This window comes from Capra hircus, chromosome 15 (assembly GCF_001704415.2).
Source record: "Capra hircus breed San Clemente chromosome 15, ASM170441v1, whole genome shotgun sequence".
NCBI classification, from domain to species: domain Eukaryota; kingdom Metazoa; phylum Chordata; class Mammalia; order Artiodactyla; family Bovidae; genus Capra; species Capra hircus.
This window is the reverse complement of record NC_030822.1, coordinates 33439786-33511874: the sequence shown is the minus strand read 5'-3', so window position 1 is coordinate 33511874 and position 72089 is coordinate 33439786. Positions and strand designations below refer to the sequence as shown.

General features: G+C 36.8%; 4 protein-coding genes and 1 pseudogene across 4 annotated transcripts; 2 read left to right on the top strand and 3 right to left on the bottom strand.

Annotated features, from left to right (window-relative positions):
* Window positions 12193–13143, bottom strand: LOC102189777 (olfactory receptor 52A1-like). Its single transcript, XM_005689924.2, has one exon. It carries the CDS (start codon window positions 13141–13143, stop codon window positions 12193–12195), a length of 951 nt encoding a protein of 316 aa, XP_005689981.2.
* On the top strand, window positions 26731–27668 carry LOC102190053 (annotated as a pseudogene).
* LOC102190339 (olfactory receptor 52K2-like) lies at window positions 37669–38652 on the top strand. The gene has a single exon (XM_005689925.2). It carries the CDS (start codon window positions 37669–37671, stop codon window positions 38650–38652), a length of 984 nt encoding a protein of 327 aa, XP_005689982.2.
* On the bottom strand, window positions 50200–51160 carry LOC102190622 (olfactory receptor 52E4-like). Its single transcript, XM_013969675.2, is given in 2 exon segments — window positions 50200–50583; window positions 50585–51160. Coding segments are annotated over 2 exon segments (960 nt in total).
* On the bottom strand, window positions 66321–67259 carry LOC102178376 (olfactory receptor 52E1-like). The gene has a single exon (XM_005689820.2). The coding sequence runs from the start codon at window positions 67257–67259 to the stop codon at window positions 66321–66323; it is 939 nt and encodes a 312-aa protein (XP_005689877.2).

The window sequence follows — 72089 nt, the reverse complement described above, 5'->3', positions numbered from 1 at the left end:
TTCACAGACAAATTATGGATGGGAAGGAAGAAGGGAATTCTCTTTGTCATTCCTTGTAGGTCATGAAAAAAATGGATGGAAATAAGGCCGCATGACATAAATATTTGGAAATCAGCTTAAATCAGCATGATAATAAAATTTGGAATACCTTTTACAAATGCCAGTATGGATATTTATGGAAAAGTAAGACGAGTCCAGTGTTTCTCACCTAGAAATTGTAGAAATCAAAATTATGATTCTAAGGGCATTGACCTTACTAGTTTTTGAAGTGGTCTCAGATGGTGCCACAGATGACAACATAAATTTTTTTGTCTATATCCACTTCTAAACTCCAGACATCTTTCAGATTAGGTGAAATTCCTCTGTGACAATTGAAGTCGTAGACTAGCTTCTCAAACTGATAGCCCAGTCTACTTTGTTTGAAACTTTGAATCTCCAGAAAGTGGCAGCTTTTCCCAGGGTTCACATTTACTCTGGTTTAGGAAATATACTTACTCACAAACCTTGGAATTGACTCTCAGGTGAGACAGTGAGGAGGTTTGTTCTCTCCAGAAAAAAATGGTTGGCCCATGTGCAGGTTCTTATCCAGGTTTTGGAATTTATATGGAAGTGGTGTCCTTTTATCAGTAGTGGAGGAAAACTTGAGTTACTGAGAAAATTCTGGCCCATTAACTTCAAAATGGATATGTAAGTAGAATGGGATAGAAGGCGATGTAAATCCTTACAGATCTTAAAGAAAACAAAGTTGAGACAATAAATGGAAAGTCAATTGAATAAAAGGCACAGTAAATTAGGATATGATGGTAACATATAAAAATCGACCTATTGGGTAACCCCTGTAGCTTAAATATTTTGGTTATGATCATGTTTCAGATGCAAAAGGACAGAGTTGCCTGTGGGCCACTCTACTGTTTATAACGGAGCTCAGTCTAACCTAGATGTTTTCTGTCATTTTAGTATTTTCTGTTGGCAATGAAAATCATTTCTGATATTTTTGATCAAATTACCTTGCTTCACACCCAACCCAAACTTCTAGAATTTTTATAATTTCCCTCTTCTCTTTCTTTAGAAATCTACTCAAAAAACTTAAGGCGACTTTATATACTCTTTTTTCTTTTTCATCAATTATTATACAAACTTAAAATCATCCACAAGTTTTATTCTGTGTATGATTTTTGTCATAGGCAAATACATTGAATAGAGAATACCACTCTGAATGAGATTTTATATATTTTTATTTGATAGGAAACTAGAGGGATTACTGCTGTAATATACAAATATATTTATTTATACTTTATATTATAAATATAAAAGTGTAACATAGTTTTCTATACATTATATACATACAATTTTATGTTTTATGTTTATGCATATTATGTTTTGACATCTTAAGAAAACCTTTCTGGTTGAGAAGAGGCTGTCTCTGTCTGGGTGACTGCAAAATGCCTAGCCAGCAGCAAATCTTTGGTCTGCAAACGAATTCATCCTTTATCTGGCCCACAAACTCCAGGAGGCAGTATTTTTCTGCCTTGAACATCCAGGGGCAACAGAGAGCATCTCTATATTCAAAACCCACAAAAGTTTTTCAAAGCAGTGAATCCTAACCTGTTCACCCTTCCCTGTCATGACTTTCCTATGGAAATCCCAATTAAAGCCTTGTTCTAAGCACCCAAGTTCTTCCCTGCCCCCCACTTCCTCCTCCTGTCTTTTGCCCCCACACTTACCCTGATTACTCTCCATTTGGCTCTGCAAGACCTGCTATGCCTCTTGTCTCTATTAGGACCAATTAGTATAATAACTATTGTTTCCCTGAGCCTGTCTCTTTTCTCTTGTGGCCACACCTGGTTGATTATCTCATAAAAATATAAAATATAATATGTGAAACATGGTATAGAAATTTAGAAATATGACATATTATCTAAAATGCTGATTCTAACATTTACCTCAAGAGAAATCTTATTTAGTTCCTTAAGTTCACTCAACTATAAACAGAAATAATGTGCATGAGAGCTAAGCACTTCAGTCGCGTCCAACTCTTTGTAATCCATGGACTGTAGCCGCCAGGCTCTTCTGTCCATGGGATTCTCAAGGCAAGAATACTGGAGTGGGTTGCCATGCCTTCTTCCAGGGGATCTTCCTGATCTAAGGACTGAACATACATCTCTTAAGTCTCCTACATTGGCAGGTGGGTTCTTTACTGTTAGTGCCTTGGGAAGCCCAAATAGAAATAATAATATTGCTTAATTCATTGAATTAGTGGGAAGGCTAAATGAATTTATATGTAAAAAATTCAACACCAAAGGGGGAGAAAATAAGCCCTCAGTCTCTGGTAGCTCATGCTGTCAGAATCTGCAGAAAACTTCTGTGTGACAGAGACACATTATTACTTCTTGAGGAAGTGTAAAATTAAAATACACAAACAAGGAAACATTATAAAGAAAGAATTGACTAAAATTCCATGAGGCAATAAATTTTCTGGAGCTGAATAACCTTCATCAAGTCAGTCCATAAGATTGGACATTTATGTAAGCAAGTAAAATGATCATGGTTATAATAGAAAAATTACTTCCCAATGATGTATAGAACTTGGTGGAGTCAATAAATTTCACTTATTTAAATTGATGTTTCTACTTCATTGGAGAAATAATCATATCCTCCTTTAAATTATTCCAAGTAGATGGAAAACACATGATTAGGAAAACCAGTTTTCTGAAAAAAGTTTAGATTAAAAATGCTTCTAGGACAGCAAAGGCATGCCTTCTATGCAATTTTCTCTCTATGATCATCTAAGCAGACAATGTTCATTCCTGATCTCTAAATGAAAGAGAAAGGAAAAGGAATAGGAAGATGCCTTCAATGAAAGTAGTATAAAGTCTAAGAAACAAGAGTCAAAAATATGAGACTTTAATGCACCCAGATAAAGAGAAGACTGTATTTCAGGGGATAGGATATGAGCTGTAGTCACAATGACAAGACCAGACATCAAAGATATTAAAAGCAACAGGATGCCTCTATCTTTCACCATCTCTCCACATCTTTTAAGTTTTCCTGCTTAAATTACAAATATACATGCATGCACACCCACACACAGACAACTTTCCAAACCATAAACTGTATTTTCTTATTTTAATAAAACAAGCAGTGTTAGAGTGCTTGTAGGTAAACATTTGTTGAGGAGTGTGAAACCTTATTTTGATATTGTCCTGACACTAAGTAGCTGGGATGTGTCAGTTCTGAGTTTTCTCCCCATGTAGTTAAGAGGCTGATACTAGATTACTGTTTCATCTCTTATGTCTCTAAATGACATGAATCTCTTTCATCTCTCCTATCAATGATTAAAAAACAAACAAACCAAAAAAAAACTTGGATCAGAGTGGGGGAAAGGTGGCATGCCAAAAGAAAGTTTAAGATCACCTGATTCTCTCCTCTCCATTTCTTTTTAAAATTTGCTAAAATTGAAAACAATGTTTTCAGTTGGAACATAGGTTCCAATTCATGGAGAAGAAATTCACCAAGAAAAACGGATACCTGGCTAGGATGTAAATCAGTGGAACAGCTCTTCTCTGACAGGATTTGAACTTGGAAATGTATTAATAGGTATCCACTCATCCAATGAGAATTGTGGCTAGTGGAGAATCACCTGAGAATTTCTGCGTGCCCATCTGAGTGCCCAGAGTGTCTGGAGAGTAGCTAAACTCCAATAACAGCTGCAGTAATGGTAGTGGAGTTGAATCTAGGCGATGCTGTCAGGGCTACAAGGGTAATGTCAATGCAACAGCCCCCAAATATGTTAATATCCATGCACCTACACCACAGCATCTTTGGCTACAACTGCTGCACAACTATACCCACTATTAGAATGTAACCAGAGTTCTTTGCTATCATCTACTAAGAACTATTGGGAATACAGATTCACAAAACTTTCAAAATGTGAGACCCAATTGCAGCCATGAAATTAAAAGATGCTTATGCCTTGGAAGGAAAGTTATGACCAACCTAGAGAGCATATTCAAGAGCAGAGACATTACTTTGCCACAAACGTCCATCTAGTCAAGGCTATGGTTTTTCCTGTGGTCATGTATGGATGTGAGAGTTGGACTGTGAAGAAAGCTGAGTATGGGAGAATTGATGCTTTTGAACTGTGGTGCTGGAGAAGACTCTTGAGAGTCCCTTGGACCGCAAGGAGATCCAGCCAGTCCACTCTAAAGGAGATCAGCCCTGGGTGTTCTTTGGAAGGAATGATGCTAAAGCTGAAACTCCAGTACTTTGGCCGGTACATGCGAAGAGTTGACTCATTGGAAAAGACTCTGATGCTGGGAGGGATTGGGGGCAGGAGGAAAAGGGGACGACCGAGGATAAGATGGCTGGATGGCATCACGGACTCGATGGGCGTGAGTCTGAGTGAACTCCGGGAGTTGGTGATGGACAGGGAGGCCTGGCGTGCTGCGATTAATGGGGTCGCAAAGAGTCATACACGACTGAGCGACTGAACTGAACTGAATGTGGCGATTTAAAAGTTCCAGGTGCAAGATATGCATCACACTTTATTATTTTATGACTTAAATATGACTGTGTTATAAGACTTGGTAAAACCCTGATTTTAATAATGGTATCAGTACATGTGTTACTTATTCTAAAAGTGATAAAAATGACACTGTTCTGTGATTTGATATATTAAATTCTTTTTTAATACTCCTTGGGAACTTGCTTGTGATACTTAAAATCTGTCGAGGACTTAGATGAATTATTTGGGCAAAGCAGCAGCCTGATTGTTCAGGTTATAGAGAGGATATCAGTGACTTTCTAAGTGATACAAATGCTTTTCATCAAGTACATGATCTGTTATTATTATTTATAAGATTATGACCAAAGGTCACAAGATGTAAGGAGGGATTTTCCTTAGGTTAACTTTATAAATCTAATCTTCTAGATAATTCTATAGATGGACCTGCAGCTGCATTGAAAGAAAGGAAAAAAGGATAGAGAGAGAGAAAAAAAAGGTAGGGAGGGAGGAAGGAAGGAGAAAAGACAAAACACAATCCTGATTGGTAAATTACATGGGGAGTAGACCTTCTCTAATGCATTTTAGTTATGTGGTAAACAGGGAACTTGGGCTTTTCTTATTTAGTATCTGTAGTAACAGAACTCCTCCTTCGTTTCCCTGAAAGCTATTCTCATGCGCTCTGCAAAAATATATTGGATATTGTGGATTATAGAGTGTCAAAACTACAGTGAATCTGTATTTACCATGCTATTCTTTCTTCTTGTAGAGCATTTACTTTAGAAAATTTTCTTCTCTTTTGAGATGTAAGTCATTTAAAAGTCTCTGAGAGTTTGACAGCATAGAAATGTCTTTCTCAAGGACCTGGTAACCATCCCCTTTGAAATTTATTCCTCAAGGAAGGCAGTGCGTCTCACATCCAGTCTCTATGGGGAGGTAGGAGCCTAACCTTGGTATGTCTGTGCTCTAATTGTAAAACAGTCTCTAGTCATGGAGACAGCAGAACACTTATTTTTTGTGATCGATACCCAATTAATAAATGCAGTTCCCTTGCAGTGCCCCCAACTCCAAATTTTCCAATTCTCTCACCTTGGATTTCAAGGGTGTTGAGTATTCACTCTTGATCTGTATTTCCTCTCCCTATTGCTGGCAAAATATCAGAACAAATTGAACTTCTGTTTGTCGATTCCATATTCTGGGATTTTTTAAAACAGATAGTAAAGAGAATTTTAGGGGGTCATCTATGTAGGTAAGGACCACTTTGAGCACTACACTCACTGAAGACGTGGCCCTGCTTGTATGCTCTGTTTATAGTTGCGCATGCCCACCACTTTATTACTTGCCATGTAGCCTGTGCTGCAATTAAGAATTGTCTTAATTCAGCTCTAAAGTAACTTTTCCTTGTTTGTGAAAATGTGCCATGGCTCCCCACCCTCCCCCCTCCTGTTTGTTTTTTTTTTTTTTTTTTTCCTTTTTACCAGCCGGTACAATGATAAACTTTGTCAGTTGAGGGCACTAGTGAGGCACTGTGGGAAAAGAGTTTTGCTTCCAGATTCAGAATCAGATATGACTGAGCGACTAACACACACACTCGGATACCCTGGCAGATGGAGGTTTAGCTCTTAACTCTAATCCTTTGAGTTTCCCTGCTGGCTCAGACGGTAAAGAATTTGCCTGCAATGCAGAAGATCCAGGTTTGATCCCTGGGTAGGGAAGATCCCCTGGAGAAGGGAATGATAACCCACTCTAGTATTCTTGCCTGGAGAATTCCATGGACACAAGAGCCTGACAGGCTACAGTCCATACTATTGCAAAGAGTTGGACATGACTAAACGACTAACAACATCCTACGTACTCATTTCAAAGACATAGTTTGGTTGCCATCTCTAGTCTCCAACAGGCTCCTGCAACTCTTGCCAGCTGTTCCAGGGCCCAGGTTCTACAGTGCACGAAGTAAGCAGCACCTAGCAGCCGGCTGCTTCCTCAGGAACCCATGAGCAGCTTTTCCTGGCACCCTCTAGAAGATGGATATCTGGCAGGTTCCACTGGATCAGCATCACAGGAACATTTCTGTTTTTCAGTGATCCAAGCCTGCGCCTTCTCTAATGAGGTCTGAATTTCAGATCAGGAAAGGGAGGCTCCCCTCTTAGGTACTCTATCTCAGTCCTTCCTCGGGGTAGTGGCAGTCTTATATCTGCTGTTTTTACGTCCTTTAGAATTCTCTTCCTTTCTTACTAGCCTGTCCCTCATTAGTTCAATCCCAAGTTAAAGTGAATAATTATTTAAATTAAACTTTTTCTGTCAAACACTGTCTGGTTTTTTGCTTTCAGTCAGGCTCAGAAAGATACATAGACAAAGCTGCACTGTGAGGAGATAGAATTTGATATGTGTATGCATCTTTAATGGCTATTTTGAAATATTTACAAAATGGTGTTAAATTATATTAGTGGTTGAATTCAAATTACTGCCACTTGATATTTGCAATGAATTAAATCCTTCAAATTTGCAAATTTGTCCTGTTTAAGTATCACTTCACTCTGTGTTTATTCAAGTGACTGTGGTTAGAAGAGCATGATATTCTCTTTCCAAATTGATTTCTAGAATATTTAAGTTTTTATAATGAAATGGTCAGTATACATTTTTTACTTATTGTCTGTATTGTTAACTCATATTTATTATGTTATTGCATTGCTTGATGAAAAATTGAAAAATACAAAAAAAAAGAATCACTTTTAGAATTAGGCTGCTTTTCAGGATTTAAATACACATTTGCCTGGAAACTCACGGATAATTATCGTCATCAGTTCAGTTCAGTCACTCAGTCATGTCTGACCCTGGACTGCAACACGCCAGGCTTCCCTGTCCACCAACTCCTGGAGCCTGCTCAAACTCATATCCATCGAGTCGGTGATACCATTCAACCATCTCATCTTCTGTCATCCCCTTCTCCTCCTTCCTTCAATCTTTCCCAGCATCAAGGTCTTTTCCAATGAGTCAGTTCTTTGCATCAGGTGGCCAAAGTATTGGAGTTTCAGCTTCAGCATCAGTCCTTCCAATGAATATTCAGGACTGATTTCCTTTAGGATTGACTGACTTGATCTCCTTGCAGTCCAGGGGACTCTCAAGAATCTTCTCCAATATCACAGTTCAAAAGCATCAATTCTTCGGTGCTCAGCTTTCTTTATAATTCAACTCTCACATCCATACATGATTCCTGGAAAAACCATTGCTTTGACTAGATGGACCTTTGTCAGCAAAGTAATGTCTCTGCTTTTTAATATGCTGTCTAGTTTGGTCATAGCTCCTCTTCCAAGGACCAGGCGTCTTTTAATTTCATGGCTGCAGTCACCATCTGCAGTGCTTTTGGAGCCAAAAAAAGATAAAGTCTATCACTGTTTCCACTGTTTCCCCATCTATTTGCCATGAAGTTATGGGACTGGATGCCATGATCTTAGTTTTCTGAATGTTGAGTTTCAAGCAAACTTTTAAGCTGAAAGTGTGATTTTTGTCATATATATCACAAAGAATTGCAACATTGAAAAGATTTATAAAACCCAGTAATAGCTTCCTTAAGCTGATTTTGGATAAATAGTTATACTGAAGGATTTGGTTATCATTAAAATGGAGGTAAGGATATACATTTGGTATTTCTTCATTAATGGTTTTCTATGTAACTGAATAATCCTTTATAAACATTGGTTAAAGACAAGGACTAAGAATTATGTCATGAAAAATGATGGAGTAAGGAACTCAAAGAATCAAGCTACTCTACTCAAACAACAATGAACTTTCAAAAACTGACAGAATAAACATTTTTTAGAATGTCAAGATCTAATCAAAATATGACAACCACCAGGGACCTGTTTAATGAGGAAGGAGGAAAAGCAGCTGAATTTTGGAAGAAAGTTTTATGGCATTTTTGGTCATTCACTTACCATCTTCCATTTCACAGTTCAGCAGTAGCTGTGGAAATGGGGACCCAAATTTCTGGTGTACCTTGCAAGTGCCAGGAGATAATATGAATGCTTCTAAAAACACTGTAAGTGTGCATTTTGACCTGTTTGTTCCCTGAAAAACCAGCACAGAGCATCACTTTTGTTCCCAACCACTTAGACTAGAGTAGCTTTGTAGGAGGAAGGAGGGCTTGTCAAAAAGATTTAAAGATAAACACTGCTTTATGTTCACCTAGAGTAAAGGACAGGAGTTAAGACAAACAGTAAACAGTTCCAACACCCCACAAGGATATAAAGGAAAATGTTTCTTGGGGTTATATAGGCAGGCTCACATGGACCACTGTATGTATCATGGAATGTGGTAGGTAGCACATATTCAGGACTGGATACTCATTCTGTGTGGCTGGACTTAGATTATCAAAGCTGAATAAAGATATAACAAGAATAAAATTTCAGACCAATATCCTTAATGAATATAGATGCAAAATTTCTCAGCAAAATACTAGTTAACTGAATCCAGTAGCATAATAAAAGATACACCATGACCATGTTGGGATATATTTCAGGAATGCAAGTGTGGCTCAACAACAACAAAAATCAGTATGAAACACCACATTAATGGAACAAAAGACGTAAGCAGTCAAACAGAGAAAAATCATACAACAAACAAAAACACACGGCCATCTTAGCTTGTGCAGAAAAACATTTAACAAGGTCTAACACCCTCTCATGATAAAAGTGCTCACAAAGCTAGAAGTAGAAGGAAAATTCTATGGCTAACTTCATGCACAATGGTAAAACACTGAAAAATTTTCCCCTAAGATAAGGATACATGAAAAGTTATTCACCATCACTAAGCATTAGTGAAAGACAAATCAAAACCACAATGATCATTATCTCACATCTGTTAGAAGAGCTATTATCAAAAAGTCTAAAGATTACAAATATTGGTAAGGATGTGGAGAAAAAGGAACCTTGTTCACTGTTGGTGAGAATGTAAGTTGGTATTGCCATTATGAAAAAAAGTATGGTGGTATTTTAAAAAAATTAAAAATAGAGCTACCATATAATTCAGCAGTCCTGCTTTTGGGTACATATCCCAAGGAAATAATATTTGTATTTCATGGAGCTATCTGCACTCCCATGTTTATTGTGTCATTATTCATAGTAACCAGGATATGGAAATAACCTGTGTCTATTGAAAGATAAATGTGTATATAAAAAACATGATACATAACTTTGTATTATGGCTTTAAAAAAGAAGGAAATCCTGCCATTTGTTACAACATAAATGTAGCTGGATTACTTTACTCTAAGTGAAATAAGCCAGATACAGAAGGACAAATATGATCTCATTTATATATTGAATGTTAAAAAAAAACTCATAAACTCATAGTGGAGAAAAGAATGATGGTTACCAGAGGCTGTACCATAGGGGGAAAAGGGAGCTTTTTATCAAAGGGTATAAACTTCCAGTTGTAAGAGAAATACATTCAAGAAACCTAATGCACAACATGGTGAACTGTAGTCGATAATAATATGTTGTACACTTGATTGCTAATAAGGTAGATCTTCAGTGTTCTCCCCTCACACACACAAAGTAACTATATGAGAAGATGGATATGTTACTTTTCTTGTGGTAATATTTTCAGTGTGTGTATGTATGTGTATAATTTTTAAATTGCGTGTTTGTGTATTTAACATCTATTCTATATATACAATTTTTTTCAAAAACAATTAAGAAAAATTCTAAACATTCAGTTGTTTTACAGATATAAAATTTCATATCTTTACAGATACTCAGGTTTTGTATGTTTTGCTTTATAATTTTTGTAATTTATATTTTTCAAGAATTGGGCTTATTCTGTTTACATAGTCAAATTCATTGGTAGTAATTCTCAATATTTCATTATTAATATTTTAATATATATAGCATATAGAATTAAGACTTTGTTCTTTCTTTGTGTTGGTGATTTATATTCTCTCTCTCTGCCTTTTTTCCTGTAATTTGCTTCATGTTTTATTAATGTATTTTCTATCATAATCATTTCTATCTTTCAACTTATTTATATTTAATTTGTTATTGTTTTTCTCACTTTTCAATAACTATATAATGCACATTCATTTCAGAATATACAAAATAGACCTTAAACTGGGCCATAATTCAAGTCTTAACAGATTTCAAATGTTTAATATTATAAAAAGCATATTCTCTGAATACAATATAGCTAAATTAAGACTTAATATTATTAAAGGTTTTAAATATTTGGGAATCATGCACCTCATATCTTCACATGCTAACAAGATTATGCTCAAAATTCTTCAAGCTAGATTTCAGCAGTGAACCAAGAACTTCTCGATATAAAAACAGGACTTATAAAAGGCAAAGGAACCAGATATCAAATTGCCAGCATCCATCGTTTCATACAAAAATCAAGGCAATTCAGGAAAAAAAAAAAAAAAAGAGAGAGAGAAAATCTACTTCTGCTTCATTGACTACATTAAAGACTTTGTGTGGGTGACAACAAACTGTGAAAAATTCTTAAAGAGATGGGAATACCAGACCACCTCACCTGTCTCCCGAGAAACCTGTATGCAGGACAAGAGGCAACAGTTAGAACCTTGTATGGAACAACAGCCTGGTTCAAAATCAGGAAAGGAGTATGTCAAGGCTGTATATTGTCACTCTATATTATATATTGTACATCATGAGAAATGCCAGGCTGGATGACTCACAAAACAAAATCAAGATTGCCAGGAGAACTATCAGTAACCTCAGATATGCAGATGATACCACTTAAATGGCAGAAAGAGAAGAGGAACTAAGGAGCCTCTTGAAGGTAAAAGAGGAGAGTGAAAAAACTGGTTTAAAACTCAACATGCCAAAAATTAAAATCATGGTATCCAATCCCATCACTTCATGGCAAATAGATGGGGAAAATGTGGAAACATTTTATTTTTAGATTTTATTTTTTTGGACCCCAAAAATCACTGTGAATGGTCACAAAATTAAAAGATGCTTGCTCCTTGGAAGAAAAGCTATAACAAACCTAGACAGCTATTAAAAAGTCGAGATATCACTTTGTAACAAATGTCCAAATAGTCCAAGCTGTTGTTTCTCTAGTATTCATGTACAAATGTGAGAGTTGGACCGTAAAGAAGGCTGAGAACTAAAGAACTGATGCTTTCCAGCTGTGGTGCTGGAGAAGACTCTTGAGAATCCCTTGAACAGCAGGAAGATCAAACCAGTCAATCCTAAAGGAAATCAGCTCTGAATATTCATTGGAGGACTGGTGCCAAAGTTGAAGTTACAGTACTTTGGTCGCCTGATATGAAGAGCTGACTCATTGGAAAAGACCCCCCTGATGCTGGGAAAGATTGAAGGCAGGAGAAGAAGGGGGTGACAGAGGATGAAATGGTTGGATGGTATTCCAGTACCAAAAGTTCAAAGACTGAAATCAAAGAATGATCTCTTGTGAAGAACTAAATTAACTACAAATTAAAAACAAGGCAAGGAATAAGAAAGATTATATTAGAAGAGAAGTATATTAGAGATAGAGAGATAATATCAGTGTTAACCTGAACACTTCTTATGTCAACTTAGCTGTCGTCTTGGAAATAAATACTTTGAAGATAGAGCATGATGATATAAAACCCCAACAGTTAACAAGCACAGTCTGAACTCTATCCCTTGTAGGAAATAAAATATTCTCTACATGTCCAGGGACATTTGATAGATCACTGTTGGGATCCATGATTCAGAAGAAAAACCTGTGCCACACGCTTACAAATTACCTTATTTTTTACCCCATAGACAATAGGGTTCAGTGCAGGTGGTACAAGAAGGTAGATGGTAGACAGAAGAATATGAGTAGAAGGGACAACGTGTCCAAAACGATGACTGAAGAAGGAGAAGAAGGCAAGAATATAAAACTCAAGGAAAACAAAAATGTGAGCTGTGCATGTGTTGAATGCTTTGAGCCGTGCCTCCTTTTGGTGTAGACGAAAAACAGCCTGGAAAATAAGGGTATAGGAAATGAGGATGAAAATCATATCAAATCCCAGAATTGTAAAACCTACGAAAAGACCACATGTGTTGTTGACACGGATGTCTTCTGCAGCCAGCTTGACCACAGCCATGTGCTCACAGTAGGAGTGGGCAATTACAGTGGAATGGAAAAGGTGCAATCTTTTGATTAGAATGGGTAAGAGACCCACCAACACTGTAGCTCGAATTGCCACTATCACCATCATGCGACCCAGAATTGAAGGTGTGAGAATGGATGTGTGCCTCAGAGGATCACAGATGGCAATATAGCGGTCCAACGCCATGGCCAACAGAATACCAGACTCCATGCACTGCAAGGCATGAATGAAGAACAGCTGGGCTAAGCAGGTGTCAAAGGCCATGGAGTAAGACCTGAACCAGAAGATAGCCAACATCTTGGGAGCAATGGCTGCACAGAGTCCTATGTCAGTGGCTGCCAACACTGCCAGGAAGATGTACATGGGCTGGTGTAGGCTGCGTTCCATAGGGATTATGATCAGTAAAATGATGTTTCCCAAAAGAGCCACCAGGCACACAGCAAAAAAAGGAAACCCAATCCAAAACTGCATATGTTGTAGTCCAGGAATTCCAATCAAGATTACAGTTCTGGGGTTCAAATATGACATGTTAATGGGTGCCATAGAGGTTGGTATTCTGTCTTCTCACCACTGATTATGATAAGCGCAGAAGAAAACTTGGATAGGAAGTCAGAATTGTTCAGGCTTCACTTTCATTCAACCTTTATCATTCAACCATACTGACCATCCATTCAGTGCTTTGGATAGCAGTTTAGACAAAATTATTTGAGGTTCTATAATACATGCCAAATGACAGAAGCAAGCAATCATACAACAGCTTTATCAGAAGTGGAAAATGGAAGTTTCAGTATTCTTGATGTAGCTCTTAGCTCTTGTGGAAATGAAAATTATGAAATGAAGAGCATCAATCTTTGGCATCTTCCTTGAGTTCTTATCTTGTTTGCCTGAAAAGTCAGCATTCAGAGTTTCTTCTTTATCTTCTTACAAATGCCCTCCTATTTTCACAGCAGCTGGTTATTCTTCTGGGTGGCTTGGAGTCCCAGAAGAAACCTTGTTTCTGTTGTCCTGTGAGTGTTAGTACTTAATCCTATGGGAACCTTCAGTATTAGCCACCCTACTTTTGGTCCCAGTGAGTGAGTTTTTTATTACTAGAGTTGGTTCTCAAATGGAATTTGTCAGAATAGATTTCACCGTTCTTAAATTATCTCATTCAATAAATATCAAACAAACTACAGTTTTTTGGGACACTAAATGTGACCTGGTATGCAAATTTGAAAAGAGTGGTCTTCTCTCAGACACAGACAGGTAAGGTTGCTTCTCTAAGTAAATTAAGGCTCATTTATGTTTAAGGTTGATCTGTTGAGCAGAATAGGAAAGAATAGAAAGGCTGTTTTTTGTTGTTATATTACATAATATTATTTTTTATTATACATTATATATACATGCAGGATCTGGCTAGTTTAGACACACTCTGAAGTTAGATTAGCAAAATAATGGTTTGTTCCTGAGGTTCAGGATCAGTGGATCCCTACATTTCTTGATCTCTAAAATCACATATCCTACTTTACATATTAGACTTCCTGGAGTCCTGCAGCCCATGGGGTTTCAAAGAGTTGGACAGGACTGGGTTATTGAACAACAACAATATATTAATGACTGTAAGGGACCAAAATAGTAGGAGATCCTTGATTATGATTCTTTATAGAGCTGGCTGCTGCTAAATGTAACAACATTCTCTATCTTATGAGACCATTGTTTAGAAACTGTATCTCGTGACTGTTACTTGAAGGGGATTTGATTTACCTACTGGTTCCCATTTACAATTTGTAGAAGGATCACCTCCAGTTACACTTTCTGATTAATGGTGTTGATAGTTATTACCTTGGGAATGGAGTTTGAAGGATGGCATAATTTGAAGCTCTACAATGTTGAGCTTGAATGAATTTATTCAGTCTACCAGAGATTGATCATGTCAGATCAGTTGGAACAAGAGACATATGAGGGACAGTGGTTCTGAAGGATGCTAAAGAAGCACAAAATATAGTTTTATTTTCTAGGTTTTAAAAAATTCTGAACTTTTCATATATTTGTGGGTTATTTTAGTCTCCAAACCTAAGTTCTCTGAGTATCTTAAATTGAGACACTTGACTGCCAAGTATTGGCAATTTTGTCTTTAAATTTATACATGAAAAGATGTAGAGAAATTAAGCAACAGGTAAATGTACCTTTACAGGTACCTTTGAGCTTCCCTGGTGTTTCAGACAGTAAAGAGTCTGCCTGCAGTGCAGGAGACCTGGCTTCAATCCCTGGGTTGGGAAGATCCCCTGGAGAAGGAAATGGCAACCCACTCCAGTACTCTTGCCTGGAAATCCCATGGACAGAGGAGCCTGGTGGGCTGCCGTCCATAGGACTGCACAGAGTCGGACACGACTGGAGCGATGCAGCAGCAGCAGCATACATCAAGTTAGAAAAACTGACAACTTGACAATTTTGAAATTTACTACTTATAGACTTATAGACTTGAAAAGTCTTCCAACTCATGTATTTTGTTATATATATATATAGAAATATACAATATACATATTGTATACATATATACAATACAATAAATATACATACATACAATAAAATATGTAAAAATATACAATATGTATATTGTACTTTCCCCTCATACAGAACTCATATATATAAGATTTATACCTAGGTATTTTATTTAAGTACTATTATAAATGGTAATATATTTTAATTTAAATTATAATTTTTTTATTGCTGTATGTAGGAATGAGATAGACTTTTGTATATTAACCTTGTATCATGAAACCTGGCTATAATTGCTTAATTACAGAAATTTTTGTCAATTCTTTTGGATTTTTCTACATAGACCATTGCAATATCTGTGATCAAAGATAATTTTGTTTCTTCTTTCCCAAACTCTATTCCTTTTCTTTTCTTTTATTATTGCATTAGCTAAGACTTTCAATATTAAGTTGAAAAACAGTAGAGAGAGGGAACATCTTTGCCTTGTTCCTGATCCTAGTGAATGTTTTGAATTTCACACTGTAAATTGTACTAACTATAGTTTTTTTTTCTTTTTTTTTAAGATACTCTTCATCAAATTGAGCTAGTTTTCCTCTGTTTCTGGTTTTCTGAGAATTTTGTATCATTAATGAATTTTGGGTATTGTGAAATGCTTTGTCTGCATATATTCTTGATTTGATCATGTCATAGTTTTCTTTATCCTTTTTCTATCTTTGAACAATTTGTATTGGTTATGGTCTATAATTCTTTTTATGCATTGTTGATTTGATTTGCTAATATTTTCTTTAGAATTTTTTTTATATCTGTATATAACAGATGTTGATCTGCAGTTTTGTTTTTTTTTTTTAAATAAGGTGTTTGGATTTGGTATTAAGGGAATGCTGACCACACAGAATGAGCTAGGAAGCGTTCCTTTCTCCTCAGTTTTGTGGACTAGTTTGAGGACAGATAGTAACTTTTCTTTAAATATTTGGTAGAATTCAATTGTGAAGTCATTTGGTCCTGAAATAATGTTTGTTGAGAATTTGTAAATATTGATTAAATTTCAGTACTGATAATTTATCTGTTCACATTTTCTATTTCAGAAATTATACATTTCTAGGAATTTGTCCATTTCTTCTAGATTGACCTTTTTATTACCCTACAGTTGTTAGTAGTAATATCTTATGATACTTTGTATTTCTGTTGTACTGTTTGTTAATTTTCCTTCTTTATTTCTGATTTATGCATTTGGGCCCTCTTTCATTTTTTTCTCGATAAGTCTGGCTATAGATTTATCAGTTTTGTTTATCAGAACCAACTCATAGTTTCACCGATTCTTTCTTTCCTTTGTCTCCATTTATTTCTCCTCTGATCTTTCTTTCTTTCTTTCTACTAACGTTTTTTGGAGTTTGATTTTTTTTTTTAATGTATATTTTTGGTTTGGTTTTGGCTTTTGTTGTTCTTCATTTTCTTGTTTCTTTAGCTGTAGGGTTAGGTTGCTTATTTGAAAATTTTCTAGTTTCCTGAGGTAAGCTTGTATCACTGCAAACTTCCCTCTTAAAACTGCTTTTCCTGTGTCCCATAGTTTTTGATTCATTTTTGTGTGTGTGATTTTTTTCTTCCCTAGGCATTTTAAATTTTTCTTTCATTTTTTTTTTCTTCAGTGATCCATTTGTTGTTTAGACATTGAAACTGGAAATGTACAAGCTAGAGCGGAGCTAGTTGTGATGTGGGACATTCTTTCTGCTCAGTGACCGTTACCACCCTATCAGGGTTGGAGGTTAATTCCAAGTTGTTTACAGCCAAGCTGTTCCTATTCCCTTTTAATGTGTGTTTTTCCCTCTCTTTGCACTCAGACACTTAACCCAGAGATGGGAGAGTGGTGAAGCTATTGGGGCCCATGCTGTCTCTTAACTCGTGTTGGCTGTACACAGGGATCCAAACTGTACTCTCTATGCATGCATGCATGTATGCTAAGTCTCTTCAGCTGTGTCCGACTCAGTGCAGCGCTATGGACTGTAGACCACCAGGTTCCTCTGCCTATGGGGTTTTCCAGGCAAGAATATTGGAGTATGTTGCCACGCCCTCCTCCAGGGGATGTTCCCAACCCAGGGGACTGAACCCATATTTCCTGCATCTCCTGCATTCTAGGCAGATTCTTTATTGCTGAGCCGCTAGGGAAGATAATGCTTTCTGTGCAGTTTCCCATAATTGCTTTCCTCACTTTGATCAGTCTCAGCCTCAGGTGCAAGCCCCTTTGTCCCTCACAGCCAATTACTGCCCCCAGCCTCTACCACAACTGCCCCCACCTGGTTGTGGGTCATAGTTACCCATATCCAGTGCTGCTCTGTGGCATGGAGTGATTAGGGCCAGAGTGTTCACTCAGCTTGATCTGGAGCACATGCCAAGGTGGTCTTGAGAAACATGGCAACCCATAGAGCAGACTTCCCTCCATCTTGCCTTCCAGGCAAGCTAAGTGCACACACGCTCCTCACACATGCTTCCTACACACTCCCATTAGTGCCAGTCATTCTCCAACCAGCCAACAGGGCTCTTCTCCCGATCACAGGACCCCAGGACTGGGCTACCCAATCTGTGGCATTTTCTGCCTAACTCCCATGGCGGGGGTCTTATCCATAAATTCTCCCTGTTCCTCAGTGTTCTTTCCCAGGAACATGGTCCCAGACCCATCACTTTTCTTCCCTTCCTATATGATTACATGAATCTTTCATACAACCTTGATTGTGAAGTATAGTCAGTTTCCAGTTTGTTTCCAGTGAGAATTGTTCCACATAAAGATGTAATTTCGATGTGTTTGTTTAGGGAGGTGAACTCTACATTCTCTTACTCTACCACCTTGATCCATATCTAAATTCTGTTATTTAAATTCATTCTTTCACTCTACGTGTTTTGACTGGGGAGTTTAAACCATTAACATTTAACTGTTCATAAAAAGGACATATTCTTGCCATTTTTGTTATGTTTGTACGTATTTTTACTCCTTTTTGTTCCTTGTTTCTCCCTCAGTCTTCCTTTGTTTTCAGCTGATATTTCTACTGACACCTTTTGATTCCTTATCATTTTGTATACATTTTGTAAACATTTTCTTTATGGTTATTTCTCTATATAAAAGGGGATATACATATCCTTATATATGTAAAAGGATTACATATAGCCTTTTAAACTTATAGCAGGATATTCATAATTAATAATAATATATCTTCAGTTCAGTGGCTCAATCATGTCCGACTCTTTGTGACTCCATGGACTGCAGTATGCCAGGCTTCCTTGTCTATCACCAACTCCCAATGTTTACTCAAACTTATGTCCATCGAGTCGGTGATGCCATCCAATCATCTCATCCTCTGTCATCCCCTTCTCTTCCTGCCTTCAATCTTTTCCAGCATCAGGGTCTTTTCCAATGAGTCACTTCTTGGCATCAGGTGGCCAAAGTATTGGAGCTTCAGCATCAGTCCTTCCAATGAATATTCAGGACTGATTTCCTTTAGGATGTACTGGTTGGATCTCCTTGCAATCCAAGGGATTCTTGAAAGTCTTTTCCAATACTACAGTTCAAAAGCATCAATTCTTTGGCACTCAGCTTTCTTTGTAGTCCAATGCTCACATCCACGCTTATCCTTACTGGAAATACAATAGCCTTGACTAGACTGACCTTTGTTGGCAAAGTAATGTCTCTGCTTTTTAATATGCTGTCTAGGTTAGTCATAACTTTTTTTTTTTTCAAGAAGAAAGCATCTTTTAATTTCATGGCGTAGTCACCGTCTGCAGTAATTTTCTGTTCAGTCATGTCCGAATATTTGCGATCCCATGAACCACAGCATGCCAGGCCTCCCGGTCCGTCACCAACTCCTGGAGTTCACAGAAACCCATGTCCATCGAGTCGGTGATGCCATCCAACAATCTCATCCTCTGTTGTTCCCTTCTCCTCCTGCCCTCAATCTTTCCCAGCATCAGGGTCTTTTCAAATGAGTCAGCTCTTTGCACCAGGTGGCCAAAGTATTGAAGTTTCAGCTTCAACATCAGTCCTTCCAATGAACATCCAGAATTGATCCCCTTTAGGATGGACTGGTTGGATCTCCTTGCAGTCCAAGGGAATCTCAAGAGTCTTCTCCAACACCGCAGTTCAAAGCATCAATTCTTCAGTGCTCAGCTTTCTTTATAGTCCAACTCTTGCATCCTTACATCACCACTGGAAAAACCATAGACTTGACTAGATAGATCTTTGTTGGCAAAGTAATGTCTCTGCTTTTTATATGCTGTCTAGGTTGGTCATAACTTTCCTTCCAAGGAGTAAGTGTTTTTTAATTTCATGGCTGTAATCACCATCTGCAGTGATTTTGGAGCCTAGAAAAATAAAGCCAGTCACTGTATCTACTGTTATTTTGGAGCTTGTCAAAATAAAGTGAGTCACTGTTTCTAGTGTTTCCCCATCTATCTGCCATGAATTGATGGGAGCAGATGCCATGATCTTAGTTTTCTGAATGTTGAGTTTTAAACCAACTTTTCACTCTCCTCTTTCACTTTCATCAAGAGGCGCTTTAGTTCTTCACTTTCTGCCATAAGAGTGGTGTCATCTCCATATCTGAGGTTATTGATATTTCTCCAAGAAATCTTGATTTCAGCTTGTCCTTCATCCAGCCCAGCACTTCTCATAATGTGATCTATATATCTTCAAAGACATATAAAAGCTCTTCTTTGTTAGAGCTTAGCAACCACAATGGAGAAGGCAATGGCAATCCACTCCAGTGTTCTTGCCTGGAGAATCCCAGGGACAGGGGAGCCTGGTGGGCTGCCATCTATGGGGTAACACAGATTCAGACATGATTGAAGGAACTGCTCAGCAGCAGCAGCAGCAGCAGCAACCACAAATTACATCTTTATATGCTATGTAACCAATAACATGTATTTATAATGTTTGTGTTTTTGGCTTTTAAATCCTTTAAAATAAAAAAAAAAATTTTTTGAAAAAGAAGAAGAAGAACAACAACAACAAAATTTAAGTGAAGAGAAGAAACCATAAAGATCCCATAAAGAGAAATAAATGAAAAAGAAATGAAAGAAACAAGAGTAAAGATTAATACAACTAAAAGCTGGTTCTTTGAAAAGATAAACAGAATTTACAAACTTTGGCCAGACTCATCAAGAAAAAAAGACAGAAGATCAACAAAATTAGAAATGAAAAAGGAGAGGTTCAAATGGACAATGCAAAATACAAAGGAACATAAGAGGCTATTATGAACAACCATATGGCAATAAAATGGATAACCTGGAAGAAATTAACAGATTTTAGAGAAGTTCAACCTGCCATGACTGAACCAGGGAGAAATAGAAATTATGAACAACCCAATTACAAGCACTGAAATTAAAGCTGTGATAAAAAATCTCCCCAAAAACAAAAGCCCAGGACCAGATGGCTTCACAGGAGAATTCTGTCAAACATTTAGAGAAGAGCTAATGCCTATCCTTCTAAAATTCTTTCAAAGAATTGCAGAGGAAACAACACTTCCAAACTCTTTCTCTGATGCCACCATCACCCTGATACCAAAACCAAAGACAACACAAAAAAAGAAAACTACAAGCCAGTATTACAGATGAACATAGATGCAAAAATCCTCAACAAAATTTAAGAAAACATAATTCAGCAACACATCAAAAAGCTCATACACCATAATCAAGTTGGGTTTATTCCAGGGATGCAAGGGTTCTTCAGTATATGCAATTAATGTGATACACCATATTAACAAGCTGAAAGATAAAAGCCATATGGTAATCTCAATAGATGCAGAAAAGACCCTTGACAAAATTCAGCACCCATTTATGGTTAAAACGCTTCAAAACATGGGCATAGAAGGAACCTACCGCAACATAGTAAAGGCCATATATGATAAGCCTACATCAAACATTATTCTCAATGATGAGAAACTGAAAGCAATCCCCCTAAGATCAGGAACAAGACAACGGGGTCCAGTTTCACCACTATTATTCAACAAAGTTCTGGAAGCTCTAGCCACAGCAATCAAAGAAGAAATAAATAAATTAATTAATTAATTAAAGGAATCCAGATTGAAAAAGAAGTAAAGCTCTCACTGTTTGCAGATGACATGATATTGTACATGGAAATCCCTAAAGATACTATGAGAAAATTACTAGAGCTAATCAGTGAATTTAGCAAAGTTGCAGGACACAAAATCAATACACAGAAATCACATGCATTTCTTTATACTTACAAAGAAAAATCAGAAAGAAAAATTAAGAAATCAATTCCATTCACCATTGCAACAAAAAGAATTAAATATCTAGGAATAAACTTATCTAAGATGACAAAAGAACTGTACACAAAAATTGCAAGATGCTAATGAAAGAAATCAAAGATGACATAAACAGATGGAGAGATATACAACGTTCCTGGGTAGGAAGAATCAATATTGTGAAAATGACTATTTTCGCAAATAGTGAAATCTACAATTCAATGAAATCCCTATCAAATTATCAATGACATTTCTCACAGAACTAGAAGAAAAAAAATTCAAAATTCATATGGAAATACAAAAGACCCCAAATAGCCAAAGCAGTCTTGAGAAAGAAGAATGGAGCTGGAGGATTCAACTTTCCTGACTTCAGATTATACTACGAAGCTAAAGTCATCAAGACAGTATGGTACTGGCAGAAAAACAGAAATTTAGACTAATGGAGCAAGATAGAAAGCCCAGAAATAAACCCACACACCTATGGGTACCTTATTTTTGACAATGAGGCAACTATGTGCAGTGGGGCAAAGACATCTCTTCAGTAAATGGTGCTGGGAAAACTGTACAGCTACATGTAAAAGAATGAAATTAGAACACTTCCTAACACCATATACAAAGGTAAATTCAAAATAGATTAAAGACCTAAATGTGAGACCAGACCCTATAAAACTCTTAGAGGAAAACATAGGCAGAACACTCGATGACATAAATCAAAGAAAGATCCACCTTCTAAAGTAACAGAAATAAAAACAAAAGTAAACAAGTGGGACCTGATTAAATTTAAAAACTTTTGCAGAACAAAAGAAACTATAAGCAAAGTGAAAAGGCAACCCTCAGAATAGGAGAAAATAATAGCTAATGAAACAACTGACAAAGGATTAATTTCCAAAATATACAACCAGCTCATATAACTCAATACCAGCAAAACGAACAACCCAATCAAAACGTGGGAAAAAGACCTAAACAGACATTTCTCCAAAGAAGACATACAGATGCCTAACAAGTACATGAAAAGATGTTCAACATCACTCATTATTAGAGAAATGCAAATCAAAACTAAAATGAGATATCACCTCACACAGATCAGAATCAGTTCAGTTCAGTTCAGTCGCTCAGTCGTGTCCGACTCTTTGCAACCCCATGAATCACAGCACGCCAGGCCTCCCTGTTCATCACATCTCCTGGAGTTCACTCAGACTCACGTCCATCGAGTCTGTGATGCCATCCAGCCATCTCATCCTCGGTCGTCCCCTTCTCCTCCTGCCCCCAATACCTCCCAGCATCAAAGTCTTTTCCAATGAGTCAACTCTTTGCATGAGGTGGCCAAAGTACTGGAGCTTCAGCTTTAGCATCATTCCTTCCAAAGAAATCCCAGGGTTGATCTCCTTCAGAATGGACTGGTTGGATCTCCTTGCAGTCCAAGGGACTCTCAAGAGTCTTCTCCAACACCACAGTTCAAAAGCATCAATTCTTGGGTGCTCAGCCTTCTTCACAGTCCAACTCTCACATCCATACATGACCACAGGAAAAACCATAGCCTTGACTAGACGGACCTTAGTCGGTAAAGTAATGTCTCTGCTTTTGAATATACTATCTAGGTTGGTCATAACTTTTCTTCCAAGGAGTAAGCGTCTTTTAATTTCATGGCTGCAGTCACCATCTGCAGTGATTTTGGAGCCCCAAAAAATAAAGTCTGATACTGTTTCCACTTTTTCACCATCTATTTCCCATCAAGTGATGGGACCAGATGCCATGATCTTTGTTTTCTGAATGTTGACCTTTAAGCCAATTTTTTCGCTCGCCTTTTTCACTTTCATCAAAAGGCTTTTTAGCTCCTCTTCACTTTCTGCCATAAGGGTGGTGTCATCTGCATATCTGAGGTTCTTGATATTTCTCCCGGCAATCTTGATTCCAGCTTGTGTTTTTTCCAGTCCAGTGTTTCTCATGATGTACTCTGCATATAAGTTAAATAAGCAGGGTGACAATATACAGCCTTGACATACTCCTTTTCCTATTTGGAACCAGTCTGTTGTTCCATGTCCAGTTCTAACTATTGCTTCCTGACCTGCATACAGATTTCTCAAGAGGCAGGTCAGGTGGTCTGGTATTCCCATCTCTTTCAGAATTTTCCACAGTTTATTGTGATCCACACAGTCAAAGGCTTTGGCATAGTCAATAAAGCAGAAATAAATGTTTTTCTGGAACTCTCTTGCTTTTTCCATGATCCAGCAGATATTGGAAATTTGATCTCTGGTTCCTCTGCCTTTTCTAAAACCAGCTTGAACATCAGGGAGTTCACGGATCATGTATTGCTAAAGCCTGGCTTGGAGAATTTTGAGCATTACTTTACTAGCGTGTGAGAAGAGTGCAATTGTGCGGTAGTTTGAGCATTCTTTGGCATTGCCTTTCTTTGGAATTGGAATGAAAACTGACCCTTTCCAGTCCTGTGGCCACTGCTGAGTTTTCCAAATTTGCTGGCATATTGAATGCAGCACTTTCACAGCATCATCTTTCAGGATTTGAAATAGCTCAACTGGAATTCCATCAGCTCCACTAGCTTTGTTTGTAGTGATGCTTTCTAAGGCCCACTTGACTTCACATTCCAAGATGTCTGGCTCCAGATTAGTGATCACATCATCATGATGGCCATCATCAAAAAGTTGATAAGTGATAAATGCTGCAGAGGGTGTGGAGAAATTGGGAACACTCTTGCACTGTTGGTGGGAATGTAAATTGATACAGCCATTATAGAAGATGGTATGGAGATTCCTTAAAAAACTAGAAATAAAACCACCATGTGACCCAGCAACCCCACTCCTAGGCATATACCCTGAGGAAACTAGGGTTGAAAAAGACACAAGTATCCCATTGTTCATTGCAGCAGTATTTACGATAGCAAGAACATGGAAGCTACCTAGATGTCCATTGATGGATGAGTGGATAAAGAAGTTGTGGTTCATTTACATGATGGAATATTACTCAGCCATAAACAGGAACACATTTGAGTCAGTTCTGATAAGGCGGATGAACTTAGAATCTATTATACAGAGTGAAGTGAGTCAGAAAGAGAAAGATAAATATCGTATTCTAACACACATATGTGGAACCTAGAAAAATGGTTCTGAAGAATTTATTTACAGAGCAGCAATGGAGAAACAGACATAGAGAATAGACTAATGGACATAGGGAGAGGGGAGGAGAGGCTGAGATGCATGGAAAGAGTAACAAGAAACTTATATTCCCATATGTAAAATAAATAGCCAATGGGAATTTGCTGTAGGTATTTCTTTGGAAGGAATGATGCTAAAGCTGAAACTCCAGTACTTTGGCCACCTCATGTGAAGAGTTGACTCGTTGGAAAAGACTTTGATACTGGGATGGATTGGGGAGAAAAAGGGGACGATAGAGGATGAGATGGCTGAATGGCATCACTGACTCGATGGACGTGAGTCTGAGTGAACTCCGGGAGTTGGTGATGGACAGGGAGGCCTGGCGTGCTGCGATTCATGGGGTCACAAAGAGTCAGACACGACTGAGTGACTAAACTGAACTGAACTGAATCCTCATCAAGAATACAAACATACTCCCTTCTTCCAGTGATTCCTTAAGGAACTGTGTTTTGTCAGAGGTCATTCCTGCTTATCCTCTGAGATTGCCATACTTAAGCTGCTACATATAGAAGGTACATGTCTAGATTGCTTCTTAACCTTGAGAATGATATAATGAAAGAGACAGTCTGGTCTCAGTGATCGAGGAAACTTTGAAGAACACTGAATGGCCTTAAACGACATCTTATTATTTTCCAAATGACCTAGATTCAAGGAAGAAGATATAATTGTTTAAAACAAAGGGAATTGACATTTTTCAATCTCCTTGGATGAAATAAATTGAAAAAAAAAAAAAAAAGCTTTTCCAAGGAGCAAAGCTCTTTTTTTAAGGATATTATAGTAGTGAGTGTTAGCTCTCATTTTGTCCATATTTCATATTGCATGAATCTGTTGAAGGAACAACAATATGGATATCTCATGATTTTTGGACTCTACTACAGGTTGGCATTTTTTGGGGAAATGATATAATAGATTATAGTATTATGTGTATAAAAAAAAGTATTTTTCAAACAAGTGTATGTATCTGTGAGTGTATATATTTTCCAGTTCTGTTCTTGCACCGCTTTGTATTGTATCTATACCCCAACATATGCTATTGAGTGATAGCCACTGTTCTAGAGATTGGGTTGTAAAATGTCCTGTTTGTTAGGTGATTGTTTAATCATAGAATCTCATCTCACTTGAATGACTTTTGTACTCTTTGATTCCACCTACACTATTTAATTCCACCTACACCTATTTTAATTCATTAAGTCATGATTATCTTTCCTAATAGAATTTTGTTTATGCCGCTTTACTTTGTTTGTGTTTATGTACATGTGTGTGGAGATAGATAGATCAAACAATAGATAGATGTGAATTACCTGTCTGTACCTATATGTTCAGTTCCCATAGGATGAAGTCATAAATTATTCAGATTCTAGTCTAAGTGTCATCTACTCAAGAAGACTTTTCTTGACTTACTACACTTAATTTTATTCCTTGCTATCATTTCTACATAACTTATCCTTCCCTCCCCTCTGGTTTAATTTTTTGTCTTATAAGTTACTTGCATAAGGCTAAAGAGTAACTTACACATTTAAAGCTAAATAATGAAAAAAAGCCAAATTTGCATTATCAGTCATTTTTTACTGTAATAAAGCCCAGAAATATATAAAAAAACAAACTTCCGAATATTTTATTTGTAAGATTAGTCACACAGAATGGCAAAGGAAAGGGTGAAATCATAGACTGACTTACTGATTCTAAAAGTTATGCCAAAGAATTCAGTATCATATGGAAAGACACAGGGACCATTCATTCTATTCCTCCATTAAGCCTCCTTTAAATAATTTCCTGAAATTTCCATATGGCCTCTGCTTGGTCACTTTCACTTATGAAAAATTCAGTGACATGGGAGGAATACTGAATGAGAGCTCAATGGAGAAGCATAAAACTGCACAAAACTGAAATATTTGTTCAATTAAGTACAAGTGTGATTACAGATGAAACCTTTTACAAGAAACAAAGGGACAAAGTGATACATAGGTCCTCGAGGTAATATGAAATGATATAATTATTATCTTTGTGTATTTCAGAAAGCACGATAATTTGGCATGTTCTAACTCATTTTATTAATCTGAATCTCAGGCATTTAAATAAGCCTGAGTAGGAATTTGAGCTGTTTTTAACAATAGTCATTAAGGATCTTCCTGAAATAATAAATCTCTGTGTTTTCAGCATCTGGTTGTGATCATCTTGGCATGGTAACTTTATCTTCAGAAGACCTGATAAAAATCAAAGAAAAAGCCATCATGCCTCCTCTCAACACTTCTCATCCCTCTCCTGCCACCTTCTCGCTGATGGGCATCCCAGGACTGGAGCACCTGCATGCCTGGATTGGGATTCCCTTCTGCTCCATGTATGTGGTGGCGATGGTGGGGAATGTGACCGTTCTAGCTGTGATTAGGGCAGAGCGAAGCCTCTGTAAGCCTATGTTTCTCTTTTTGTGCCTTCTCTCCATCACTGACCTGGTCCTCTCCATGTCTACACTGCCTCGCATGCTCTGTCTCTTCTGGCTTGGAGCCCATAACATTGCCTTTGATGCCTGCCTGACCCAAATGTTCTTCATTCATAGTTTTACTGCTTTGGAATCAGGCTTCTTTTTGTCCATGGCCATTGACCGTTATGTGGCCATTTGTCATCCACTGTGCCACACCACCATTCTCACCCACACTCACATCACTATAATGGGTATTATTGTGGTGATTTGGGGAGTTGCTTTCTTTTCTCCACACCCCGTTCTGCTCAAACAGCTGCCTTACTGCAGAACACGAATCATTGCCCACACCTATGGTGAGTTCATGGCCGTTGTGAAGCTGGCGTGTATGGACATAGGGGCCACTAAGCGTTATAGCCTCAGTATGGCTACTATCGTTGGCTCATGTGATGCGGTTCTCATTGCTATATCCTGTGTCTTCATCCTCCGCTCTGTACTCCACCTACCATCCTGAGAAGCTAGCTTTAAGGCACATGTGGGTCCCATGTCTGTGTTATTCTTGTCTTCTGCTGCACCGCTGGTTTTCCCTTTTTCACTCACCGTTTTGGGAAAAATATACCTGCGCATATCCACATTTTTATTGCAAATATGTATCTTTTGGTGCCCTCTTTTCTCAACTCCATTGTGTATGGAGTAAGGACCAAGAAAATACGAGAACACGTTCTTAGGACACTAGTGGTCAAAGTTGTCTGATTGTAGTTGGATCAATAAAAGAAATGGTTCAAAAATAAATGAAAGTACAAGAGATTATGTAAGAATTGCTCCTACTCCCACAAACTGAAATACATTCGCCACCTGAAAGATCTTTTATTTACTAGATGTCTACAAATTCTAAAATTTCTAACTCAATAAGTCATTTTAGCTTTTTCATTATTTTTTAAAATATAAATTTATTTACTTTAATTGGAGGCTAATCACTTTACAATATTGTATTGGTTTTGCCATACATCAACATGAATCCACCACAGGTATACACGTGTTCCCCATCCTGGACCCCCCTCCCTCCTCCGTCCCCGTACCATTCCTCTGAGTCTTCCCAGTGCACCAGCCCCAAGCATCCAGTATCGTGCATCAAACCTGGACTGGCGATTCATTTCATATCTGATATTATACATGTTTCAATGCCATTCTCCCAAATCATCCCACCCTCTCCATCTCCCACAGAGTCCAAAAGGCTGTTCTATACATCTGTATCTCTTAAAACTGGAGAAGAGATTGATGTCCTGTGTCTTTTGGAGGATAACTACAGAAACTTAACAATAAAAAAAGGTTAAAAAGATAAGTTAACTAGTTAGCCTGCCAGGGTTCAAGTCCAATATCATGTGCCTGGCTAATTTTACTGCTATTTAATTCTTCACCTCAGTTTCCTGGTATTTAAAAATGAAAAATAAAAAAACCTACTTCATATGATTGTGTGATGATCAAATGAGACATGTAAAGATCAGTGAAGTGGCACAGAAAAAAATGCTCTGTATGTTATTTTTATCCTTCCCCAGTGATTATAATTTCTCATATTCTCCACTCTTTTTGTTTAAAATGTTTTAGGAAATACTCATTATATCTTATTGACTATGTCTGCAAATGTATTTGTATTTTTGTATTTATATAATGAATATGTTTGATTCTATTCACTATTAGCTAAATTTTGCTAAATATAGAAAATATCTTGAGAAAAAAATATTTTTTTAATTTTCTGTAATGTATGTTGCTTAATATTATATCATATGTTGAAGACTTCACTAAAGTCCTGAAGAATAATATAATGTTATTGGAGTGCAATAGAATAGTTATGAGAACATAGCAGTTGCTTTTCATTTCTTCTTTTGATACAATCATTTAGTCATTCATTCGTTCATTTGTAAAATGTGTTCAGTGAATGCCCTTTTAATTGGATTAGATTTAAATGGACTAATTTTTGCAACACTGAGACTTCTTCCATCATTAATAAGTAATGCTCTTTTTTTCTCTTTTTCTTGAAGAAATTTGCATGAAGAATCCATAATTAAGAATACATAATTAAGTTATTTAGAATCTTTTGCTACCAAATGTATTTGGCAACATTGTAAACTACCTCACTCATCTGTGAATACAGGGTTTCTACGGTTTTCTCTGATTGCTCAGGGCATCCTTTCTCTTGTTTTATCAAGTGAATTAAGAGTATAGGATCAAATTAGGGTTCTATCACTAAATTTTAATGACAACAGGCTCTATTTTGTTTTATAGCACTTGCATATTCTCAAGTGCTAGTCTCATTTTTTCTCAAATACCTTTTCTGTGAAATATCATTGTTATAACCTTCCCACTCCTATTTATAGAACAGCTCATTGTACAACTGAAAGAAGCCTTCTTATGTTTCTCTTTGTTAATGTTTATTTTTATGTTAATACTAAGGAAAAGTACATAAAGATTGATCTATCTATCAATATCAATGCTCATGTTTTTAGAATTAGTATGGGATGTAACTAAAGGACAATTCACTGGTAGCTTGTGTGGTAAATTTTACAGAAAATAAAATTTATCATTTTAACTGTTTTAAACTGCAGAGTTCAATGACATTAGTACATTCTGTTGAGTAAAAAAAGATGTACAACTTGAGAGTTGTGAGTTAAGTTTTATTTGGGGGCAAAATGAGGACTGCAGCCCTGGGAGGCAGTACCTCAGATAGCTCTGAGAGACTGCTCCAAAGAGGCAGTGGGGGAAGTTCAGTATATAAAGTTTTGGTGAAGGGAGTGTTATACCATTAGGCACTTGTTTTACAGAAATCTTTCTGCTAGTCACAAGGATCTGATGTCACCATGAAAGGATTTAGTGCTTTTTTAGACATGAAGAGATGTAAGGATTGAGATCATAAAACCTGTTTCTAAAAACATCCAACTATCTAAAGACCTGTCCCACCAGATTCCCTGGAGAACAGAGTGCCTCACTCCACCCTGAACTCAGGGGGTGTTGAAGGTCAACAGCCGCAGCAGCACAAGGTTCAATCTCTATAGAGGCAGGTGGCAAACACCCTTGTTGTTATTGTTGTTCAATTTGTTGGCCAATACTCTTGGCAAGTGCCAATTTGTAGTTGATAATTCATATTGCTGTGCATTCAGCTTCAGAGCTTTTTACCTTTCCCCAGTTCAAACTCCACATACGGGAAAACACTAGCTCCCCATTCCCTCTTCCTCACATTCTCTGACTATTATCATTCTACTACTGTCTCTATGAATTTGACTACTCTATGTATGTCATGCAAGGAACCAGTCAATATTTGTCCTTTTGTGTCTGGCTATTTCACTTAGCATACTGTCTTCTAAAGGAATATGTGCCACCTAAAACCTGAAAGTTACATTTTATTTGAGCCCAATAGACAGGATCTCAGCTGGCTCTGAGAGAGCTAACTCTGAGGAGGCAGGGTTATATATATATAACCTATATATAAGTTTGTATCATGGGGCAGGTAATCTTAATATTAAAAGATTATTGTTAATTAAGAGAAAACCCCTGGTGGCTCAGATGATAAAGATTTAGTCTGCAATGCAGGAGACCTGGGTTTAATTCCTGGGTTGGGAAGATTCCCTGGAGGAGGAAATGGCCACCCACTTTAATATGTTTGCCTGGGAATCCCTATAGTCCATATGGTTGGAAAGAGTTGGACATGATTGAGCAAGTAACACACAAAAGAAAAAAACAAATTTCTCATATGAAAAGATTTAGTGATCTTCTATGTACAGGAGGATGCAAGTGTATGGGCTTGTTGAAATAATTTCTTTCATATGCATCTAGCTTATCTGGGGCCAATTCTGCTTTCTTTATTGTTCACATACTAATAACTTGTTTACCAGAAGAGATGGCAAATGTGGTGGATGGCCACCTTTCACATCCCTCCAGATCCTCAGGGGAGAAAGTAGCTGATGACTTCCAAATAAGTGGCTTTATTTCACCTGGGCTCAGAAATTTACATTTGGAAAAGACTTGTTACTGCAACAAGGAGGGATGTGAAAGGCAGGCATCTACCACATTTGCCATTACCTTCTGGTAAACAAGGAATTAGTATGTGAACAATAAAGAAAGCAAGATTGGCCCCAGATAATTAGATGCATATGAAAGAAACTATTTCAGCAAGCCCATACACTTGCATCTTCCCATACAAAGAAGATCACTAAATCTCTTCATATGATAAATTTGGCTTTCCCTCTTGTGTGTTAGTTGCTCAGTTATGCCCAACTCTTCCAACCCAATGGACTATAGGGATTTCACAGATGAAAATACTGGAGTGGGTTGCCATTTCCTCCTCCACGGAAGCTCAGATCATGAACTTCTTATTGCAAAATTCAAATTTAAATTGAAGAAAGTAGGGAAAACCTCTAGACCATTCAGGTATGACCTAAATAAAACCCTTATGATTATACAGTGGAAGTGACAAATAGATTCAAGGGATTGCATCTGATAGAGTACCTGAAGAACTATGGAATGAGGTTAATAACACTGTATAGGAGGTGGTGATCAAACCCATCCCCAAGAAGAAGAAATGCAAAAAGTCAAGACAGTTGTTTAAGGAGGGCTTACAAATATCTGAGAAAGAAGCGAAGTGAAAAGGAAAGGAGAAAAGGAAAGATATAAGCACCTGAATGCAGAGTTCCAAAGAATAGCAAGAAGAGATAAGAAAGCCTTCTTCAGCGATCAATACAAATAGAGGAAAACTACAGAATGGGAAAGACTATAGATCTCTTCAAGAAAATTAGAGATACCAAAGGAACATTTCATGCAAAGATGGGCTCGATAAAGGACAGAAATGGTATAGACCTAACAGAAGAAGATATTAAGAAGAAGTGGCAAGAATACACAAAAGAACTGTACAAAAAAGATCTTCAAGACCCAGATAATCACGATGGTGTGATCACTCACCTAGAGCCAGACATCCTGGAATGTGAAATTAACTGGGCCTTAGAAAGCATCACTACGAACAAAGCTAGTGGAGGTGATGGAATTCCAGTTGAGCTGTTTCAAATCCTGAAAGATGATGCTATGAAAGTGCTGCACTCAATATGCCAGCAAATTTGGAAAACTCAGCAGTGGCCACAGGACTGGAAAAGGTCAGTTTTCATTCCAATCCCAAAGAAAGTCAATGCCAAAGAATGTTCAGTCTACCACACAATTGTGCTAGCAAAGTAATGCTCAAAATTCTCCAAGCTAGGTTTCAACAGTACATGAATTGAGAACTTACAGATGTTCAAGTTGGATTTAGAAAAAGCAGAAGGGAAGTGAAGTTGCTCAGTCGTGTCCAACTCTTTGCGACCCCGTGGACTGTATCCCACCAGGCTCCTCCGTCCATGGGATTCTCCAGGCAAGAATACTGGAGTGGGTTGCCATTTCCTTCTCCAGGGGATATTCCCAACCCAGGGATTGAACCCAAGTCTCCCACATTGCAGGCAGATTCTTTAACCTCTGAGCCACCAGGGAAGCCCAAGAAAATGCAGAGCAATCAGATATTAGTTTGCCAACATTCATTCGATCATGGAAAAATCAAGAGAATTCCAGAAAAACCTCTACTGCTTCATTGACTACACTAAAGCCTTTGTGTGGATCACAACAAACTGGAAAATTCTTCAAGAGATGGAAATATGAGACCACTTACCTGCCTCCTGAGAAATCTGTATGCAGGTCAGGGAGCAATAGCTAGAACCAGACATGGAACAACGGACTGGTTCAAAACTTGGAAAGGAGTACATTAAGGTTGCTTATTGTCACCTTGCATACTTAACTTACATGCAGAGTACATCATGTGAAATTCTGGGCTGGATGAACCACAGGCTTGAATTAAGATTTCAATATCAATAACCTCAGATATGCAGATGACACCACCCTTATGGCAGAAAGCCAAGGGTAACTAAAGAGCCTCCTGATGAAAGTGAAAGAAGAGAGTGAAAAAGCTGGCTTAAAACTCAATATTCAAAAAATGAAGATCATTGCATCTGATCCATCACTTCATGGCAGATAGATGGGAGAAAACGGAAACAGTGAAAGACTTTATTTACCTGGGCTCCAAAATCACTACATATGGTGACTGCAGGCATGAAATTAAAAGACTTTTGCTCCTTGGGAGAAAAGCTATGATCAACCTAGATGGCATATTAAAAAAACAGAGACATTTCTTTGCTGACAAAGGTCCATCTAGTCAAAGCTATGGTTTTTCCAGTAGTCATGTATGGATGTGAGATTTGGACCATAAAGCTGAGCACCAAAGAACTGATTCTTTTGAAATGTGGTGTTGGAGAAAACTCTTCAGAATCCAATGGACTGCAAAGAGATCAAAAAAGTCAATCCTAAAGGGAATCAGTCCTGAGTATTCATTGGAAGTATTGATGCTGAAGCTGAAGTTCCAATACTTTGGCCACCTAATGCCAAGAACTGACTCATTGGAAAAGACCCTGATGATGGGAAAGATTGAAGACGGGAAGAGAAGGGGACGACAGAGGATGAGATGGTTGGATGGCATCACTGACTCAATGGACATGTTTGAACAATCTCTAGCAGTTGGTGATGGACAGGGAAGCCTGATGTGCTGCAGTCCATGGGGTCACAAAGAATTGGACACGATTGAGTGACTGAATTGATGAACTGACTGTTTACTGGTAGAGCATAGAGCAAAAATATTTTCATTTCACTGTCTTTGAGGTTCACCTAAATTCTATCATATGTTTGAATTTCCTTCTTTTTTAATATTATAATGCTGTTATGAACATGTGTGTACAAATGTCTGTTCCAATCTTTGTTTTCACTTCTTTGCAATATATACCAAAAAGTGAAATTGTGAAATCAATAGTACTTATGTTAATTCTATTGCAATGATGCTTGACACAGCAGCTGCATTTTTTGTGTTCCTTCTTGGGCTTCCCAGGTGACACTAGTAGTAAAGATCCCTCCTGCCAATGCAGGAGGCATAAGAGATGCAGGCTTAATCCCGGAGTCTGGAAGAGTCCCTGAAGGAAGGCTTGGCAACCCAGTCCATTATTGTTGCCTGGAGAATCCCATGGACAGAGGCACCTGTAGGAGACTATAGTGGCTATAGTCCAACAGAGTATTGCAGAGGTCAGACACAACTGAAGCAACTTAGCAACACACAATAGTTAATATGGCTAAACATCTTTTCATGTGCTTGTTGGCCATTTGAAAATATTCTTTAGACAAATGTCTGTGCAAGTCCTTTGCCTATTTTTTAATATAGTTATTTTTGTTGAATTTTTATAGTTCTTTATTTTGGAAATTAATTGCTTATCAGATATATGGTTTACTATGGTTTCTATAATTTTCTGGTTTCCTATTAACTCTGGTGATGGTGATAGTGTCCTTTGATGTAGAAAAGTTTTCAATTTTGTTGAAGATCAGTTTCTCTAGTTTTACTTTTGTTACTTTTGTTTTAGTGTCATATCCAAAATTTATTGTCAAATCCAGAGATATAGATTCTCCCAGTGGAAGCTAAGACCATGGAGGTCTCTAACAGAATCTGAAACCATAGAGTAGATGCAGCTGAGGAAAGTGAGAAATAGGGAGAAGTATTTTGACTTTTCCTTCCTTTCCTGAATATCTTTGAACAAACTTAGAGTAAATATAAATTATCTGTGATCCTAGGACACATAGCTGGTAAAGTTCACCTGTTGCAGGGAGGAAGCCAATTCTAACTCCATGTTAGAGACTGTTTCTTGAACTTGCTTTTCCTTTTTTTCAATTCAGTTCAGTTCAGTCGCTCAGTCGTGTCCCACTCTTTGAAACCCCATGAATCACAGCATGGCAGGCCTCCCTGTCCATCACCAACTCCCGGAGTTCACTCAGATTCACGTCTATCGAAGCAGTGATGCCATCCAGCCACCTCATCCTCTGTCATCCCCTTCTCCTCCTGCCCCCAATCCCTCCCAGCATCAAAGTCTTTTCCAATGAGTGAACTCTTCGCATGAGGTGGCCAAAGTACTGGAGTTTCAGCTTCAGCATCATTCCTTCCAAAGAAATCCTCCTTGCCTCAGAGGACCCTGCCCCTATGCCTGACTCTAAACTAAAGTGCCTTTGTTCAGTTCATAGAGAGCTAATCTGTCCCTGCCCACCTATGAATATAAGAGATGAGCACACCACTTCCAAAGGTTGGCCATTCCCTTGGAGATATTTTGCAAGACTAAAGACACTTTGCTTCCCAACAGCCTCTGCCTCTCCATTCTGTCTTTTGACTTTATTTCCGTGTTGCTTTCTCTCTGACTCTACAAAAGAACCTGGCATCCAGACCCTGATGAGATGGTTATTTTGACATGCTAGCCTGCCATTTCTTCAGTCAGCTGACTCCTCCTTGTCTCAGCACCTTATCTCTTGGATTCATTGGCCTGTCATACAGAGAGCAGAGCTAGCTTGGACTCAGTAACACACTGCTCCTGATATTTACAGAACAGAAGAGAATGATGCAAAGGAACATCTGTAGGAAAGCATATCAAATCTTTGCATAACATTCCAACTAAAACTGAAATAGGATGTTCCTGTAATAGGGATGCTCCTGTACATGAAAATAATTCATATATTTTACTTGACCAAATAGGTAAGTCTAGGGGGATGCAGGAATAGGAACACGGCTAAGTGATATCATGGAGTTCTAATTGTTTTTCAGAGGTAAATCTGATTCAGGTGAATTACTTAAGAATATCTGGAGGCATGTGGGGATATTACAGTGATTGCCCTGATTAATTCATATCTTCAATTTCTTCTAACTCTCATCACATAGGTTGTAAGAAAGCATTTAGTTCACTGCACTTGTGTGTGCTTTAGGTACAATAAATTATCCTATTAGTCCTGTAGTAGAGGGCATATTCTATTGATTTTTAAGCTCAGAGCTGAGGTAACAAGGAGACCATAAAACTGAGTCCCTCCAAGAGACCAAATTGTGCTTGGAGACACTTGGAGAGATTAGCATTCTCAGGAGAGGCTCTTTATAGGATATTCCTGCAGGCCTCAGGTCCCCCAGGATAGGAAGTTTAATGGCACCTGCTGTAGATATAGTAAATATGCTGGGACTCAGTCTGAGAAGTGAGATCATCTGGTTAGAGGTAGGATAATCAGGTTATAGGCAGGAGAGTTGTGACTGAGGTGGAAAGAACAAGTTCAGTGCTTCTACCAGAAGGGAATGCTGGACCCTAGGTTAAAGGTTCTAGGTTAAGTCCTAAGTCCTGAGGACTTAGCCAGTGTGATTGTCTGAAAGATGGCTCAACTTCTTATTAACAAAATTAATATAGATGGAAATTAAGTTAAATATTTAACCTGTGATAATTTTTGTTAACCTAGACCTAGAATTTAATCCTGAACTATATTGGTCAAAACCTCATTGTTTTAATGAAACTTTTTTATTCAGACTAAGTAGATGCCTCATATTATATGAGCTCATAATAACACTGATACTGGAACCAAAATAATGATTTACCAATTTAAAATTTAGTATTGTTAGAATACTTTTCCAAAATAATCATGCTTTCTGGTCAGCTAATATCTGGGAGCCAACAGTTATATTTACAATTTTACTTGGTGTATGTGGAATCTAAAAGAAGGGTACAAATGAACTTACCTACAAAATAAAAATAGAGTTACATATACAGGAAAAAAAAAAAAACCTTATAGTTACCAGGGAGTCGGGGAGTGAGAGGGATAAACTGGGAGACTGGGATTGAAGTATACCCACTACTGTATATAAAATAAGTAACTAAGAAAGACCCACTGTGTAGCACAGAGAACTCTACTCCATACTCTGTAATAGCCTATATGGGAAAAGAATTTAAAAAGGAGTGTGTGTGTGTGTGTATGTGTGTGTGTGTGTGTATGTATGTATATAAAATTCCCTTTGCTATATAGCAGAAACAAACACAACATTGTAAATCAACTATACTCCAATATATTTTTTAAATTAAAAGTTAAAGAAGTAACAATTTTACTTGGAAAGCAAAAAATCAACTTCATGTGTATTGTATGACTGAAGAATATATTATACATCTTCTGGAAGAATTTGACTTGGTCATTTACAATAGAGCACAAATATCTAGTAACCTGAACACCCGTGTTTTCTAGACATAGTCATTTTCTCTATTGGCTTATCTTTGTAAAATAATTTTTTTAACCATTCAGTTTGGATGATTTTATGAAATCATGAAATTTATCAACTCAGTGACTTTCTTTTCAATATAAGATCATTTTTATTTCACACCACTTCATTGTCCCCAGTTGTCCTTTAGTATTTCTCAAGTCTCCTTTGCCTTTTATCTATAAGCCCTATCATTGTCTGATCTCATCCACGATGGCTGGACTTTTAATTTTTTGAATGTTTAAAATGGTAGAAAGTTACATCTCCATTTTTACCAATATATCAGTTATTAACTCTGTAGTGATGTACTATGATTAAAATATATCTAGCTAACTGGACACTTCTGAAAAAAAGTCAAGGGAGATAGAAAAAAAGGAAAGAGAATACCTTTGTACAATTTTTTGTCTGCCCAAAAGCACAGTTCCATGCATTTGATGAATTGAAATATTGTATTACTGAAGAAATCCTTCAGTAGCCAGTTGTATGTTACTGGATTTCAGTGTCTTTTCCAATACATAACAATGAAAAAAAAATGGGTCTTCATGTTTTTGTAATCTTTGTGATTTTTAATTTGGATAGGATCATGGCATACTCATTTTTTGGATAATGCTAGACTACAACAGGAGCAACCTTCAACTTACCACCTTCCTGCTACTTGGCATTCCAGGATTGGAGGATGCCCACCTATGGATCTCCATCCCCTTCTGTCTGGTCTACCTACTGTCACTGATGGGGAATGTTGCTCTTTTATTAATTATCAAGACAGATCGCAAACTGCACGAACCTATGTACCTCTTTCTATGCATGCTCTCAGTTGCGGATTTGACACTTACTTCTACACTTCCCAAGATACTCAGTCTCTTCTGGTTCAATGACAGAGAGATCTACTTTGAAGCCTGCCTTACTCAAGTGTATTTTATCCATTCTCTGTCTACTATGGAATCTGGATTTATCTTGGCCATGGCTTTTGACCGATTTGTAGCTATCTGCCACCCCCTAAGACATTCCACTATCTTAACACCTGCAGTGATTGTAGGCTTGGGTTTGCTTATTGTCTTCAGAGGAGCTGTACTTCTCAGTCCACACCCCTTTCTACTAAGATGGCTTTCCTACTGCAAAACTAATGTCATCTCCCATACTTACTGTGAGTTTATGGCCCTGATAAAGCTGGTTTGCTCTGAGACCAAGATTCGTAGAGCCTACAGCCTAATTGTGGCATTCCTGACAGGAGGATTGGATTTCATACTGATCATCTGTTCTTACGTCCTTATTCTTTTCACAGTCTTCAATCTCCCATCCAAAGCTGCCCGCCTCAAGACCTTGAGTACCTGTGTCTCCCATGTATGGGTCATTTTGGTGTTTTATACACCAGCTTTTTTCTCTTTTCTCACTCATAGGTTTGGTCACCACATTGCTCCACCTGTCCACATTTTTATAGCCAATATATACCTTCTCATTCCACCCATGATGAATCCTATTATTTATGGTGTTAAAACCAAAAGAATCAGGGAAGGATTCCTTAAATTCTTAACAATCAAATGTGTTCAACTTTGCAAAGTTTGTGAGTCCCCAGATCATCAACAGAGATAAGGGTTTTATTAAACAGGAAATGTTGAAAATGAGTCAGCGTTACCTTGAAGTGAAAAACTTTTCAGCTAAATCTTGGATTCATACAAGCTAGAAAGCTTGGTAAGTATATTGATTTCAGGGAGATTAGCAAATATCAAAGATACACAGAAAGTAAAAAAACTAGAGCAAAGTGTTTAATTTTTATTATTTTTCTTTCCAAGCTAGTATTTGGTATAGTCTTTGGGACTTGTTAAGCCATGACAGTTTATATCAAAATAATTTTAATTTTAATCAGGTCCAATATATCTTCTTTTCTTATATGTATCAGGGTTTTAGTGTCATATCTAAGAAATTTATTGGCTAATCTGGGTTGTAAAGATTTTCTCCTAAATTTTTTTCCAAAACCTTATGTTGTCTGAGGTGTGAGATTTAGAGTGAAGTTTATCTGTGCTAGAGGAATAAACCTCAGTCTAAATTCCCCTTTTTGTAACAAAAGTTTTCTAATGTCTACTCTATCCTCCTTAATCAAATATGGTTACATTTAAAAGAATACATAATTGCCAAGTAGTAATATAAATGTAAAACTAGCAACATGTATACTTGTGTATGACAATACTAGGTGATATAATAATTAGCCCTTTTACCTATACATAGAATAACTATAAATATGAAAGTTATAAATATCAGTGAATCTTAGTGTATTTCACTGATTACTCAGACACCATGAGAAATGTTATTGTTGCTGTTGGTGGTGTAATTTTTAAAAATATTTAATAACTTCTGGTAATAGTCTTAACAAACAATATATACCATTCTCTTGAATAGTTATATTTCTATAATATCAAGTATATATTTGCTTGTTAAAACCATACAAAAGTAATTTCTGATTTTTAGTAAAGCAAAGTGAAAAAAATCTACATTCATAACAGCAAATACAAGCAAGGTGAAATTCTATATTCAGAATATTATATAGGCTTTTGTTTTTTTAACTACACAATATCCAGTTGCATATCTGAAATTTCTCTCGTATACAGGACATTTTGTGGAGGGTGGGAGGTTGGGAGGAATTATTCTATGTATTGGAGGTTTCTTTCTGGTTTATAGTCACTAAATCTAGTAATGTCTCTTAAATACTTTGATAACAATAACAAAACACAAAGAGAAATTTCCAAGATAATCCCTAAGGGATCAGCATCACCTCCATTAGGTATCAGTCATTGACAGAATTGTAGTGCTAGTTATAGTATCTGAGTAATAGTAAGCACATCACAAATATTGGCTACTCTTGTTGCTTGTATAGTTATTGAAAATAGAGTGGGTAATGTATAATAAGAGAATCCCCAAACATTTTTGCTATCTTATTTATTATTAGGCCTGAAATAAAACATGTTTTCTTTTTAAATAATAGGGAGAAAATCTACATTCTCTAACCAGTTCTACTCAAGTAGTAAGTTTAAGATACAGTGGAAAAGTCAACTGATGACATTCCAAATTTGAACCTGAGTAATTCAGTACCAAACCAAAAATACACCCATAGAATTAGCTGAAGTAGTTGAAATGCCATATTCTCTGGGCCACCATACATTTAACTTCTGTATGTCTCTGTACTTGTTTTAACACTGCAGTAGATAGCTTCTGGGAATGAGAAAAGCAGTACTAGAAGTAGTTCTGACCTTTGTGCCCAAGTCTCAGAGGTTTTTGATTGTACTCAGAATGATATACTTAAGAAATTTAACCCTCACCTATACAAATAGGTGGGTATGATGTGTAAGATCCCTTTTAGTCTAAGTCTGGTATGGTTTACAAAAATTTACACAACATATCTTCTAAGCACAAGACAAACTCTTGTTTTGATTTCATTTTCTCCCTTTATGGACAATGAAATTCAAGATGCAATTAAGGAATAACTGTCATATGTAAATGATAATGTTGTTGTTGTCGTCATTATAAGCTATATTTCATGTTGAAAATAGAGTGGCTTTATGACATAACCATCATCAGTCCAGTTCAGTTCAGTTTCTCAGTCATGTCTGACTCTGCAACCCAATGGACTGCTGCACGCCAGACTTCCTGTCCATCACCAACTCCTGGAGCTTGCTCAAACTCATGCCCCTCGGGTCGGTGATGCCATCCAACCACCCAATTCTCTGTTGTCCCCTTCTCCTCCTGTCTTCAAAAGTGTCAGTTTTAAGGCAGTCAACTTTCTTTATGGGCCAACTCTCACATCCATACATGACTACTGGGAAAACCATAGCTTTGACTATATGGACTTTTGTCAGCAAAGTAACATCTCTTCTTTTTAATATGTTGTCTAGGTTTGCCATACCTTTTCTTCCAAGGAAAAATAGGTGTATAAATATAAATAGGTACTTAGAATAGAAATTCACAATAACTAGACTGGATATATGATGATTGTATATATCTACACTTATGTATATCTTTTAAAATTGCTCTCAAAAATGATTATTAGTTTTCTCTATGTAAGTCTTATGTCTATATGTATTTTGTATAGTATGTCTTGATGAATACTTTATACTTAAGCTATTTTAAATGACATGAGACTGCAATAACCCTTTGAGTGAAATTAACCACTGTCATCTAGATGAAAATAATATTGGCATAAAAATAGGTAGTTGAAGGAAAAATTCCAAAATATTGATGCATGAGTCAAAACATGATGAATTTCATGAAACCAGAATCTTACTATTTAACAAACCTGTACATAGATGTTACCATTGACATAGAGAACCACATTGTCATCACATATTCAGGAATTCCATTACATTTTTTACTTAGGCCCACTCTTCTTCACTCACCTTCAGTGACAAAAAGCAGAATAATCAATTGCAAGTCAAAATACAAATTACAGAAACAAGATGGCAGAATAGGTGGATGTGAAGTACCTATCTGTCCATGGATACATCAAGAATACACCTTCAGACACAGAAGTGCAAACCGAACACCAGCTGACAGTGGACAGGAGTAACTGACCAGTGGAAAATAATATATAGAACCACACAAAACTTGGTAGGACAAAGGAACTAGGGGGAGAAACAGGAGTGTTAGTAGGATTGGACCTGCCCTCAGCGGATGGGAAAACCCGCTGAAGCAGGGGTCTGATCCTCACATCAGGACAATTGTCTGAGTTAGAGGAGAAACATTTAAGACAGAAACAGCTCACAAGTGGCAGCTTAAATGCAATGAGAATTAGACAGTCCTTGCTGCAGCCATACATAGTCCCTTGTACAGGGACGGGGATGCAGGTTCCCAGAAAGCACAGTGGCTGGGAGCTGGAGTTTAGGGATTGTGGAGCAGGGCTGCTATTGACTGCAGAGAGATGGATCAAAGGGATGTGAAGGAGGAGATTATGGTGGGAAATGCCTGTTGAAGAAAGCTGGACAGCCATGGGAGCAAGGCAGTAATGCTGTCACACAGAGCAGGTGGAGCCATCATCATAGCCTCTCTCTCTACACACCAGCATCAGCAGCTGAACAATAGATAGGCTGGTCCATCAAATACATGATGCACTGAACTACAGAGTAGGACCCCACCCAGGGTGCCCCTTTAAGTGCCTGACGTGCTGAACAACAGAGAATGACCCCAGGCAAGGGAGCCCTCTAAGTGCCTGAATGGGCAGAACTATGGAGAAAGACTGGCCAAAGAGGCCATGCAATCACCAGCTACAAGAAGCTTGAAGAAAGACTCTGATAGGGCCATAACTCCTGCGACAGAGGCAGTTCATATCCCTGCACATTTGGTGCTGCCAGGGTCCCTGCAAGCCAAGCAGATGTGCCACCTTCATTCTCAACTCTCATTGGGGCAGAACTGCCACAGGCAATAAAAGTCTTAAGTATATCCATGCAGGGAGGGGGTTTTCCAGACAAGAATACTGGAGGGTATTGGCCAGTACTGGTTGTCATACCCTTCTAGAACACAGTATTTCCTGCTGTCCTAGCCATCAACTCCCCTGAGTACCTGGTACCTCCAGAACCCCTGCAAGCCAAGCAGCTGCACCACGTCTATCCCTGGCTCTTACAGGAGCAGACCCAAGTCCTCCAGGGCAGCCTCATGAGCAAAACCCCAGTGGACAACGCACATGCACAACTGGAAATAAACCACTATTGAAACCCAGAGGCAGTGTGGCTAAGGAAGAAGACCCAAAACTTTCCCACCAGCTGTACAAGCTGCAGATTAAATCCACGTGCTAGATTAGGCAGACTCTGTGTCTATGGAATATATAAAAGGACATTGAGAGCTCCCACAAAAGAAAGCACATTAATTCTGATAGCTGTAGACATAGGAGGCAAGAACACACTGGAGCAGGACCGAACTAGAATCTGAGCTTCCCCCATAGCAGGTCCAGAGATCAGCACAGTGTTGCAGGGCATCCTAGGGAGGTGAGATGGACTGTGACTCCCAGCAGTGACAGCACTGATTCAAGAAAAGCATTTATTATTCTTATGCTTTGACTTGTTCTATAGAGTCTTTTGGAATTTTTTTCTTTCTTTCTCCCCCCACCACCAATTCATTCTTTTGTTTGCTTTTCCTACTGTTCTTTTCCCCTTGCAGTTAATCTTTAATGTATATAAATCTTCTTTCTCTAACTCTATTTAGCTTTGCACATCTATTCTTTCTTTCTTTTCTTTCTTTCCTTTCCTCTCAACATATTTGTTAGTTTTATTTTCATTGCTTTATCTGCAATTGGAACTTTAATTTTGTTTTCCAGTTTGTGCTTTAGTTAATTTTGTTCTGATAGATATAATTTTTGGTTTCCTTTTTACTCTGGGTCAATCTATTGTACTTTATTTTCCTTGGACTGTATGGATATGTATATGTGTATATTCAGTCACATTTTTTATAGTTGTTATAAACCTTTGCCTCAACTTGGGCTTTTGCAGTTCTGTGTAGTTTTCTTTATTTTATTTTTTTAATTTTACCTTTCTTCTTCCATTTTTTTATCCTTTTTTTCTTTTCATGGTTTTAATTTTTAACTTTTAAAAAAAAAAAACCTATTATATTTTTTCTACATTTATTCCTTTGTTTGCCTTTCTACACTTCTTTTTCCTTTGCAGTTAATCTTTAATGTATATTAATCTTCTTCATCTACCTCTGTTTAACTTTGCATATCTATTATTTCTTTCTTTTCTTTCCTCTCAGCATATTTGTTAGTGTTGTCTTCATATTCATTGTTTTTTTCCCCCACTTGGCAACTTGCTTCAGTTTTGTTTTCCAATTAATGCTTTAGTTAGTTTTGTTCTTAACTGATAAATATAATTTTTTATTTCCTTTGTTTGCTGGATAAGTCTACTGTACTTTATTTTTGTTGGACTGTTTTGACTTCACTCATGGGTGTAAATGTATATATTCCATTATTTTAATTATTATTTCCCTGATTTTGTAACTGCCATTTGTCTGGGGTTCATCTTTGGCTTCTCATTTTTTGATATTTGTTTTATCTCACTTAACTCCATAACAAACCACTTGTGGAATCTTCATTCCTGACCAGAGATCAAGCCCTGGGCGTTTGGAGTGGGAGCACTGACTCCAAGACCCTAGACTACCAGAGAACTAATCCCAGGGAGGATCAGATAGTGAGAACTCACACAAAGGAAGCCACGTGAATATAAGACCAGACATCACCCAACCACCAGTAGCACCCTGTGCAGGACTCCTCATCTAAACAACAAACAAAACAAAAATACTAACCCAATCATCAGCAGACAAGATTACCACCTCACTCAGCCTTGCCCATCAGAGGAAAAACAAAAACAAGTAGGAAAAAAACTTAAAAAAAAAAACTCAGCACAAATATCATCATATACAAAGTTTACACAAACAACTGGATCAACCTTAGGAGGGCAGAAACCAAAAGGAAGAACAAATTAAACCTTAAAGCCTGGGAAAAGTTGACCTCAAACACAATAAGATAAAAAAATAATAATAAAAAGGCAGAGAAATGCTACACAAATGAAGGAACAAACTAGAAATACAGAAGTACAAATAAATGAAGAGGAAATAGGCAAACTACCTGAAAATGAATTCAGAATAATGATAGTAAAGATGATCCAAAACCTTTAAAACAGAATGGAGGAAATATAAGAATCAATTAACAAAGACCTAGAAGAATTAAAGAATAAACATACAAAGACAAACAACACAATTACTGAAATTAAAAATACTCTAGAAGGATTTGATAGCAGAATATCTGAAGCAGAAGAAAAAATCCATAAGCTGGAAGATAAAATGGTGGAAATAACTTTCAAAGAGCAGAATAAAGTAAAAAGAATGAAAAGAACTGAGAACAGTCTCAGAGACCTCTGGGACAATATCAGATGCACCAATATTTGAATTATAGGGGTCCCAGAAGAAGAAGAGGAAAAGAAAGAGCATCAGAAAAATTTTGAAGAGATTATAGTTGAAAATTTGCTCAACATGGGAAAGGAAATATTCAGTCAAGTCCAAGAGGCACAAAGAGTCCCATACAGGATAAACCCAAGGAGAAATATGCCAAGACACATACTAATCAAACTAACAAAGACTAAACACAAAGAAAGAAAATTAAAAGCAGCAAGGGAGAAGCAACAAGTAACATACGAGGGCAACCCCGTACACTCAACAGCTGATCTTTCAGCAGAAACTCTGCAGGCCAGAAGGGAATTGCAGGATATATTTAAACTACTGAAAGGGAAAAATCTACAACCAAGATTACTATATCTGGCAAAGATTTCATTCAGAATTGATGAAGAAACAAAAAGCTTTTCAGACAAGTAAAAGTTAACAGAACTCATTGCCACCAAACCAGCTTTACAACAATGTTAAAGGGACTTATATATAATCAATAAATACAAGAAGAAAAAAAGATGTAAAAATTCAACCCCAAATGATTGAGAAAATGGCTATAGGAGCATATATATCAATAATTACTTTGAATGAAAATGGACTAAATGTTCCAGCCAAAAAACACAGACTGGCTGAATGGATACAAAAACAAGACCCACATATATGCTATCTATATGTGCTGAACCCACTTCAGACCTAAAGACACATATAGACTGAAAGTGAAAGGATGGAAAAATACATTCCATGCAAATAGGAAGCAAAAGAAAGCTGGACTAGCAATTGGCATATCAGACAAAATAGACCTTAAAATAGAGAATATTACAAGAGATAAGGAAGGACATTGCATAATGATCAAGGGATGAATCCAAGAGGAAGGCATGACAATTGTAAATATCTATGCACCCAATATAGAAGCATCTCAATACATAAGATAAATACTAACAGATGTAAAAGGAGACATTGACAGTAACACAATAATAGTAGGAGACTTTAACACCCCAATCGTACCAATGGACAGATCATAAAAACAGAATATTAATAAGGGAACCCAAGTCTTAAATGATACATTAGATAAAATGAATCTCATTGATATCTTCAGGACATTCCATCCAAATGCAGAAGAATACTCCTCTTCTCAAGTACATATGGAACATTCTTCAGGGTAGACCACATCTTGGGTCACAAATCAAACCTCACTAAATTTAAGAAATTGAAATCATATCAAGCATCTGCTTTGACCACAATGGTATGAGACTAGATATCACTTACAAGAAAAAGGCTATAAGAAATGCAAACACATAGAGATTAAGCATCACATTTCTAAATAACCAACAAGTTACTGAAGAAATCAAGAGGGAAATAAAAAAATTTCTGGAAACAAATGACAATGAAAACACAACAACTCAAAAACGGTGGGATGGGGACTTCCCTGGTGGTCCAGGGGCTAAGACTCCATGCTCTCAATGCAAGGGGTCCAGATTCAATCCTTGGTCAGGGAACTAGATCCCACATGCAGCAACTAAGACCTGGAGCAGACAAATAAATAAATACATGAAAATAAATATTAAAAAAAAAAACTATGGGATGCAGCAAAAGCATTTCTAGGATGGAAGGTTATAGCAATACAATCCTACCTCAAGAAATAAGAAAAACATCAAACAGACAACCTAACTTTACATCGAAAAAAAATGGAAAAAGAACAACAACAGAAAAAAAAAATAGAAGAAAAGAAATCATAAAGATCTGAGCAGCAATAAATGAAAAAGAAATGAAACAGCATTAAATATGAATAAAAGTAAAAACTGGTTCTTTGAGAAGTTAAACATTGAAAAGCCTTTAGACAGACTCATCAAGAAAGAAAGAACAATCAAGTCAACAAAATTAGAAATGAAACAGGAGAGGTTACAACAGACAATGCAGAAATACAAATGATTATAAGAGACTATTATGAACAACCATATGGCAATAAAATGGATAACATGGAAGAAATTGACAGATTCTTACAAAAATTCAACCTTCCAGACTGAACCAGGAAGAAATAGAAATCATGAACAACCCAATTACAAGCACTGAAATTGAAGCTGTGATCAAAAACCTCCCCAAAAAACAAAAGCCCAGGACCAAATGGCTTCACAGGAGAATTCTATTAAGCATTTAGAGAAGAGAGAATGCCTATCCTTCTAAAACTCTTTCAAAGAATTGCAGAGGAAGGAACACTTATAAACTCATTTTCCGAGGCCACCATCACCCTGATACCAAAACCAGATGAAACAACACACAAAAAGAAAACTAGAGGCCAATATCACTGAAGAACATAGATGCAAAAATTGTCAACAGAATTTTAGCAAGCAGAATTCAGCAACACATCAAAAAACTCATACACCATAATCAAGTTGGGTTTATTCCAGGGATATAATAATTCTTTAATATATGCAAATCAATCAATGTGATACACCATATTAAAAAATTGAAAGATAAAAACCATATGGCAATCTCAATAGATGCAGAAAAAGCCCTTGACAAAATTCAGTACCCATTTATGATTAAAACTCTTCAAAAAATGGGCATTAAAGGAACCTACCTCTACATAGTAGATGCCAATTATAATAAGCCTTCCACCTAAGATAGGAAAAAGACAAGGGTGTCCACTTTCACCACTATTATTCAGCATAGTTTTGAAAGTCCTTCCTACAGCAATCAGAGAAGAAAAAGAAATAAAAGGAATCCAGATCGGAAAGAAGTAATGCAGTCACTGTTTGAAGCTGACATGATACTGTACATAGAAAACCTTAAAGATAGTATCAGAAAATTACTAGAACTGAGCAGTGAATTTAGCAAAGTTGCAGGATACAAAATCGATACAAAGAAATCACTTACATTTCTGTATACTAATAATGAAACATCAGAAATGAAATTAAGGAATCAATTCCATTCACCATTGCAACAAAAAGAATTAAATATCCAGGAATACCTTACGGAGAAGGCAATGGCACCCCACTCCAGTACGCTTGCCTGAAAAATTCTTTGGATGGAGGAGCCTGATAGGCTGCAGTCCATGGGGTCGTGAAGAGTTGGACACAACTGAGCGAATTCACTTTCACTTTTCACTTTAATATACTGGAGAAGGAAATGGCAACCCACTCCAGTGTTCTTGCCTGGAGAATCCCAGGGACAGGGGATTAGACCCCATCTGTGGGGTTGCACAGAGTTGGACATGACTGATGCGACTTAGCAGTAGCAGCAAACTTACCTTAGGAAACAAAAGAACTGTACACAGAAAATTATAAGACACTAATGAGAGAAATCAAAGATGACATAAACAGATGGATAGATATTCCATGTTCCCGGGTAGGAAGAATCAGTATTTTGAAAATGACTATACTACCAAATGCAATCTACAGATTTTCAATGCAATCCCTATCAACTTACCAATGGCATTTTTCACAGAACTAGAACAAATGTCACAATTCATATGGAAACATAAAGACCCCAAATAGCCAATGCAGTCTTGAGAAAGAAGAATGGAGCTGGAAGAATCAACCTTCCTGACTTCAGATTATACTACAAAGCTACAGTCATCAGGTCAGTATGATACTGGCACAAAAATAGAAATATAGACCAATGGAACAAGATAGAAAGCACAGATATAAACCCATACACCTATGAATACCTTATTCTTCACAAAGGAAGCAAGAATATGCAATGGGGCAAAGACAGCCTCTCCAATAAATGGTGCTGGGAAAATTGGACAGCTACATGTAAAAGAATGAAATTAGAACACCTCCTAACACCATACACAAAGATAAACTCAAAATGAATTAAAGACCTAAATGAGAGACCAGAAACTATAAAGCTCTTAGAGGAAAACATAGGCAGAACACTCGATGACATAAAACAAAGCAGGATCTTCTGTGACCCACCACCTACAGTAATGGAAATAAAATAAAAAGTAAATAAGTGGGACCTGATTAAACTTAAAGGCTTTTGCATTGCAAGGAAACTATAAGCAAGGTGAATAGATAACCCTTGTAATGGGGAAAAATAATAGTTAATTAAACAATTGACAAAGGATTAATTTCCAAAATATACAATCAGCTCATACAACTCAATACCAGGAAGACAAACAACCCAATCAAATGTGGGGGAAAGACCTACACAGACACTTCTCCAAAGAAGACATACAGATGCCTAGCAAACACATGAAAAGATGCTCAACATCGCTCATTATTAGAGAAATGTAAATCAAGACCTCACACCAGTCACAATGGCCATCATCAAAAAGTCTACAAACAATAAATGCTGGAGAGGGTGTGGGGAAAAGGGAATGTTCTTGCACTGTTGGTGGGAATGTAAATTGATACAGCCACTATGGAAGATGGTGTGGAGATTCCTTATAAAACTATGAATAAAACCACAACATCACACAGCAATTTCACTCCTAGGAATATAACCTGAGGAAACCAAAATTGAAAAAAACACATGTATCCCTTTGTTCATTGCCACACTATTTACAACAGCTAGAGCATGGAATCAACCTAGATAACCATCCACAGATGAATGGATGAAGAAGTTGTGGTGCATATACACAATGGGGTATTACTCAGCCATACAAAGAAAGCATTTGAGTCAGTCCTAATGAAGTGAATGAACCTAGAGCCTATATACAGAGTAAAGTAAGCCAGAAAGAGAAAGATAAATATCATATTCTAATGTATATATATACAGAATCTAGAAAAATGGTTCTGAAGAATTTATTTACAGGGCAGCAATGGAAAAACAGACATAGAGAACAGAATTATGGATATGGGGTGAGGGGAGGAGAGGGTGAAATGAATGGAAAGAGTAACATGGAAACTTATATTATCATATGTAAAATAGATAGCCAATGGGAATTTGCTGTATGACTCAGAAAACTCAAACAGGGGATCTGTATCAACCCAGAAGGGTGGGACGGGGAGGGAGATGGGAGGCAGATTCAAAAGAGAACAGATATATGTATACCTATGACTGATTCATGTTGAGGTTTGACAGAAAACAACAAAATTCTGTCAAGCAATTATGCTTCAATAAAAAAATAAATTTAAAAATATGTAAATTATGAAAAGGAACCACTGAGTTATACACTTAGACAACTCTAAGAAAGGCCAAAGTAATTCCTTACTAACCTTTTTATAATTTCAGTTGGTACCCTGAGAGAAGTACAAGATAAAAGTTAGCCTGTAGAAGTTTTCAACTCTCTAATATATTAGGTCCCTCTTTCTTGGCAAATATTCTCACAACTCTGTTCCAAATTTGCTTCGTCCTGACCCCATAAATGACTGGATTTAAACAAGGAGGAACAACCACATACAAATTGGCCAGGAGGATGTGAATGTAATGAGGAACATTTCTACCAAACCGGTGTGTCATAAAGGAGAAAAATGCTGGTGTGTAAAAGGCTAAGATGACACAGACATGTGAACCACATGTGCTGAGTGCTTTGAGTCTGGCATCCCTAGAAGGAAGGTGGAAAACAGTTTGTAGGATCTGAACATAGGAGAGGGCAATGAGGAGCAAGTAAAAGATCAGGGTAGCAATGGTAAATAAGCCATAGATGATGTTGACTCTTATATTAAGCACAGGCTAGACAAGCAATTCCCATATGCTCACAATAGGTATGAGGAATAATATAGTGTCCACAGAAGGGAAGTCTTTTGAGAAGAGGACAAAAGGGGATGGCCAGGAGGACTGGCCTCACCATTGCAACAGAGGCCATGATGGCTACCATTTTGTTGGTGAGGATAGTGGTATACATCAGTGGATAACAGATGGCGACAAAGCGGTCAATTGCCATGGCCAGGAGTACAACAGATTCCATGCCTGTGTAGGTGTGGATAAAGAACATTTGGATGAGGCAGGCTTCAAAGCTTACCTTCCTATGGTTGAACCAGAAGATGGCCAGCATTTTGGGTATGGTAGAAGTGGACAGACCCAGATCAATAAAGGAGAGAAGAGCCAGGAAGTAGAACATGGGTTGATGAAGGCTCTGGTCCGTCTTGATTGCAAACAGGATTGTGACATTCCCTACAAGGGCTATCAGGTAAACAACAAAGAAAGGGAAAGCAATCCATATATGGAAATCTTCCAGACCAGGTACACCCAGCAGAAGGAAGGCAGAAGGATGTGAGGTGGTGTCATTAACAAAGGACATTCTGCTGAAAATTCTTGGAGGATGGTCTTCTGTCTTCTTCAGTATTTCTGGGGAGACATGAGGGAATATAAGTATGGTGGTTGGATGTCACTGTATAAATTTATATAGTAGAATAATGTTAAAATTATTGAGAACATAATGGAAGGAAACTAGGGTCCTATTAAATTTAACTCTCAAAGATATTCAAATTATTTTTAAGCTGTTTGATATTCCACATGGATTTTATAAGTTGCACTTCTCTGATGTTAGTGTGGTATAATGATTCATAACCAACGCTGTGTGGATCACAACAAACTGTTGAAAATTCTTAATGATATGGGAATACCGCACCACCTGACCTGCCTCTTCAGAAACCTATATGCAGGTCAGGAAGCAACAGTTAGTACTGAACATGGAACAACAGACTGGTTCCAAATTGGGAAAGGAGTACGTCAAGGCTGTATATTGTCACCCTGCTTATTTAGCTTATATACAGAGTGCATCATGAGAAATGCTGGGCTGGAGGAAGCACAAGCTAGAATCAAGATTGCCACGAGAAATATCAATAACCTCAGATATGCAGATGACACCACCCTTATGGCAGAAAATGAAGAAGAACTAAAGAGCCTCTTGATGAAAGTGAGAGAGGAAAGTGAAAAAGTTGGCTTAAAGCTCAGCATTCAGAAAACTGAGATCATGGCATCCGGTCCCATCACTTCATGGGAAATAGATGGGGAAACAGTGGAAACAGTCTCAGACTTTATTTTGTGAGGCTCCAAAATCACTGCAGGTGGTGATTGCAGCCATGAAATTAAAAGATGCTTGCTCCTTGGAAGGAAAGTTATGACCAACCTAGACAGCATATTAAAAAGCAGAGACATTACTTTGCCAACAAAGGTCCATCTAGTCAAGTCTATGGTTTTTCCTGTGGTCATGTATGGATGTGAGAGTTGGACTATAAAGAAAGCTGAGCACCAAAGAATTGATGCTTTTGAACTGTGGGGTTGGAGAAGACTCCTGAGAGTCCCTTGTACTGCAAGGAAATCCAACCAGTCCATCCTAAAGGAGATCAGTCCTGAATATTCATTGGAAGGACTGATGTAGAAGTGAAAACTACAATACTTTGGCCACCTGATGCGAAGAACTGACTCATTTGAAAAGACCCTGTTGTTGGGAAAGATTGAAGGTGGGAGGAGAAGGGGACAACGGAAGATGAGATGGTTTGATGGCATCACCAACTCAATGGGCATGAGTCTGGGTAAAGTCTGGGATTTGCTGATGGACAGGGAGGCCTGCCCTACTTTAGTCCATGGGGTCACAAAGAGTTGGACACAACTGAGCAACTGAATTGAACTGAACTGAACTGAACTGAATCATCTCTGAGCTCATTCTTTTGTGGAATGCTCACCTACATATGCTAATATCAAGTGAAAATCCTTTCAATAATCGTAACTTGTATAATATTTTCAAGTTACCTTGGTTACCTAGTTGAGCAGTACAAAAAAGAAAAGCCTCCAAAATATTATTTTTTTAAAAAGTGTAAGTATTGGATTAGGAATCTTTCCTTATAATGGTCAGTAGTGTTATTTGCTCAGTCATGTCTGACTTCTTGAGAACTCATGGACTGTAGTCCACCAGGTTCCTCTGTCCATGGAATTCTTTTGGCAGGTATACTGGAGTGGGCAGCCATTCCCTTCTTCCTGACTCAGGGATTGAATCCAGTCTCCTGCCATCTGAGTCATCAGGGAAGCCCCATAATGGTCATTGTGGTCAATAAAACATCCACGTCTTAGGCTTATTTGCCTGTCATAGTCCCGTCTCTCTAGGTGTTACTTTTTTGTATTTGGCTTAATAGACTGTGTTTAAATCTGCATTTTAGTGAAACTGTCTTTTATGTTGTGGTTGCAGAATTATTAGTATTTTTATACTTTTACAATAAAAAGCTGTGATTCTATACATGTACAAATGTGATCATCTTAAAGAGGTGGGGAAAATAGTCATTTAATTCAATATTTATGTATTATATTAAAAGAAAAGATTTCAATAGAAAAGGCAAGGCATAAATCATGTTCAATTAGGCAAAAGGAATCGATGAAAATTCTCCAGCTAATATCATAATGAATGGTGGAACACTGAAATTTTTTTCCTTAGGATTTGGAAAAAGCCAAGAATATCAACAAACATCAATTATATTTAATATACCACTGGAAGTAACAAGGTCAATACATCAAGAAAAATGTACATAAACTGTTAATTTAGAACCAGTAATTTAATTTATCAATTACTCAAGTATAAGAATATATTTTATACTTGTTTTAACAAAACATTGGAAATTGAAATTTTAAATTACAGTTTTATAAAAGTACATATCACCTTCAATGACATCGGAAACAGGGAAACTTAGCAATAAAGCAGTTAAAATTATAAAACATGACAGAAATTTTAAAAGACTTTAAAAAATTTTTAATGTATAGTTTAAAAGACTGAAGTCTGTTATGATGTCAGTTATTCCTAAATTCATCAGTAAGTTTAGAACAGCTTTGTTGAATTCCAAGAAATTTAAGCTTCATCTAACTTATTTTAAGAATATCTTCATTGGGAAAAGAATAACAAAACTTGATGAAACATACTATAGAACTTCCAACTTATAAAACTATAGTAATCAAAACTTATAGCATTTGTGCAATGATAGATAAATAGAAGGTAATGAAAAGAAATGAACACACTTTACAAACTCAGTTACATTTTATCAAGTGAAAAATATGGTAATTCACTGAAAATAGGATAGTTGTTTCTTCTAGTAATCTGGTGCAACTGAATATACTTATGAGGGAAAAACAGAAGTTTGTCTCCAACTTCACAACATATGCAAAATTTTAATTATACTTCTAAAATAGACCTAGGTTAAAAAAAAAAACACAGAACTTAAATTCTGTAAAATTTATAAAAAGGAGAATATCTTTGCAACCCGATGGAATGTAATGGTTTCTAAGACAGAACACAGAAAGCAAGAACCGTAAGACATAAGCTATTACATGTTACATGAAATTTTAAAACTTACTGTAGAGAATGTGAATTTAGAGAGTAAGACTGGAATAAAATATTCATAATCTCTACTCTCTGAAAAGAAATTCATGTCAAAAACATGCAAAACACAACTAATAAATAAGAAAAACAAACAATGGAAAAATAAAGCAACCTAAACTCACATTTGGCAAAAGAAAATATACAAATGACATTCAAATTCTCAAAATCATTAGGCATCAGGAATTACACGTTTAATATATAATGATTTATTACTACACAAGCACTAGAACGATCAAATTAAAAACCATGACAAAATCAAATTTTGGTAATAATGTGGAGTAACATATTCTCTTAAATTACCTGAAATAATTGAACTCCTGAGTGTTTATTCAAGATAAATTGAAGCATATGTTTACACAAAGACTTGTGCAGGAATGTTCATAGCAGCTTTATTCATAATTACCCCAAAATGGAAACATCACAACTACTCATCACCAAGTGAATAGACAAATCAGTTTTGGGATGTTTACATAATGCAACTCTATTCAGCAACAAAGCTGGATTTGCTTCATATGTGTGCAACAGCATAGATGAATCTAAAATCATCATACTGAGTTACCAATTACTACTAAAGAGTATTAAGTAAATAATTTTATTTCTATGAAGTTCTAGATTATATAGATAAAATAAGTGCTGAAGATATCTGCTCAGTGGTTTCAGGGACAGATTGGGAAGAAACCAAAAAAGATTTTTGACATGATAGAAAAATTATTTATAAGAATGTAGGCTATAAATCAACCCACTCCAGTACTCTTGCCTGGAAAATCCCATGGGCGGAGGAGCCTGGTAGGCTGCAGTCTATGGAGTCGCGAAAAGTCAGACACGACTGAGAGACTTCCCTTTCACTTTTCACTTTCATGCATTGGAGAAGGAAATGGCAACCCACTCCAGTGTTCTTGCATGGAGAATCCTAGGGACTGGGGAGCCTAGTGGGCTGCTGTCTATGGGGTCGCGCAGAGTCGAACACGACTGAAGCGACTTAGCAGCAGCAGCAGCAGCAGGATATAAATGGATATACAATTACCTTTGTTAAAAATATACAGATAAAGTGTATACATGTAAATGTGTGTAAATTTTACTTTAAAAAATCAAATTTAGATCTGAAGGAAAATTCAATATATAGTTCTTGATATTGCTGATAAGAGTGTTACGTGTGTCTATTGATCGTATATGTTTAAAATGACTCATATTAAAAAGCATAAATATAAACCTAGTCATTTTGTAATGCAAACTATAGTATAATTTGATTTAATAAAACATTCAATTTTGGAGCTTATTTTAAAGATAGAATCATTTATCTCACTCAATTACTGCTGAGAGCTAAAAATCCTAAAATCTAACAATAATATTAAAAAATTAAGGTCAAAGAACATAAACTAAAGAAACAACCTATATTAAGTCTAAATATTCTGCCTATTGTGGTTGATTAAAAATCAATTGTTTGGTATTTGGGAACACTCTTTTTTAACCCAACAAAACATGGTTTTAAGTCTTCACTCTCCTATACTCTGATGACCTTAGGAAAATAATTCCCTGAGCTTTATTTTAACTGTCTAGTCTGAGATAATCATGTATCAACTTCAAATGGCTCTTGTGGTAATAAAATAAGATGATACATATGTGAAATGTAAACATGCCTTAACACTGGCCCCTTAAGTAACATTAGTTGAAATAATCTGACATTATTATCCACAAATATGGCTCAATGCTACTGTTTGATTTTCTAATAAAACACAATAGGCTACAAACAGTATACACATGGCCCCTTCTGAGGGAATATGTTAACTGAGCCCCACTATTCAAGTTCAAAATTAATTTTTTCATCTAATTAGATGAGGAGCTGTGTTTTAAAGCCTCATTACTCATTTTTGAAAGACTTTCTACCTGGGATAAATTTAAAAATACTTGCTTTTCATTCTAAAATATAGAATATGTGAGTTAGATTCAACTCAGAACAAAATTGAATGCTGTCAGTCAACTCATGTTTTATAACACAAACTGTGGAAAGCAGTCACCTTTACAGAATCTGATTCTTGAATGTAGGTTAATACACAGAGAAAGCAAATATTTAGCATCCCTGTCTTGTAGCTCAGAGTGCAAAGGTCATCCCTAAGGCCTTACAGCCCATATGATACAGCAACTATTTTAGAGGTCACTTTACTGACTATCACTTTGATTTCCATGGTTCTGGACTCTAATCACTTACCCAGGCCCATATCTGCAGGGAAAGTACAGAACACAGCGTCAGGATGCTCCTTCTCTGTAGCAGTAACTGAAATAAAGGGGGCCTGGCATGTCATCTGTGGTATATCTGCAAGTGATTCTACCCGATGTGACCTCTAGAAACTCTCCTCAATGTCTGCAGTGCTAAGCTGCCCCACCAGTATGAGCCTTTTGTGGAAGACCCCTCATACACACAAGTATAAAGTATGACCTGGGCTACCTTCCCAAGGAAATGTGCTGCCTCCTCCTGTGTGTCAGGCTGGCCTTCTTGCCCACAGTCCCTAAGAGGAACACTTTATACAAAGGTTGTATCTCCCCTGAGAGGGACGTTCTGTGTCCATCTCTTCAGGGACTGAGAAGATCTAGTGTTGACTCAAGCATTGACTATGAACCATTGTGGTTTAAACCTCAATCTAGGCAATCAAGAACTAACTCATTTTGTATTTTGTCCCTTAGCCAGAATATTTTTGAATGTAGTTTATCTTCATTGCATATATCTTTATATATATATATATATATATATATATATATATATACACATATATATATATAAAATATTCCTTTTTTTCACTTACATTCCAGAATTGACAGCTATGAAAGTGGCACTAGTGGTAAAGAACCTGCTTGATAATACAGAGGACATAAGAGATCCAGTATGATCCCTGTATTGCGAAGATTCCCTGGAGGAGGGCACAACAATCCACCCCAGTACTTTGCCTAGAGAATCTCATGGACAGAGGAGCCTGGCAGTCCATGGGGCTGCAGAGTCATAAACGACTGAAGTGACTTAGTATGCATGCACATATGCTCATTATTTTATATAATTTCAAGTTGTAAAACATGTTGACAGGTAAATGTTATTTTTATTTGTTTATTTTTTTATTGAAGGATAATTGCTTTACAGAATTTTGTTGTTTTCTGTCAAACCTCAATATGAATTAACCAGGGGTATACATATATCCCCTCCCTTTTGAACGTCCCTACCATCTCTCTTTCCATCCCCCACCCCCCCCACCCCCCGACCCCCCGCCGCCAGGTTGATACAGAGCCCCCGTTTGAGTTTCCAGAGTCATGCAGCAAATTCCCATTGGCTATCTATTTTACATATGGTAATGTAAGTTTTCATGTTACTCTTTCCATACATATCACCCTCTGCTCCCCTCTCCCCATGCCCATAGTCTATTCTCTATGTCTGTTTCCCCATTGCTTCCCTGTAAATAAATTCTTTAGTACCATTTTTCTAGATTTTGTATATATGCATTAGAATACTATATTTCTCTTTCTCTTTCGTTACTTCACTCTGTATAATAGGCTCTAGGTTCATCTACCTCATTAGGACTGACTCAAATGTGTTCCTTTTTATGGCTCAGTAATATTCCATTGTGTATATGCACCACAACTTCTTTATCCATTCATCTGTTGATGGGCATCTAGGTTGCTTCCATGTTCTAGCTATTGTAAATAGTGCTACAATGAACAATGGAATACAGGTGTATTTTTCAATTTTGGTTTCCTCAGGGTATATGCCTAGGAGTGGGATTGCTGGGTCATATGGTACTTTTATTCCAAGTTTTTTAAGGAATCTCCATACCATCTTCCATAAAAAACTGTATCAATTTACATTCCCACCAACAGTACAAGAGCATTTCCTTTTCTCCACACCCTCTCCAGCATTTATTGCTTGTCAACATTTTGATGAGGGCCATTCTGACCTGTGTCAGGTGATATCTCATTGTAGTTTTGATTTGCATTTCTCTAATAATGAGCGATGTTGAGCATCTTTCCATGAGTTTGCTAGGCATCTGTGTGTCTTTTTTGGAAAAATGTCTGTTTAGGTCTTTTTCCCACTTTTTGATTGGGTTGTTTGTTTTCCTGGTATTGAGTTGTACGAGCTGATTGTATATTTTGGAAATTAATCCTTAGTCAATTGTTTCATTTGCTATTATTTTCTCTCATTCCAAGGGTTGTCTTTTCACTTTGCTTATAGTTTCCTTTGCTGTGCAAAGCTTTTACTTGTTTTTATTTATGTTTACTTGTTTACTTGTGTTTTTATTCCCATTACTCTAGGAGGTGGGTCATAGAGGATCTTGCTTTGATTTATGCTATCAAGTGTTCTGCCTATGTTTTGCTCTAAGAGTTTTATAGTTTCTGGTCTGTCATTTAGATCTTTAATCCATTTTGAGTTTATCTTTGTGTATGGTGTTAGGAAGTGTTCTAATTTCATTCTTTTACATATAGCTGTCCAGTTTTCCCTGCATCATTTATTGAAGAGGCTGTCTTTGCCCCATTGCATATTCTTGCATCCTTTGTCAAAAATAAGGTACTTATAGGTGCATGGGTTTATTTCTGGACTTTCTATCTTGTTCCATTGGTCTATATTTCTGCTTTTGTGCCAGTACCATACTGACTTGATGACTGTAGCTTTGTAGTATAATCTGAAGTCAGGAAGGATTCCTCCAGCTCCATTCTTCTTTCTCAAGACTGCTTTGGCTGTTTGGGGCCTTTTGTGTTTCCATATGGATTTTGAATTTTTTTGTTCTAGTTCTGTGAGAAATGCCATTGATAATTTGATAGGGATTACATTGAATCTATAGACTGTGTTTGGTAGTATAGTCATTTTCACAATATTGAGTCTTCCTACCCAAGAACATGGAATATCATGCCTCCATCTGTTTATGTAATTTTTATCTCATTAGTGACTTATAATTTTCTGTGTATAGTTCTTTTGTCTCCTTAGGTAAGTTTATTCCTAGATGTTTCATTCTTTTTTTGAAGTAGTAAATGGGATTGATTCCTTAATTTCTCTTTCTGATGTTTCATTGTTAGTATATATAAATGCACGTGATTTCTGTTGGTATATAGAAATGCAATGATTTTGTGTGTTTTACCCTGCAACATTGCTAAATTCACTGATTAGCTCTAGTAATTTTCTGACATCATCTTTAGGTTTTTCTATGTATAGAATCAGGTTATCTGCAGACAGTGAGAGCTTTATTTTTTTCTGATCTGGTTTCCATTTATTTCTTTTTCTTCTCGGATTGCTGTAGGTAAGACTTCCAAAACTATGCTGAATAATAGTGGTGAAAGTGGACACCCTTGTCTTGTTCCTGATCTTAGGGGGAATTGGTTTTTCACCATTGAGAATAATGTTTGCTATAGGCTTATCATATATGGCCTTTACTGTGTAGAGGTAGGTTCCTTCTATGCCCATTTTTTTAAAGAGTTTTAATCATAAATAGTTGCTGAATTTTGTCAAAGTCTTCTTCTGCATCTATTGAGATTACCATCTGGTTTTTATCATTCAGTTTTTTAATATGGTATATCACACTGATTTGCATATATTGAAGAATCCTTGCATACCTGAAATAAATTCATCTTGATCATGGTGTATGAGCTTTTCGATGTGTTGCTGAATTCTGCTGGCTAAAATTTTGTTGAGGATTTTTGCATGTATGTTCAGCAGTGATATTAGCCTGTAGTATTCTTTTTGTGTGTTGTCTTGTCTGGTTTTGGTATCATAGTGATGGTGGTCTCATAGAATGAGTTTGGAAGTGTTCCTCCCTCTGCAATTTTTTGAAAGAGTTTTAGGAGGATAGGCATTAGCTCTTCTCTAAATGTTTGATAGAATTCTCCTGTGAAGCCATCTGCTCCTGGGCTTTTGTTATGGGGAGATTTTTTATCACAACTTCAATTTCAGTGCTTGTCATTGGGTTGTTCATAATTTCTATATATTTTTGGTTCAGTCTTGGAAGATTGAACTTTTCTAAGAATCTGTCCATTTCTTCCAGGTTATCCATTTTATTGCCATATAGTTATTCATGATAGTCTCTTATGCTCCTTTGTATTTCTGCATTGTCTATTTTAACCTCTCCTTTTTCATTTCTAGTTTTGTTGATTTGATTCTTCTCTTTTTTTCCTTGATGAGTCAGCTAAAGGTTTGTCAATTTTGTTTATCTTCTCAAAGAATCAGCTTTTAGTTTTATTAATCTTTACTATTGTTTCTTTCATTTCTTTTTCAGGTATTTCTGCTCAGATCTTTATGATTTCTTTCCTTCTGCTAATTTTGGGTTTTTTTGTTCTTTTTCCAGTTCTTTCCAGTTGTTTTAGGTGTAAAGTTAGCTTGTCTATTCAATATTTTTTTTTCTTAATGTAGGATTGTATTGCTACAAGTATTTTTCTTTCTTATGGTAGGATTGTATTGCTATAAGCTTCCCTCTTATAACTGCCTTTGCTGCATCCCATAGGTTTTGAGTTGTGTTTTCATTGTCATTTGTTTCTAGAAATTGTTTGATTTATCCAGTAACTTATTGGTTATTTAGAAATGTATTGTTTAATCTCCATGTGTTTGTATTTTTTTAAGTTTTTTTCCTTGTAATTGATATCTAATCTCATAGCATTGTGGTCGGGGAAGATGTTTGATATGATTTCCATTTTCTTAAATTCACGGGCTTGATTTGTGACCCAAGATGTGGTCTATCCCAGAGAATGTTACATATGCACTTGAAAAGAAGGTGTATTCTTCTTCATTTGGATGGAATGTCCTGAAGATATCAATGAGATCTATTTCATCTAATGTATCATTTAAAACTTGTATTTCCTTATTAATTTTCTGTTTTGATGATCTATCCATTGATGTGAGGGGGTGTTAAAGTGTCCTACTATTATTGTGTTACTGTCAATGTCTCCTTTTATGTCTGTTAGTGTTTATCTTATGTATTGAGGTTCTTCTATGATGGGTGCATAGATATTTACAATTGTTATAGCTTCCTCTTGGATTGATCTCTTGATCATTATGTAGTGTGCTTCCTTATCTCTTTTAATATTTTTTTTGTTTTAAGGTCTATTTTGTCTGATATGAGGATTGCTATTCCAGCTTTCTTTTGCTTCTCCTTTGCATGGAATATATTTTTCCATTCTCTCACTTTAAGTATATATGTGTCTTTAGGTCTGAAGTGGATTTCTTGTAAACAGCATATATATATGAGTCTTGTTTTTGGATCCATTCAACCAGTCTGTGGGAGTAAATGGCAACCCACTCCAGTATTCTTGCCTAGAGAATCCAATGGACAGAGGAGCCTGGTGGGCTGCTGTCCATAGGGTTGCAATGAGTCGGACACAACTATAGCGACTTAGCATGCATGTATGCATTGGAGAAGGAAATGGCAACCCCCTCCAGTATTCTTGCTTGAAGAATCACACGGACAGAGGAGCCCAGTGGGCTGCCATCTATGGGGTTGCACAGAGTTGACTGAAGTGACTTAGCAGCAGCTGCCAGTCTGTGTCTTTTGGTTGAAGCATTTAATACATTACACTTAGAGTAATTATTGGTATATATGTTCCTGTGGACATTTTCTTAATTATTTGGGGTTGACTTTGTACATTTTTTTTTATTCTCTTTTATTTCTTGAGTATATAAGTCCCTTTAACGTTTGGTATAAAACTGGTTTGGTGGTACATAATTCTCTTAACTTGTGCTTGTCTGAAAAGCTTTTTATTTCTCCATCAATTTTGAATGAGATCCTCACTGGGTACAGTAATCTTGGTTGTAGATTTTTCCCTCTCAGTACTTTAAATATATCCTGACATTCCCTTCTGGCCTGCAGAGTTTCTGCTGAGAGATCAGCTGTTAAAGATGTGGGGTTTTCCTTGTATGTTACTTTTGCTTTTCCCTTGCTGTTTTTAATATTCTTTCTTTGTGTTTAGTCTCTGTTAGGTTAATTAGTATGTGTCTTGGTATGTTTCTCCTTGGGTTTATCCTATATGGGACTCTGTGCCTCTTGGACTTGATTGACTATTTCCTTTTCCATGTTGGAGAGATTTTGAACTGTAATCTTTTCAAAAGTTTTCTCATACTCATTCTTTTTCTTCTTCTTCTTCTTTTTCTTCTTCTGGGGCCCCTATAATTCAAATGTTGGTGCATTTGATATCAGAGACCCTGCGGTCTCTGAGACTATCTTCAGTTCTTTTCATTCTTTTTATTTTATTCTGCTTCTCAGAATTTATTTCTACCATTTTATCTTCCAGCCTATGGATTTGTTCATCTGCTTCAGATTCTGCTATTGATTCCTTCTAGAGTATTTTTAATTTCAGTAATTGTATCATTTGTCTCTGTATGTCTATTCTTTAATTCTTCTAGTTCTTTGTTAATTGATTCTTGTATTTCCTCCATTCTATTTTCAAGGGTTTTTTTTTATTAATTTTATTAATTTTTTTATTTTTTAAATTTTAAAATCTTTAATTCTTACATGCGTTCCCAAACATGAACCCCCCTCCCATCTCCCTCCCCACAACATCCCTCTGGGTCATTCCCATGCACCAGCTCCAAGCATGCTGTATCCTGCATCAGACATAGACTGGCGATTCAATTCTTACATGATAGTATACATGTTAGAATGTCATTAATCATCTTTACCATCATTATTCTGAATTCTTTTTCAGGTAGTTTGCTTATTTCCTCTTCATTTATTTGAACTTCTGTGTCACTGGTTTGTTCCTTCATTTGTATAGTATTGCTTGTCTTTTCATTATTTAAGTTATTGTGTTTGTGGTCAAATTTTCTCAGAATTTAAAGTTGAATTCTTTCTTCCTTTTGGTTTCTGCCCTCCTGTGGTTGGTCCAGTTGTTTGTGTAAGCTTCATATATGGTGAGATTTGTGCTAAGGTTTTTTGTCTGTTTTTGTTTTTCCTCTGATGGTCAAGGCTGACTGAGGTGGTAATCCTGTCTGCTATGATAGTTTTGTATTTTTGTTTTGCTTGTTGTTTATATAAGGTGTCCTGTAAAGGGTGCTACTGGTGGTTGGGCGATACCCAGTCTTGTAATCAGGTGGTTTCCTTTGTGTGAGTTCTCACTATTTGGTATTCCTTAGGGTTAGTTCCCTGGTAATCTAGGGTTTTGGAGTCAGTGCTCTCACTCCAAAGACTCAGAGCTTGATCTCTGGTCAGGAATAAAGATTCCACAAGTGGTTTGTTACAGCATTAAGTAAGAATAAAACAAATACCCAAAAACAAGAAACCAAAGAGAAACCCCAGATAAATGGCAGTTACAAAATCAGGCAAATAATAATTAAGATAATGGAATATACACATATACATATTCATATACATAAGCAAAATAAAAACAGCCCAACAAATATAAAGTATAATAGATTGACCTGGTGAACAAAGGAAACCAAAAATTATATCTACCAGTTAAGAACAAAACTAACTAAAGTGCAAACTAGAAAACAAAACTAAAGAAAGGTGACAAGTAGAGAAAAAAATAATGAACACAAAACTAACAAATATATCGAGAGGAAAGGAAAGAAAGCAGAGATAAAAGAATAGACATGCAAAGTTAAATAGAAGTAGGTAAAGAAGATTTATATACTTTAAAGATTAACTACAAGGGGAAAAGAACTGTAAGAAAGCAAACCAAAGGATAAATGTAGAAAACAATAATGCTAGATTAAAAAAAAAAATTAGAAGTTAAAATTTAAAAAAGAAAAGAAAAAAGGAAGAAAGGGGAAAAAAATGTTCCACAGAACCGCATGACTCAGCAGTATTGCCTTGCTCCCATGGCTGCCTGGCTTTCCTCCACAGACATTTCCCATCACAATCTCCTCCCTGACATCCACTCGATCTGTCTTTTCACAGCTTACAGTAACCTTCACCCTGGGATTGTTCTACAACCCCTAAACTCCAACTCCCAGCCACTGAACCATCTAGGGGACCTGCATGCCTATCTGGGGTATGTATGGCTGTGGCAAGGACTCTCTGAGTCTCATTTCCTTTAGGCTGCCACAGATCAGCTGTTTCCCTCACAGCCTTAAATGTTTCTCCTCTGATTTAGACGATTGCCCCAGTGAGGGAATTAGACCACTGCTTCAGTTCCCCCATCCACTAGAGCAGGTCCAGTCCTACTTACACTGTTCTTTCCTCTAATTCCTTCATCCTACTGAGTTTTGCATGGTTCTATATATTCTTTTCCACTGGTCAGGTACTCCTGTCTGCCCTCAGCTGGTGTTCTGCATTCACTTCTGTGTCTGAAGGTGTATTTCTTACATATCCATAAGGAGAGATGTACTCCACGTCCACCTACTCCTCTGCCATCTTGTTCTCAACAGCTATATGTTTACTTAACCTTTCTTTGTCTGTTGTGTCATCATCTGTTTCTATATTAAATCATAGGATAGAAGCTAAAGAAATTGTGCTGAAACTAAATTTAAAGTTCTGTTACATGATAATTGTGTGACTGTGTGTAAGTCACTTCACTCCTAGATATCTACTTACTTTTAAACTTGAACTACCTATAGAACTACATATAGTTTCTATAACATTGTGATTGTTCAAAGAATGTTAAATTCCATTATTATTAGTTTTATTACCTCTTGTGTCTTAATGTTTTTTTATGATTCTTATGTCATATGGAATTTGGGGGTACTTTTCCCCTTGTACCCTATATAAGGAATCAATTTTTCTTACCAGTTGTGTCTACACCTATTTACATGCAAAACCTATATACTTACTTTTGTTCCACAGTCTTTGAATACGTTCATGTCATATATTTTGGTTTACTCAGTTGAGAAATATGGAAGTTTCTATTCCTATTTTAAAAATGCTACTTCCCCAATATAATATTAATGTATATTGTTATTACTGCATGAGTTCTTTTTCTTGGTACTTGTTGAATTACTTGTTCATAGACCACTCTGACTTCCCAGGTGGCTCAGTGGTAAAGAATCCACCTGCCAGTACAGGAGATACAGGAGATTCTGGTTAGATCCCTGGGTCAGAATATCCCCTAAAGAAGGGAATAGCAACCTGCTCCAGTATTCTTGCATGGAAAATCCCATGGGCAGAGGAGCTAGGCAGGCTGTAGTCCATGAGGTCACGAAAAGTTTTGGACACAACTGACTGAGCCCAACACACAGCATGGCACATACCACTTCTACTAAGGTGTAGATCTACCGTATTATGTTGGTGCTTTCATTTTCACAGTTTCATTGAATATTTTGCTAAAACTACTGGTAAAGAAAAGTCTGAGGGCATATGTGCTTTTTATTTAATGAACACATAAACATTTTGCTTAATATTTCTATGTTATATTTCACTAGCTGTAAAAACTAGTTTTATTAAATTATTCCTCTTCCCTTCCACTGCTCAGTCTTACTTTCAGACTTTGTCACTTCAAGCCAGATCATGAGGGCGTGATCTTATCCTGACATGGGTCAAGAACAAACAAGAAAACTACAAAAAAATAAAAAAATAAAAAGTTGCCTTTGCACTTTTTCTCAAACTCTGCCTTTGTTAGTTTGGAATAATATTTTCTCTGGTAGAAAATTTTGAGTTTTTGTCCTGTTTAAAACACAGCTACCTCCCCATGCTTAACCCTTCTGTCTTTTCAGATAGATAGATTTCTCCAGTTACCTCCTCTATATACACTCCTTTTCATCCCATATTATTATCTCCATTTCCTGAGCTATAGAAAGGGAATAATTAGTAGCTACTTCTCATCATAGCTATAAGAATTCAAGGAGTTCATACTTTAAAAGTTATGAAATATGGCTCATAATATGTGTTATGAGTCTGGCTCATAATATATGTATGTAAGTGAGTGTTATTATATTAATATTAGTCAATTTTTGCCAACCTCGTGTGCTTTTTTTCTCTTTAACTTACGCAGTTGTTTACATTTGTATGTGATTATATCTATGCATATATTAAATATTTATTATTGTCCCTTTTGGATTATAGTTTCTAAAATGAGTGAAATACTTTGTAAATCTATACATAGAATATCATTGTCCCCTGACATTGTACTATTTCAATCATCGGCGGAGAGATGAAGTTTTGTTTTCTCCTACTCAAGCCTCTTCATCTCTGAAAAGCAAGTTTCATAATCTGTTTCTGAAAGTTCTAATTACCCTTTCTCTTATCTGCTTGGTTCTCACCCCATAAATGACAGGATTTAGAGCAGGTGGGATGACAACATAAAAGATAGCAAGAAGAATGTGGATGTACTGAGGAACATTTCGACCAAAACGGTGGGTCATGAAGGAGAAGAATGCTGGAGTATAGAAGGCCAATATGACACAGACATGGGAACCACATGTGCTGAGTGCCTTTAACCGGGCACTCCTGGAAGGTAGGCAGAAGACAGCACACAGGATATGGACATAGGAGATGACAATGGCTATGATGTCAAACACCAAGATAGAGATAGCACATAAGCCATAGATGATGTTGACCTTTATGCTGGCACAGGACAGGCGGGCAATGCCCATGTGCTCACAATAAGTGTGGTGGATGATTTGGTGCCCACAGAAGGGTAACCTCAGGATGAGCAGAACAAAGGGAATTGCAATAGCCAAGGGTCTCAGAAGGATGAGCAATGCTATCACTAATACCACCTTGTTTGTCAGCACCAGTGTGTAGTGAAGAGGGTTACGGATGGCCACATAGCGATCATAGGCCATGGCCACGAGCACAGCAGACTCCATGCCAGTGCATAGGTGGATGAAGAACATCTGGGCAAGGCAGCCCTCAAAGGAGATTTCTCTCAGCTTGAACCAGAAGATGCCAAGCATCTTGGGGATGGTGGATGTGGACAGGCCCAGGTCAACAGATGACAGAATGGCCAGGAAGTAGAACATGGGCTGATGGAGACTGCATTCAGTCTGAATCACATAAAGAGTTGCAGTATTTCCCAGTAGAGCAGTCATATATACAATACAAAATGGAAAACCAATCCACATATGCACACCTTGTAGCCCTGGAATTCCCAGAAGGAGAAAAAAGTAGGGTTGGAACTGTGTGTCATTAGGAGGGACCATGCTTCTCTGGCACTGTGACAGCTGAACATTTCATACCAGATGTCTCGTTCATTGAGAGGCTCCAGCACTTCTTGTCCAGTTATATGGATTTCCTACAGAATTATACAAAAATATGTGCGGTCTTTTCTAGTCACCAAGCTCATCGTGACATAATTATGTGACCTTTATGGAAACTAAAATACATCATTCTTGTTTAATTTTGACATAGCTTATCAGACATTACATTTATTTTCATTAATCTCTTCAATAATTTTAATGATTAATTTATTTAATTTTATACTTTTATATTTTATTATTAATTTAATTTAATAAAACTTTTATCAAAGACTGATAGCTTATCAGGCAAATGGCCAGATATTTGGTATGCACAGATAAATTAAGCATCATTACTCCTCTTAAGGATGTTCAATTATACCTTAAGAATTAAAGCAATAATAAAATGGTTTCTTTGGAATTGTAACAGGTATATTTTCCTTTTATCCTAGGCAATTACCATCTCATAGTTAATTGCCACAACCTGTGAAGGTAGAACTCGCACAAAATCTTTTTAGAAGTACCAAACCCAGGAAAGAAAGCCACTCAATCAACTCCTATATCTCTTTCATCAGAAACACCACCATTGTAGTTTGGGTAGACTGTACTGAATGTAGGAAATCCAGACTTATGGTGGATATAGTTGATAGAGTTGACTTGGCCTCACCATTAGATTTTACAATTGATTGTTGAAAATAGCAGAAGAGATAATGATGAAATTGTAAGAGCTTGGTTCACAGCAGCATGCAGCTTCTTAAGTACTTACTCAAAGTGATATTTAAGACATAGTCCTGAAAACATAATAGTAGAGCATATGAAACTAAATTGGAAAGAGAGTCAAGGTGATGAAATTTTTAATATAGAAGAGGAAAGTTTCAGTATTAAAGTATCATAGTTGAGAAGAGCATACATTTGGATTTTGTGGATCACACAGAAGTCTGGATCACTATTTTCTTCAACTTTTTCCCTCTTCTTTCATGCCTACACTTTATCTCATTTCTCTATGTCAGATTGTGACTACCCTTCAAAAATATCTGTCGCATTTCTTTAGTGTACAGTGTTACCATCTTGTCCTGTATTCTAGCAAATATTTACTTAGCACTGTGCTTAGAAATTGAAAAGAGGAGATTTCGAAGATGTATCAGTTGCTCACATCGGGCTGCACTCTGCCAGGCAGTTAATGTACAACAGTTGAACTACTTCTTAAAGTTGTCAGAGATTAAGGTAGTCAGGAAGTAGGCCAAAGCTCTCCACGTGGTTCCTATAAATATACTGAAAGAGGGATTACACAGCAGTGGCTTCTCATCCTTTATAGCCTGTGGAGAACTACATGAAAATACAAGTTTTAAGTCCAAACTCTGGAAGTTTTGAATGGTACGGTATAGCACCTCATGATTTCTGTGAAGCTCCTCAAGTTATTCTGATTCAATGTTTTTGTAATTTGGGAACTGCTGCAAAATAAGATAATGTACATAAGCATTTATGAGTTAGAATGTGTTAAAAATATCTGTGCATTTAGTAAACTGGTATGTAATTCAATATCTTATAACCTTGACTTAATATGCCCTTTACCCTTCTTTGAATTCTCAAAACAAAATATAGTCACTGATTCCACCCAGAACTATGATACTTACAGGTTTTGTAGTGCTTCATCCCTTTCCTCAACTGGAGTTACTTATGGGAAATCTTTTGTTTATTACATGTATATCTTCTAAGCACTTAAATATGCATATTGGCACATTTCTAAAGAAGTATATGAAAATAGAATGATTGTGTGCTTAGTTGCTCAGTCGAGTCCGACTCATTGCAACCCCATGGACTAGCCCACTAGGCTCCTCTGTCGATGGGGATTCTCCAGGCAAGAATACTGGAGTGGGTACCCTATCCCTTCTCTAGGGGATCTTCCTGACCCAGGAATTAAACCAGGGTCTCCTGCAATACGGGAGGAATTTTTTACAGCTGAGCTACCAAGTTATGTGGTAAATATAGTCATCAGCTATTAACATTTTTCTCAGGATTTCCCTATGCCCATGCTCCTCTGTTAAAAAAAGAACAGATAAGAAAAAAACATAAATAGACTTATGCAGATGAAACATTGCATGTTGTTTGAAGACTCTTGAAATTCGAAATTCTTGGAGCCCTACTTGTTCTCCAACTCTCAGGCAGAAACTTCCATGAATTTCACAGATATTGTGCAAAACTACCAACTGATATGTGGATTTTGTTTGTTTGTCTACTCCATTTATAAGAGGAATGGTAATTTAGAAGGTCAAAATTTTTCAGTTAACTAGATTGTGATTGTCTTGTCTTTTTATCTTGAGAGCTGAATGGAGGCTAGAGAAATACACAAAGTTAAGTTCTGCAAAATAGTTGCAAAATGCTAAGAGAAAGCAAGGGAGACAAGATTGAAGGTGAAGATACAACCACGACAGGCAAAGGAAAAAGTGAGATAAATGACAAAGACTTAGAGAAAGACAATACAGGAAATTGTGAAGGTATTCGCATATGCACACATGCATCACTTATCCAAATATTTAAGAATGATGTTTTAATAAAATATTTGTTGGAGTACAGCTCTGAATCTATGTAAATTATCATCTTGTTACATTTTGGGGTGATACCTTCTGTATTCAATTAGCTTTCCTTTTTTTCTACTTTTCTGTCATCTATTTTGGCTCATCTTAAATCTCAATGAAATGACCATAATAAAATGGTTCCTGTCTTAGTACATCCTTTCTGGCCCCAAGGCCAGACTTACCAGCAAAGCTTTCTGAATTAGCTAGTTCAACTGCTCCAGAATGTTTACATTTCACGTACTCTGAGTGCAATGGGAGATTCATACTGTAAACACTGCCTTTAAAATGGAGTGTCTCCAAATATTAGTGTTCTCTGGAGAACAGAAGTGTCCAGAGGCACAGAGCTAGATGCTTCATAAATATGAAGCATAACATCATTGATGATTAAAAAAAAAAAAAAAAAAGAAAGTCCTGTATCTGGATGCTGATTCCCAAGCTTGAGGTGACTACTGATGAACTGTCTTATTTCTAAGTAGGAGATGCTTTGAGGAGGGCTCACTTTCCACTTATTTACCTCACACACCCCAATGCTAAGCACAATTCAACCTTAAATATGATCTCAGGAAAATGAAGCTCAGCTAGTAGCCATCACTTCATGAGGTATATGTTAGAACTTAAATGGGAATGATAATATAATAAAACAATGACCAATTGTTTCAAACACAAACACTTTCTTCTTTATTATTCTTATTAATAGTAAATAAGACAGGGTTAAATTTAATGATAAAAAGGCAGAGGTCTAAGGAAAGAAGTATGTTATATAGGAAATTAGCTAAATGGATGGACTTTTAGACAGATTGTATGGATTTGAATCTCATCTCCCTTACTTAATAGACATAAGAGTTTAGGCATGAAATTTGAAATTTGTGTCTACATTTTCTTCTCTATAGTGAACAGAATAATACCAAATACAAATATTGCTGTGATGACTAAAAGAGCTGATTCTTGTGTGACACTTAAAACATTTCCTGATATATAGTAAGAAGTTTGTAACTGTGTGTTGAGCTACTTAGCTAATACTTAATATTCTCAAGCTGTGATAATTTATGGAAGCTTATACTGATTGGAGTTACCATGAAGATGTCTCCTAGAACTCACACCTGGAATTATAGGGGAGTCAATAAATGTCATCATATTCCTTGCCTAGACTTATTGCCAATAATGAAAAAATAATTGGGTCAAATAAATGGCTTTTAGAACAACAGAATTAATACTAAGTAAAAGCTGCATGTCATTTCTTGCCTTAGCTATGCATCTAAGCTGGGAAAGTAGGCTGTCTAACAAATCTTTGTCTGCACTTCCTTGTATGCGTGTCCAGTTGCTCAGTCATGTCAGACTCTTTGCAACACCACAGACTGTAGCCCTCCAGACTCTTCAGTCTTTGGGGATTTTCCCCAAAGAATACTGGAGTGGACTGCCATTTTCTCCTCCAGAAGATCTTCCCGATCCAGGGATCAAACCTGTGTCTCCTGCGTTCTCTAGCATTGGCAGGCAGATTCTTTACCACTGACCCACCTGGGAATCCCCTCACACCCTTAACTTACCTGAAAACCTTGGGTTTTTGGTTGCAGAAGCAGAAGTTTTTAGAAAGCTTTGGAATTCATGAATTTTGGAGACTGACACTGAGATCTGCAATGTCAGCACTACCATATGACAAATAAATCGAATAAATCTACGTATTTCTGGAGTCTCTATCTAGGATATTCATCTTTTTTTTTGTTTATTCAATCGTCAGTCTTCATCTTTCATAATATCAGCAGTATATTAAAAGTCTTTATCTCTCACAGATTATGTCCTGTTTCCCTCTTGAAGGTCTGAAAGATAATTTCTGACTAATTGATTTTCTATAAAATATTTTAAAAGTTTAAATAAACTTAAAAAATAGAACAGTTGTAAAGAAAAATGCAGATGCAGTAAACAGATCTCTCAATTTTGACCCATTCATAATCCCCCCCATCAATAATATTGTACTTTAGTATGGTTATTTGTTACAGTTAATGAACCAGTGTTAATCAAAGTTCATATGTTATTAAAGTTCAAATATTATTTATATTCCCTTAGTTTTACCTAATGTTCTTTTTCACTTATAGGATCCCATCCAGGATACCAAATGACATTTACTAGTTTGGTTTAGTTAGATCTCTTAGGGTTCTCTTGGCTGTGACAGTGTCTCAGGCTTCTCTTGGTTTTGAAGACTTGATTGGTTTTAGAAATACTGGTC

What these genes read in the sequence shown, in the direction of transcription:
- LOC102189777 (XM_005689924.2), bottom strand. Translation starts at nt 13,143, where the DNA reads ATGGCACCCATTAACATGTCATATTTGAACCCCAGAACTGTAATCTTG.
- LOC102178376 (XM_005689820.2), bottom strand. Translation starts at nt 67,259, where the DNA reads ATGGTCCCTCCTAATGACACACAGTTCCAACCCTACTTTTTTCTCCTT.
- LOC102190339 (XM_005689925.2), top strand. Translation starts at nt 37,669, where the DNA reads ATGCTAGACTACAACAGGAGCAACCTTCAACTTACCACCTTCCTGCTA.